The sequence below is a fragment of the Chenopodium quinoa genome, unplaced genomic scaffold (genome assembly GCF_001683475.1).
Source record: "Chenopodium quinoa cultivar QQ74 unplaced genomic scaffold, ASM168347v1, whole genome shotgun sequence".
Lineage (NCBI taxonomy): Eukaryota > Viridiplantae > Streptophyta > Magnoliopsida > Caryophyllales > Amaranthaceae > Chenopodium > Chenopodium quinoa.
The window spans coordinates 3,768,902-3,835,314 of NW_018743199.1; the positions used below are offsets into that span (position 1 = coordinate 3,768,902).

The 66,413-nt window shown below is 32.8% G+C and overlaps 6 protein-coding genes and 1 pseudogene across 8 annotated transcripts in view; 2 read left to right on the plus strand and 5 right to left on the minus strand.

Annotated features, from left to right (window-relative positions):
* LOC110733269 overlaps positions 1-129 on the plus strand; it is a 1,097-nt gene extending 968 nt beyond the window's left edge. The window contains exon 1 of the mRNA XM_021913285.1: positions 1-129. This exon is cut by the window's left edge and continues 968 nt beyond it. The gene's annotated coding sequence lies outside the window, so the exon portion shown is untranslated.
* Positions 130-9,635: 9,506 nt separating this feature from the next.
* LOC110733565 lies at positions 9,636-22,700 on the plus strand. Of its 2 annotated transcripts, none has more exons than XM_021913629.1 (13): positions 9,636-10,106; positions 11,152-11,250; positions 11,421-11,500; positions 11,572-11,635; positions 11,722-11,777; positions 11,878-11,935; positions 12,037-12,117; positions 13,132-13,221; positions 15,185-15,247; positions 20,211-20,294; positions 20,464-20,721; positions 21,325-21,471; positions 22,300-22,700. In XM_021913629.1, exons 1-13 carry the CDS (start codon positions 10,083-10,085, stop codon positions 22,465-22,467), a joined length of 1,272 nt encoding a protein of 423 aa, XP_021769321.1. In that variant the 5' UTR covers positions 9,636-10,082; the 3' UTR covers positions 22,468-22,700. The 2 variants fall into 2 exon arrangements, with proteins under 2 accessions (XP_021769321.1, XP_021769322.1); XM_021913630.1 differs by having other exon boundaries at positions 9,637-10,106; positions 11,577-11,635.
* Positions 22,701-23,483: 783 nt separating this feature from the next.
* On the minus strand, positions 23,484-27,098 carry LOC110733566 (putative methyltransferase NSUN6). 2 transcript variants are annotated; one of them, XM_021913631.1, is made up of 2 exons: positions 26,928-27,098; positions 23,484-25,776 (listed from the first exon to the last, which is right to left on the minus strand). In XM_021913631.1, exons 1-2 carry the CDS (start codon positions 26,981-26,983, stop codon positions 24,087-24,089), a joined length of 1,746 nt encoding a protein of 581 aa, XP_021769323.1. In that variant the 5' UTR covers positions 26,984-27,098; the 3' UTR covers positions 23,484-24,086. The 2 variants fall into 2 exon arrangements, with proteins under 2 accessions (XP_021769323.1, XP_021769324.1); XM_021913632.1 differs by having other exon boundaries at positions 23,484-25,808; positions 26,928-27,015.
* Positions 27,099-27,839: 741 nt separating this feature from the next.
* LOC110733567 (L-type lectin-domain containing receptor kinase IX.1-like) lies at positions 27,840-31,520 on the minus strand. The gene is made up of 3 exons (XM_021913634.1): positions 30,773-31,520; positions 29,441-30,163; positions 27,840-28,855 (listed from the first exon to the last, which is right to left on the minus strand). The coding sequence occupies exons 1-3, from the start codon at positions 31,245-31,247 to the stop codon at positions 28,083-28,085; spliced, it is 1,971 nt and encodes a 656-aa protein (XP_021769326.1). The 5' UTR covers positions 31,248-31,520; the 3' UTR covers positions 27,840-28,082.
* Positions 31,521-33,758: 2,238 nt separating this feature from the next.
* On the minus strand, positions 33,759-37,030 carry LOC110733568 (annotated as a pseudogene).
* Positions 37,031-42,951: 5,921 nt separating this feature from the next.
* LOC110733569 (L-type lectin-domain containing receptor kinase IX.1-like) lies at positions 42,952-47,567 on the minus strand. Its single transcript, XM_021913635.1, has 3 exons — positions 46,947-47,567; positions 44,183-44,896; positions 42,952-43,956 (listed from the first exon to the last, which is right to left on the minus strand). The coding sequence occupies exons 1-3, from the start codon at positions 47,410-47,412 to the stop codon at positions 43,091-43,093; spliced, it is 2,046 nt and encodes a 681-aa protein (XP_021769327.1). The 5' UTR covers positions 47,413-47,567; the 3' UTR covers positions 42,952-43,090.
* A 6,226-nt stretch (positions 47,568-53,793) lies between these two features.
* Positions 53,794-56,379, minus strand: LOC110733714 (probable polygalacturonase At3g15720). The gene is made up of 9 exons (XM_021913800.1): positions 56,275-56,379; positions 56,036-56,173; positions 55,739-55,897; positions 55,610-55,633; positions 55,269-55,476; positions 55,063-55,144; positions 54,639-54,747; positions 54,340-54,456; positions 53,794-54,030 (listed from the first exon to the last, which is right to left on the minus strand). The coding sequence occupies exons 1-9, from the start codon at positions 56,377-56,379 to the stop codon at positions 53,794-53,796; spliced, it is 1,179 nt and encodes a 392-aa protein (XP_021769492.1).
* Positions 56,380-66,413: the final 10,034 nt, after the last annotated feature.

Below are 66,413 nucleotides of genomic sequence, written 5' to 3' on the forward strand. Positions count from 1 at the left end.
ATGGAAGGAGTTGGCGAGATAGATCGAGTTTATTAGCCAAATTAATTAGATTGTAATTACTCTGATCTCATCATCGGATTTGACCATCGATCTACTTGCAAAAATATTTGTGTATTTTTTCCCTAGAAATCATGGAAAGTATAAAATATCTCTTTCTTTTAAGCTTGCCAATTATTTTTTTTTTAATTCATTTATTTTAAGAAATTATTGTAGCAATTGGTGATGATGAGTGGATTTTAATTTATGTAAGCTTAATAAATTAAATTAATGTACAAACAAAAAATGATACCATAATAAATAGTGTACTACGGAATAGTGCACAATGTATAATTTGTAGTGGTGCACGATGTATATATATATTCCGTAGTATAGCACAATTGGCCAATACGGTTGAAATCCAGAAGAATGTACCAAGTATAACTAAATGTATCTAATTGTATAGTTGATCATCTTGTGTTGAATGCTCACTCTTTACTTTGCTTGGAGAAGAAAGGAGGAGTTGAGTTGGAGTAATTCTTTGATTTGGGGTGTTTGTTGCACTTTAAAGTTAAAACATAAAACATGTATAGTTTGTATACCAACTACTTGAAACTGGAGATTTAATATATTTGGATTATTGGATATAGCCTAACTAAGCTGCTTTTTAAAAAAAAAAATAAAAATAAACATATTTGGGCTTGATTGCTACGATTACTTCATAATAACTTTGGGCTTGAAACATTGATACTATGTTTACCATTGTAAAAATCTAATAGTTGCACATCATAATCTTGTCACGTGTCTCTATATTTAATAGTATAGATTCTTTTTTTTTTTTATGGAACAAACAATATAATAGTACTCTACTTTGGTAGTATTTGTATGTACTACCTCCGTTACATATTATTAAGTAAAATGAGACGGACTGAGTATTTATAGGATGGTGTTTGGTATGTTCAAAGAATGTTGCCGGCCAGAAGGTAAAAGCTTACGTGGTAGACAAGTGTTGGCTCGGAAAATCTTGAAAGTAAGCCTCCAAATACCATGACGACGGCCCACACCCAAGCAACGCGTACGTGGGCCGCAAGCCTTATACAGCTGGCTTTATTGTTTATGTCCTACTAAAAAAGTCAAGGCCTTCACTCAACGTGCATGATGTCTCCCTTGACTTCCTCAACATTCCTTTACTACTCGCTCCATCTTTGGCCAGTTCTCCGTGAATCGCACGCGCTATATGACAGAAACAATGCATGAATGTGCAAGTTAATGCAAGAACGCAATCTAATTGGTATATTTTAGCGTTAATGACATAAATATGCATAAAATGGTGTAATGTTATACATAGCCCTTAGAGCTATATATAAGCATTTAAAATACTATTGAAAATTGTATAAAATTAGGAATTTATTGCAAAAACACGCGTAGATCAGTGTAATAAGTGTGTTTTTGTCATGATTTTCTAAATTTAAACAATTTTCAAGAGTGTTTTCAATGCGTATATGTAGCCCTAAGGACTATGTATAACATTTTTCATTTTTTATAAATGCGGCCTGTTGTACCGTGCGACAGGAGATACTTGAGTTTCTCGATTAGGGTTATTTGAGTTTTTGGGGTTTTTTGAATTTCTCGGTCATCAGGGGTTACTTGAGCTTTTCGATCAGGGGTTACTCGAGTTTTTCAATCAGGGCCGGGATTACTAAAGTTGGTCTTGCAAGGGTTACTCGAGTCACAATTTTTTGAATGTGGTCTGACCGAGAAACTGGAGTAACCCCTGACTAGGTAACCCTTAACTGAGTGAATTCTCGAGTAACCCTGACCGAGTAACTCAAGTAACCTTTGACTGAAAAACTCAAGTAATCCCTAACGAGTAATTCAAGTAACCCCTAAGAAGACTTTAAATTAGTATAATAAATTGAAGGGTAATTATATATAGGGTTACAAATAAATTTCATCTTTTAAAATTGATGATACCCGATATTGGTTTAAATTTTAAAAGTGCATCGAAATTGTATGTAGGCTCATAAACTGTCACTAATACATGCGAGGAGATGTGATAATTGTTTGGTGCGACATATATACATCATACATGATGCATCTCATTAGTCCTTAATTAAATACGTAGTAAGCTGCAGTCAAAGATGATATAAGAATGATAATCACCTTTTGATAATTAATTAAAATATAATTGACCTATGTTATAATTCAGTTAGAGGTCCAACCCACCGGCAAAAACAATGCTACTTTCTTATCACACTTAAACAAAAGGATCTAATCTAATCGACTGCTACCCTTTTTCTCATTCTAGTTCAAATCTTCAATCACATACTACTTTCATTAATTATTTTAGGACCCACTCTTTTGTGTTTCCTCTATTTTTTCATAGTTACAACACTTCTTGTCGATGCATATTTCAAATCATTAATATTTTTAATTATCAATATGTAAAAATTACAAACATTTGATTTAAAATTGTATAAATTGAAACGAATCTAATAAGATTCCACATGACTGTATTTTTACTTATATATAGTGTAAAAGTTAAATTATTACAACTATAAAAAAACCGGAGAAAATATATCCGTCATCCTATATCTTCACAGCAGCCATAAGAAACATCTAAGAAATGCATATATTCATAAATAATTGGATGCGATTTTGTGATACCATAACATTGACAGAAAGTTCTAGCAAATATTATGAGAGAAAGGGAGTGTGTTACAACATGTACATCACTTTTTCTCTTTCTACTTTTTTTTAGGGTGACTTGATCCATTGAAAATCTTTATTTGGTGATTGCAAGGCCCATCTAGCTAATAAAGTTTTTTATGCGGCCAATTTTAATTTTAAATATTACACTATTATAATTGTCATATAAAAAGGTGTATGTTCAGCGTCTCAGTTTCTTCTATTTACTAAGATTGTCTCATTTTACTAATTTTTATGAGAGCTTTTTAGATCAAATGGAGTAATTTTAATGGACGAAGTAATACGAAGTATAATTAATGATAATTTTTTTCCTATACTAATAATGAGATAATTGAATATTATTCAACCCAAATTCTGGTTTGCTTAACTTTCTTCATCATTGATCAAATTAAAAAGCTCCTTGAAAAAAATATCCGCTTCTAACATCACTTGTTAAGAAGCACTCCCTCAACTTTAATATACTGCATGTTTTTTTTTTTTGACAGGATATACTTAGCATGTTTAATTAATTAATTAATTTTTTTAAAAAGGTAAGAAGAACTAAACAATAAAAAGGGATATACTTTGTATATGTATATCCCCTTAGTAACAAACTAACAACATGTATGTTTGATATAACAATACTGAAAACACAAATTTTGAGACTGTAAAATAGTCAAAATAAATGCAACAAATATACGGACTAAAGTAACCCAAATTAATTGTTTAGTCAATATATACAAGACAACCGTTTGACTTTGACCCAAATAATATATAACGACACTTCTACAAATACATTAATACTATAGAGTTATATATTTGGTATTGATGAAATAACTAATACGATATCACAACTTGTACTAAAGTAAATAACGATCAATATGCATGAACTGCAAACTCCGCAAGGATTAGCAAGTGTTACTGCAATTCAATTTAATAATGGACTACTTGCATAATAGTTGTGTACATACCAAAAAATAACTCCTTATTCATCAAGATAAAATTGGTAGTATTTATTATCATTATCGTTGAACAAGTAAACAATAGGGTCAAAAGAATATCAAATAGTAGTAATAGATTAGCAGTATATTTAATTACTTGCTAGCTAGTATTATGAAATAAAATTCATTCCCTTAATTTGTAACAATATATAATTAGAGCTGTCAAAAGTTGACGTGACGTGACCCGACTCAAGCATGACCCAACCCAAACTCGACCCGCATAGATTACGGCATTAATTCGAATTCTTCCACTCTTATCCGACCCAAACTCGATCTGTTTACTCAAATTGACAACTCTAAATTATAATAGTGCCCAACAAAGGCCGGTTGTGTCTAGTATGTAAAAGAAATGGGAACACAAAATTATGTGCCTAATTGGAGGAACTTCATCTAACTAAATTCTAGCTACCAAATCCCATATATTTGAACAAACAATAATATCATATATACCCTTGTTGCGCAAGTCACCTTCACTACATACTAGTCAAACTATGGCGCGTGTGAAGCGCGTGACCTCTATTTTTTGCTGTTTTTTTTTTCTAAATTTTCCACCCTTTTAATATATATACATCCTTTTTTTAAGCCTTACTTATGACTTTATCATCTGTTTGACTTTGTCAAATTCATAAACCCCACACCAAACCCATCTCCACCTTCCTTCATATAAAACCACCCTTATACCTCTTATTCATCTCTAAACTTCTTCTCCACACCAAATCTCTCAAGTTCTCTTCTCCATCACCATACTCGAAAACCCGAAAAGGCGGTCTTTCGATCTCGAGGATAACAATATAATGACAAGGTGCAAGATTAATAAGCTTATTGCCAAATGGTTCATAATGGTTGTATTAACTTTCTTGATCGTTTCAAGCACGGCTTCTGCTAGACACTTGCTGAGAAAACACCGTGAAAACCCGAAACAAAATACGTTTCAGTCTACCGGAAGGCAAGCACCAACGACACAAGGACCCGGATCAGTCTTCTTCAATATGCTTCCTAGAGGTCCACCGGTGCCTTCTGCGCCTAGCAAAGGGACGAACCGGCTCAATAACTAGCCAAACGCCGTTGTTTCAAGCTAGGAGACTTTTTTGAGTTATTGACATTATTTTGTTCAAGCTGTCATGTAAATACGCGACGAGATACTGTAAGCAGATTTATTGATTCTTTTTGTTTTCTTTTTTCATTATTGGGTTCAAGATTTTGGTTGGTGAAAATTTTTGTTCACCCTTATATACTAGTCTAGGAATATCAGTACTAGGCAAAAACAAGATATACAAATATAGTAGATTGATCGTTATATTATATTGTAAGAATGTGTGCGTACGCATTATTGGCGTAATTATATACAAGAATTTGTACTTGAATTATTATTGTACTTTTAAGGTTTTAACTTTTAATTTGTTCAAATTTGTTAGCATTCATAGATGTGAAAATGCAATTTACTTATATTCTCGATATAATTTACAAGATCCAAAACTCATGCGGATCACTGTAGCAATTGTAAGCTTTTCAATTTTCGATTGTACGTGGTCTTCAAATTATTCATTCCCTTTTTTTTTTTTTTTTTGAAATTTATTCAAGTTTTATTTCATGTTTCTATTACGCACCAAATTGCATTATTACTACCTCGGTTTGTTTGAATTTCTATCCTTTTACTATATATAGGTATTTTTATGTAATGTACAAAGGGTACCTTTTAAGGTCATTTGCTTTAGAGTAGATGTGAAGAGGTTTTGTTTGTTCTAAGATAGATAAAATATTATAAGAGACATAGATTTTGTGTCAAAGGTTCATAATTAAATTATCATGTAAAGTTGCTATTCAAAATAAATAAATAAATAAATTATCATTTAAAGTTTACTAATAAAGGAAAAATGATAAGCGTATAAAACTTCATAGAATGGACAGAATAAAGAATGGGTAGAATTTCATGATTTAGGGACAATATATTGGATAGCAATTAAGGGCTATGATGGGAATGTAATCCTAATCTCTATATACCACAAAATCATTCATAGTCTAGGGTCTCAAAATAAATTTTATGTAGCTAGATTTGATTTTATAAAAACAAAAAAAAAATACTAGAAATTGCTTGAGTACGTTGTTATTACTCCTCTATTTATCTATACATGTAATATACAAAGTATTTTAATCTATTTACGGTGTTTGATATGTATTACAACATCATTTCCTTTGGTAGAATTTTTACATGTGAGGATAATTCACTTTGTAACTTCGTGTATGCGTTGTACACAATCTCTCGATTATAGGCAATACAATGTTGACACGCTTCAATTAACTAGTTAGTTAGCATGCGATATGAGATGATGAATGCACTGAGAAACATAGATGGTATAAAACTAAGGTAGTTTGTTGAAGGGAAGGGGCTAAAAGACTACTATACACTAGGGGTGAGCAAAAAATTAGGGTACCCTGAATCGGAATCGGAACCTGTTAGGAACCGTAGGTTCCGGAACCAGAACCTGTACAAGAGGTTACGGTTCCGGGTAGCAAACTGGAGAACCTGTTGTAATAGGTTCCGGTTCAGGTTCTCAATTTTTTGGAACCGGAACCTGTAGGGTACCCTGTACCTGATAAAAGTATCACTTAATTTCAAATTATACACTAATTCTTACTCAATTTTTAAATAATAAATATCAAAATTACAATTATAAAAATATATATATTAAATTTGTTAGACAACTACTATTAGTTTGTCTTATTTGCAAGTTGCAAACATTATAAATCAGTGACCAACCAGTTTTTTATTAAAAATTCCGCGAAAAAGTTAGTGAGTATATTATAATACAGGGTACCCTGAATCGGAACCGGAACCTGTAGGTTCCGGTTCCGGGTTCCAATTTCCAGGAACCTGTTCAATAGGTTCTGGTTCTCATTTTGAGGAACCTGTTGCAACAGGTTCCGGTTCCGGTTCCTGGAATTTTTACAGGTTACCCTGTTATGCTCACTATACACTACATCCATACCTTTTCTTTAAGGAACAAAACACTAATTACTTGAAAACTAATGCACCAAAAACAATTGGGTGAAGTGGTTGGTGGTACTAGATGATATGTAATAGATATACGACAAAATTGATTCATCATCAAGAGTAATACTAATTTCCCAAAATTAGATGACTTAAATTGTCTTTTCGAGTTGCATAGTGACTAAAAGTTGATGGAATTATTCAAGTATTATTATTCACTTTCCAATAAAGGCTTTGAATGGAAAAATACAAGTCACAAAAAGGTTGAAACATAACGAATTGAAACCTCTCCTAACTAGTTGAAAATACATTACATGAGGATAATGTTCTTTGAAAATAAAAGTTGTACTATCACACTAGTCTTATCTGTTTTAATGGCCATAAAGATGAGGCGGATCTATGTATGATTGTAAGGGCAATTATATACTCCGTGTGTATTATAATATATCGATCAAGGGGTACGGCCAATAATGAAAGCGATTTTTTATTTAAGATAAAGAAAAATACTTATTATTAATTTAATTACGAATTACTTGTATTTAATAGGTCAACTTTGATCATGATAGTCAATACAAGTTAACTTTGTAAATTATGGAGTACCATATATAAGAAATTGGATTGAAAAAAACAAAAATTGTAAGCCTATTTGTCTAAATAAGAACTAATTAAAAGTAATTAAAAAAGTAAATATATGTCATCATACTAAGTGAAAAAAAAATCGTCACCTCGTTGGCCATGCTTTTACACCAATATATATTCCGTTCTTCATATGCTATTACCTCTTACCAACAAAATATAAATAACAGGCCTTAGCGAAATATGCGAAAAGTCTTACTCTTTTTATTCTTTCATTCCCCTTAATTTTTTTTTCCTATTCTTTTCTTGGCTTAAAGTGGTATTTGGTTGAAAATACCATACTCAATGTTGTTTGACGCACCACATCCATGAGTCATATTCTTTATTTATAAGAGTTCTTTTGAAAGGATAGGAGTCAAGCCATTATTTTCAGAAATAATGTTGATATTTTCAAATATGAGTAAATAGTCAAACTTTATTCACACAAAAAGTGTTGATATATTTGTACATCTTGAATTTTAAACCCCATCTTGAATTTTAAACCTAATCATGCGAGTTAGAAACTCAAGCTTTAATTAATGCGGATTTGCGGACAATTTAGAAAACCTCATTAATGAAACAACATCACAAAACAACTACTCCGTAGTATTAGAAAAACACGAATGTTCATTTTTTGAATCGGTTTGATTCAAATCAACTATCGAGTCCAGTTAGAATCAAGTCAAGTCAATTATTTGCAAACATAAATGTAGAATTCAAGTGTAATGTCAAATAATTCAGATTAAATAATCCGTTTTAACGAATTGGATATCAAAGCTTTTTAATTCCAAAAGGTAAAAGAGTATAATTTGGCTATTATTAAATGAGCCATAAGAAGCTAGTCCATCCCACTAGCAATTATGGTCGGTACCTAACAAATAATAGAACACTTGATAGGTGGGAGATCTAGATTTTATAAGGAGAATTTGATAGTAATTTAGTGTAAATAGGATCAAAATTCAAGAGAGTAGTACAAGGAGTAGATTTCAATTAGTTCAAAGGGGTGTCACCTTTAATTAAGGCATTAGCCTACAATTTGGCCATACTTTTCGCTCAATTTTGCCTTGCTAATCTAAATGCACTCACCTTTAAGATTTTTTATGAAAGCAATGTTAATCTTAGGCATATCTTTCGGTCATTTTTTCACTCGCCAAGGTCTATAAATATTGCTCATAGACTCATAGTAGCACTTCCCTATTTTAACAACTATTTTAGGTACATATTAGTATGGTACTTCTTACGTTATTTTTAAATTGGAATTTTATGATATTCATACATTCAATTATTCTTTTTTTTTTTTTTTTTAAATTATATATATATATATATATATATATATATATATATATATGTATATTTTTTTTTTTGTGACATCAAACATTCAATTATTCATATTGCACTTAAGTTCAATTATTTTCTTAGAAAAGCATGCTGTGCCGGATCATTTACGTCAAAACCAATGCAAGGCCCAATCACTATTTGTATGATTGGGTTGGGCCACAATGGATCTTTGCTGGGTCAAAGTGTCTAACCATTGATTCTTATATATCTACTCTCATACTTTAATCAAATATTCAAATGCTACTCAACTCTCAAGTAGGCATTATTCACTAGAAGATGTCAAAAATAATAAGAATACTTTGACTTTTGCACTATTTATGTGGTTATTTAAATTATACGGAGTATATTTTTTTGACTTATGGTACTTTAGGAGTACTTAAGACCAATTCAATGCATAGAGTATAACTAATATTTGTTGCCATGTAAAATAATTAATTAGTTTTCTTGACTTTTAATTGAAGGAGTCACATTAACATACTAAATATACCATTTATATATTTGACCAAAGTGTATGGCTATATGCCATATGATTTATTATTAGTGATTTTTTGGAAACAAGTGAGAATTATTATTGCAAATTAAAGTCCATCAAAGCAATTACAAAGTACGGAGTACTGATATTAGTGAATTTTTTATCCACTATTCAAAAAACTAAAATAATTTTAGCATCAAGTTTTAATTTATTTATTTATTAATATATATAGAAAAAACAAAATCAATTTTATATATTTATCTAAACAAAAAATTCTGGTTTTACCCTTGCTATATAATCATTTAATATACGGAGTACTTTCTTTTCTAGTATTAAGTTGAGAATTTATCGACAATTTATGAGTAATTTGGTGTAGTAAATGTTTATTTAGAATCAATTTTTAGCTTCTTATGTACAACGGTTACATATTTTTTGTTTAAAAAAAAAGGGTTACATATTTTTTTTTAACTTGAAACTTGGTTGGTCCATGATCATTTCTAAAATTTACCATTTGTGAATTGTGTTTGAAAGAGGCCATTAATCAATCATGAAATGCAGAAAGGATCATATGTCTTAACAAATACAGTAATCTTAAAGACCAAATTGTGTTTATTGACGGGCTCAATTCTCATAATTATTCCACCATGAAAACTGTTAAAAAAATTGTATGAGAAGGTAGAAAAACCATTAATTAGTCATAAAGAAAGCTGCAAAAACCTGCATTGGAGACCATGAAAAAGCACATTGTTACAAATGACAATTGCTTCGGAATTGATGAAGCATTCATTCCCTTAACAAACCCACCATTCCAACTCTCAGATTTTTCTTCGCTTAAATTGTTTCGCTTAAATTGTTACAGCGCACAATTTCAAAACTTGGAAGGGACGAAGTTACCCAAAAAAAAGAAGAAAAAATCAAAACCCTTTCTTGTTTTGCACAATTATACTTTCAAATGTGAAATTAACATCAATTCTTTAATACCCATCTTATATGATCTTATTTGATGCAAGATGCTATGAAAATGAAGGTATGTTTGCTTCTGTTTCTATTTTGGGCAAAAAGATATGAACTTTTATTTTATAATTATTTGCTCCAAGTTTTTAATTTTGACTTACTTGTAGTATTTGTTATCTGGGTTTTATGAATCCTTTATGTTGGAATTACATATTGTATTTTTTTTATTGTAATAATTGTGTAGAATTACTGGGATTTTGTGAATTATAGGGTTTAGTTTCTGCTTTATTGTCATATTGTTTGATTTTTGATGTCATGCAAAGGTTTATTATAGCAGTAATAATGTTTTGAAATACAGCAGAGTTATTTGGTTTAGGATTTATGTTGCTGATTATGGAGTATGTGATATGTGTAAATTCTTATGGAGTTGAGAGTTGTTGTACAGCTTAGGGTTGTGTGCACAAGATTTTTTTTTGACATTATGAGCTTGTGACGATTTTTATATTATTAGAGAAGTATTTGGTGAAGGCTAAGTTTAGGAAGTTTTTTTTAGTGATATTAGAGTGGATTTGTAATGGTTTCTATTAGAAGACAATTAGACTCAAATTGGAAATTGACCTATCTTAAAGAAGAGAAGATGAGAGGACATGTAATTGTTCGGTTTCGGAATTATTCTTACAAGGGAAAGTATAGATTATCAATTGTGCATATCTATGCTGGTATGCTAGCATTAATGCTGCTTGTGTGTAGTTGTAGATTTAGTGGTGGTTTTTGTGTAGTTTGCAATATGATTAATGATCATTTTTCGACACAAGGAAATAATATAACTTTCTTGCTTCTCGAGTATATTGTATGCGCCCATTCAACTCAGACAGGTTCTTTCTACACTGCTAAAGCCCATGGATGCTATCTGAGGGCTGCTATGTTAATTCCCAAATCATTTTTCACCTTTTGTTTTCCATTTTTGCATTGCTATAAAAAAGATGTGTCATCTCTTCTTCTTAAGAAGACCTTGGTTGGATTAACTTTGTTTAGTTTAGAGGCTAAATGAATAATCTTAGCTTTAGTTTTATTTTCAATATTACTTGTTGAGAATTCTTGTTTACATTTCACTGCAGGAGACAGGGACAGAAAGTCGGATTGAGTGCAACAATTCTAAGATTATGTATGACAATATGCTGAAGATTCTGGATAGATATATGCAAAGAAATTTAGAGGTGATGACTTCAATAGAGCCAACATTATATCCTAGTGTCTTGGTGCTTCTGTATTAGCAGTCTTTGCTTCACATGTAGTTGTTTGGTAATTCAGTGTTTAATAACTATGTTTTATATATATTTAGTTTTTTTTGGGTTCCTCCTAAAAGTTATATCTTTTTTTACTACAGGGAAAACCAGCCAAGATTTTCAATACAGAAGTGGAGAAAAGACTTGAGATGATGAGGAAATTATTAGTACAAAATGTGGGGTAAGTACTCAACTAATATATGGGAGACTTAATTGGGTGAAATGCTTTTAAATCTTGTACTTATTTTGCAGAATAGACAACTTAGGATTTCAAGAAATCAACTGCAAGGACTTCAAATTCTGTAATGAGAATGAGGTAAAGCCATTTGGTTCTTTCTATATGTCTTATGATTCAATTGAATACTATATCATCAGAATAAGTGTATGTATTCCTTTAATCAGATGTACTCAAACATCAAGCAGAAAAATGCAAGTGAAGCTATTAATTTCCTGCACTTGTAAGTTCCAGGCTTCAAGCTGACACCTCTGTTCAAGTCCTTTTTTTTTTGTTTGCCTTTTCATCCAATTATTGACAAATTTGTTGGTGTTTCTTCACAGGCCAGTTGAAGGAAAATTTTATAAACAGAGTGATGACAAGAATGATGATTCCACTTCGGTACTAAAATTATTTTGTCTATTTGAAATTTTCATTGAATCACCTATATCTTGCAAAGATTCTAAACAAAGAGAAAAAATTACATTTTCTACATGACACAGGTAACTGATGAGTTTGTCAGCATGTTATCAGAAGCTTACAAGGACAAATCGGATCTTCATTTCATTCCAGCTATGACGTTTGTGGGTTCATTTCTTTGCTTTATTTTATCATGTCCTCTAGTATTAACTTGCAACTTGAATAAAGTAAATGTGAAACTAGCATTTTCATGTGTGTTCTGGAACATGTGATATATTTGCATTCACAGAATCAGACATTCTAGTCATGTGAAAATTTGAACTGCAAGGAAAACTGGGAAGAGAGTGCCCCTGGATGGAAGAAGGTGAATACATGTTTGGAATGTTGACCTCCTTCATTATCAGTTAGCTACGTTTCTAATAATTTAGAGTCCATCATAATGAATAGCTAAGCAATACTTCTCTTGGCACTTATGTTTAGTGTCATGATTTTTTTTGATGGATGCATCGTTCATGTCAAGGAGGAAATTTTATGTTGTGAATTTCTGTAGTGAGTAGTGGTGTGCAGCCATAACAATCAACTAGTGTTATTCTGGTACTCAACTACTTGTAGAGATATTACAGGGATTTATTAGTTTTCTTAAAAATGTTTCAATGTGTGATTGTTCTTCTTGCCTGCTTGATTTCCAGTTGGTTTAGATGACCAGAAATCTGAATTTAAGTTATGACAATTGGACAGTGCATATGCTAAAGATTAGCATGCAATCAAGATTGACATATGTAAAAGTGGAAATAAACATTATTGGCTAATAGGGAGAATAGTACCATATGATGGGTTAATAATCTTTATTTGATCCATCATAATTTTCCTAAAACTCTGACCTTTGTACAAAAAGGTCTGCTTCTTGTATATATATGTTCTACCTTTGCTCAATTGCTCACTCCTTGCACAATTTATTTAATATATATATATTTTAAATTCTTTCATAAGTTGAACTTTGCCTAGATTCATGAAGCTTTTTTGTAAGAAAGCTTTTTTTTTTATCTAACTTTTATTTGCCTGAGAACCTTTTAAAATCTTGAAAAATGAGTTCATTATTTTGAAAGAGGAAGCATCGCAAGCTCTTTTTGTTGTAAATGTTAAAGTGCCACATTTAATTTTTTCTTTTTATTGTGCAGAATAAAATTGTTGCAGCAAGATTAGTTTTACTTGATGAAATCAAAAACAAAATTGCATCTGATGAAGAGACATTGGCAGAAAAAATGAAGGTATATAGTTATATATTCGCACTTCTGTTGTCATTTACTTAAATTTGTGTATTCTTTGAGTTCTGTAAAAGTGAAATGTTATTGAGAGGATGTCCTCTATTGAAGGGCAACATACACAGGATGGGTTCCATCCTAGCAACTTGTTATCATAGATTAATGACAAGAAGTTATTTGACTACAGTCTAGTTTATTGATGTTGATTTAGAACACTTGTAACAAAATCAAATTTTGCTGCAACAATTTTGTGATTGATCTTCCTGTTTCCTGTGATCAACTGAAATTATCACAAGGGTCTTACGTACTACTATATTGTCGGATAAGTAAAATAGCACTACTTGATGCACAAATTAGAGGGAAAAAGATGTAGAGACTTTAATTATAGGATTACCTTCTCCTTTTTTTTTTTTTTTTTTTTTCCCCATCCGTAGGCCACGGATAAAAGAGATATTCCGGTCATCACTGAGTGAATTCATGTGCTGCACTGGGTCATTGAACTGCTTTGGATTTTTTTCCTCGGGATTTATTGATGCCCTTTCTATGTATTATTTAGCTGAATGATGTACATTTACATAGAAGGAAATTCCAATAATTAGGTAGCAGATATAGTATAAAACAATTGAAATTACTTTGCAATTTTTCTAATATCATTAAGTAGGAAGGGATCTTGTAGATTTTTTTAATTAATGAGAAAAGATAGGAATGTAGCATTCCTATTAGAATATAAAACTTTCATTCGTTGTTTTAGTCTGAAAACCTCTCTCCCCCCCCCCCCCCCCCCCCCCTCCAAAACTAGGGTGAAGAAACCTGCATATTCAAAAAAAGGCTCATTAGTATTATTAGCCTAGACATTATTCTGGAAAACAATATAATAATTTTTTACGTGTCATTGCCAACTAAGAGTTATTGCTGTATCTCAGGTAGGTGAATCCAATTCAAGGCAAAGCATGAAGCAACGTTCTGTATAATTTTTCTGCTCAATTTCATTTTATAGGGAATGTGTCTGGTGGAAATTCGGAGGACCAGGAAGTTACAGAATTTGTTTATAAAAGTTATATAATTTCGAAATTAGTGCCATTTCTGAATTTCAGGCACGTAATTATCAAAAGATACAGTATTTTAAAGTTTATTTGGTCTGCAATGTGTATGTATTATATAAAGTGTTAAATTATGCTTGTAGAATCTCATCTGGCAAAATTATACTATTGATTGCTTTCACAAACAGAAGATTTGATACTGTCTTAGGATAGATTGGTGTCATAATTGATTTTAATTTTGACAAACATTTGCCCCATTTCTTGCTTTGAAGTTGCTCAGTTTTTCTCTTGTATTCATTATTGCACATTATATGAAAATTGGTCGACAATTTGGTGTCCTGTTTTTTTTTTTTTTTTTTTTTTTTTTTTTTTTTTTTTTTTTTCCCAAATAGTTGCATAGTCTTTTATAATTTCTGAACTGAAATATTATAGAATCTGTTTATTACATTAATTAAGTTCTTACTTGATAATTCTTTGTGACATAGTACATGCATCATATTGTACTTTCTTTTGAAAAGTTCTCTATTGGCTTGTAAATTTGAAATTATCAATTAATTGGCAGTATGTTAACTGATTTATTGCATTTTTTATGGGGTGGCAGCCAATAGCATTAAATCTGTAATTAATATCATTCTTGTCTTGTGCTGAATGAAAAAGCTTCACTAAAACACCAATAGTGTGTTGCAGTTTAGCAGAATGTCACGTTATTATTTTGCAACGTAAACGTAATTGATGCATCTCATGATATAAAGTGATACACCTTGAATTTATCAAACTATGAAGCATACTCATCTTTCCTCTTTGATTTAGGTCTATTCAATTGGATATCAAGCCATTCAAATTTCAATTTTTCTTCCAAACTTTTGAAATTCTTTAGAGTTTCATATTAATGACATTCATATTTACTCCTTTGTTGTTAATTTTCTCAGGGAAGATCTGATCTTTTTGATGTGAAAATGGAAAGCTCTTTATACTCTAATGTTGCACTTGAGGTATGGGAAATTGAATATGCTGATGATGTTCTAAAAGTTGCTCATGTTTCAATTTCTTGTTGCACTGATTTTATCGTTGATTATTTATTTTCTTAATTGGATTCTTTTTTGTGATAAGTTTATGTCTTATGGTGCTCTTAGGAACTATATATCATCATGCAAATGATTTGAACATTTTAAACATTTGAAGTTGTATGGATAATGGGTTTAACAAATTGAATTTGTAATTAACAAGTCTGACGTTATGATTGGGATTTAGTAGAAGTAATTGGTTTCAAATCTTGATATTTATCTGTGGTAATATATCAAGTGTTGAATGAAAGTCTTCAAATGATTTTCTAGAGTTAAAAGAGCAAATGGACAATAATTGACTAGAACTTTAAAGTTATATATGGGCTTGACAATATGAGTCCTTAATTAACAAGTCTGAAGTTATGATCTGGATTTAATAGAAGTAGTTAATTTCAGATCTAGATTGTTATTTGTGGTAATATATCAAGTGTTGAATGAAGTCTTCAAATGGTTTTCTTGAGTCAAAAGAGCGGATGTACTATAGTTGACTAGACCTTTACCGTTATATAACAATCTATTGGTAAATCTGTTGACTTGGTTATGTCTGTCACTCTGTGCTATACGTATTGTTTGATTTGTGGTAATAAAGAAAGAATTAGAAAATCAATGGAAAAAAACAAAAAGGTTTGATTGCTCTTTGTCCAAAATCAATGGAAAAAAACAAAAAGGTTTGATTGCCTTTTGCAGACAAGCTACCACATATACTTTATGTTTTATGCTGACAGGACACTATGTACACTTCAAAAATTTCTGCCACGATTTAATCGTTGCTATAATATTAAGCCAATTGCTATTCGTTTTTCTTAATCTAGTCATCTTGCCACCATCAAGCTCAATGATACATCCCTGGTTTATTCGATCTTTTAGAAGGCTATGTTTGGTATCCCATTTCATCTACTTTAAATAATACGGAGCTGAAATGCTTAATGCTCTGAAATGTTTGAGGTGCTGAAATAACTCGGCTTTTTGTTGGCATGTGCCTTAAATAAAATTTAAGTTGCTGAAGTAGGACTTTACGTGAGATTCTACTCTTTATAACATCTCATAATAAGGAGCTGAAACTTTAGATTTATCTATCTTTAATCTATAGGTTTTACTCTAAACAACAATCCAAAAAAAATTAGCTACATAAACAACTAGTTCTACCTAAAAACTTGTGCAGTCAACTATCTTATCAGTTACTGCTCCTATTCAGCTAGTGTTGCCGAACATAAACAATCAAAACATGGGTTTTTTTTTTTTTTTTTTTTCCTTTAATAATCGATATTGCCTCTCTTTTACATATAACACCCTAACATGTGATGAAAATAGGATTTTTTTTATATCATCTGGGGCTGTCGCATTCTCTCTAGTCCCAGATCACATATCCAGCAGAAATTTTGTAAGATGAGTTACTTTTGTTTCTTGTATCTCTTGATATAGCTAAGTAAGCTAACTAGTATAGACACTAAAGGATATTTTTGTGAAAAGAGCGCCCTGTCTCTTTTGTTTACTGATGTGAAGATACCTAACTACAGTGAAATTACTTTATATCTAAAGTCCCCTATCTCTGTATATGTACCTGACCGTCTCATTTTCTGGGCTCATCCTACGTTCTAGCAATTGCTGAACCCCTGTTTTTCATAATAAGCCCTATATGATAAGTGAAATTCTTGTAGCAAGGTCCTGACTTCACAATTCACATAGCAAATGTAGCTTGAAGCCAAACTAGCGACTTAAACCTGTGATCCCTCTTCTCATCAAGTTAATGTCTTTGAAAGATTATCAGCTAGTCTATCTCACCCAAGTTTTGTTTTTTTTTTTTTTGTTTTGTTTTGTTTTTTTTTTTTTTTTTTTTTTTTTTTTTTTTTTTTTTGTTTACTTTTCTTATTCCCATTAATCCAAAGGAAGATTTTTTTTGTTAATCATAATTTGGTAGCGTAAAATACATTTCCCTATAAGTTCTGTATTGTAATCAATACTGTGGGGGATAAACAATTAAACATCACCTTTGTACAGTTTGCAGCGGTTTTTCATTTGCCATTTATGTCAAGTGATGCTAAATTCTTTCTGCCCACCTCTATAGTTGTAGTCAATATACTTTCACGCTTGTTACCATTTATGACAATCAATAAAAGTTTTTCTTTTCATTTTTCCCTTGTTTTTTTTTCTCCCGATTAAGTTGATGATTTGCCTTAGAATTAAGCTCAGATTGGTTCTCTTCTCAGACCAGGTAGTTACTGGGTGAGGAATTACACTCATGTGTTTAAATTGGTTTGCAGATTAAACCCCCCCCCCCTTCTCTTTTAATCAGCTGTTCACCTCTTTTTCTCCTTCATTCCCCATCTTGCTTCATCCCACCTCCCTTTAACTTCATTTCTTTATTCCTCTTCCCATCCTTTCCCTCTTCTTTCATCCTCCCTTTCTCATTCTTGTACATCCTTTGTCACCACTATTTCTCTTGCTGTGAGAGTGAGGAATAGCTCAAGTGGTTAGAGCAAAGCCTCCCGGTTCCAGGACATCCTGGGATCGATTCTCACCCTCGCCCTTGTGGCTCTCAAAACACCAAAAAAAAAAAAAAAACAAAAACTATTTCACTTGTCCTCCCACCCTTTGTTTTTCTTTCTTATCCTCCGTTGAGTTTAAAATATACCTTGTGTTTTCGAGTTAGCACACCAAAGTTCCATAACTAGAAGCGTGGTGGGCCAAAAATCCACAAACTATCTACATTAAGAGAAGAAGATTAAAGGTTTAACATTATTTTTTTTTTGTTTAATTAATTTTTGTTGTGTGTTGTCAAAGTGGTGATGACTTGGAGGACAGGGAAACTTTTTTTTTTTTTTTTTTTTTTTTTTTGGGGGGGGGGTGGAGGGGTGTTGAGGCGTGTTGAGTGGTGATAGGCTTTGGGAGAGAGTTGATCTTGTTTGTCTTGTCTTTTCATTTTTCCCTTGTTAGGTATAGCTTCGAATGAGACTGAACCCATACCAACGTGATATTTAAGGTCCAACGTGATGGAGCCCTACATATATCATGGATTTGAGGTTGAGAATTAAGATTAGGTACACAGTTGTGTAGCTACGATACTTGGACAGTGGAAGTGGCTTGATTGTGCATTAGGACATTTAGTACCCTTAAGCTCCTACTCCTCTTGCTCAAATTATTTTTTCTCCATAGACATACATATGATTTCTTAATTACTTGAATATAAAATATAGGGTGTATGGTTCGTTAAATTGGAATGGATTGGTATGGAATCTCATACTAGGATGGTATGCATTCGAAATCCTATACTATAATACTAGTCTAAGGCTGCTTGGTTTATTGTCGGAATGGTTTCCATTGTGAATGTTAGGGGGTGAGGTGGTATGGAACTATGGAATCATAGGGTATGGGGTAAAATTAGAACTCTTTTGGTATAAGATATCACACTAAAAGACTCTATTCAAACAATAAAGTGGATGGAGACTTACTTTATTCCATCTTATTCTAAAAGGTCCAACCAAACAATTGCTAGATTGTTAGGTGTTTTTTTGTATGTAATATATGATCCATACATTTTTTATGAGCCTATCAAACAGTGTGAACGAAAACCAAGTCCTAAATACTCCCTTCGTTGATGCGTGGAGGATTAGGAGAGTAATATAATATTGTGAGTGGGTGAATAATTTATTATAGTAAAAGTAAGATGGGGATCATAAAAGAGAAAGTATGTGAGAGAGAGTGGGGACCATGGGAGAGAGAGAAATGATAAAATAGTTTAAGTGGGGTTTAAATTAAGAGAGAGAAATGATAAAATATGGTATGAAGTTACCAAATATAGAAGTGATGCATTAAAAAAAAACACCCATAAAAGGAAGTGATGCATTTAAAAAAAAATACACGGAGGGAGTACCTTTATTGTAGCTCAATAGTAAGTGTTTCCCACAGCTAGCTCAGCTAATTGGCTGGAGGAAAATAAGTGACATGTAGAATTACGAAATCTTTGCAGAACCTTGACCATGCTTTTTATTAACAGCAGTAACAGATCTTATCTAGTCACTGGAACAAAATTGTTGCCAGATTTTATTTTATTTTATTTATTTTTTATATCCCAAAAATTAGAGAATGTGCTTTTCATCAGGTCAACTGTCAATGCATGAGCTTTAAGTCTTTAATAGGGTTCCGCTTATCTTGGAAACTACGGCTTACCAAAATCTTCTAACGTGTAGTTACTAAACGTTGTATTACACATGTCATTAATGCAAGCTCTGTATATATTTTGTTGAGAAGATTTAATTAGCAACAATGTGCTTATATTTTGTTGAGCCTGGAGGTATTTGTGCGTGTTTTAGTATTGGTGATGACAAAGAAGTGAGTTTGGCGAGCCAGCTGGGGATTAATGTAGGTATGTATATGAGAGTGCCGTTGTAAAAGAAATCGAGGCCAGATAAGGAGTTTATTTTTAACATTGGTATATAATCTTTAAGGTTATAAGCTGATAGATTTGGTAGTAGTGCACTAGTGCTAATTATGGAAAAAAGTATGACTGTATAACGCAATCATAAGGGACAGTTAAAGAATGGAAATTATTATTAGGGATTTTACATACATAAGAACTATGTAGTCTTAAGGGTCGACCTTGCTCACTTTGAGGGACTACTTTTGCTATACTACATTCACTATATCTGGCTGTTATTGTCTTGGTTGTACCTAGTAGTTTTCCAGAGCATTGTTAGTATGATTGACCAACAATAGCAGCAAACTAATCTGTTTTTTTATTTATATATTTATTTTTAATTTTAAAATTATATACAGTGTATATATATATATATATATATATTCTCTATCTGGCACTTAGTAGGTAAAAAACCACGGAATTAAAATCCTTATCTTTCGCCCATAATGGTCAATTCTTTTCGTTTTTTGTTTCCAGGGTAATAGTGAGGTTGTTTTGAAACTGAACCAAGCTTTAGAACCTCAGAAAGAAAATGATGAAGTGTCAAGTCAAGGCACTCAGGTAATGCATCTTGTCTTATACTTCTTCAATTAGCCTCGTTTATGATATACTTATCTGACGTGTTGAGTGGCCTTCTATTGTATATTTATATATTTATTTTATTAACTTTTGAATAGCTGCTCTAATTATTTTAATCTAGTACATGATGTTCCATGCCTCAAATTTTTAGGTTGATTCAAGAAAGTTAAAACCAGGGTGGCTTGAAAAGTTTATCAAGAAGACCTTCTTTGAGCCTTGCTCTGAACATCCTATTCGCCGGAATGAGTTAAACAAGTATTGTATAGACTGTGATACATCTCTCTGCCAATATTGTGTGTCACTAGCTTCCCATTCAGGCCATAGAATTTTGAAGATCTATCGCCATGTTTACAAGGATGTGGTTCCTCTTGATGAGATAGAGAGGCGTATTGATTGTTCAAAAATCCAGGTGATTACTACCTATAAAATTAACTGGGGACTTCTTTTATTTGGTTACCAATTAAATGATACTTGCCCCTGCAGTAGCTACTAGACGATCCAGAAACAACATTTTCTTATTCTCCCTAGCATTACATAAGTACACATTGGAATACATCAGTGTTATCTCATGAGGATGCAGTGAAAATGTTGCGTTTTTGACCATTGGCTCTAACCTTTTCAACGATGTTTCATCAAAGGGAAATTGTAGGAAAAGTCTCTAAATTTGGGGGGTAAATACAAGTTAATCTCTGAGATTCACAAAATTTGGGAGGTTGGTGGAGGGATTAAGGACTTATGTATTTCATGGGAACTTGGGTAGCTAATATATATCTGCGTCTGTGTTTTTTATTTCCTTTAGTCTTCCAGGACAGTTTCTTTGTTCTGTATGTTTGCCAAATGAGAATTGATATGGGTTACAAGGCTAGTAGATTACGAGAAAAATCAAATATTTGCTTTTGATGCTTAATTACCCTCTATATGGTAAGGCCATAAATATGAGGGCTAATTAAATAATTTTTCTTCTAAAATTTACTGTTTCTTAGACCTAATCTTTCTTTGAATGTGTGTTTAGCCATACAGATGCAACCGGCAGTTGGTCGTAGCTTTGACTCCATTGCCACACTCAGGGGCGAAAACAAATGAAGAGGCGGCATGCCAGACATGCAGAAGAAGGTTGATTGAGTATGAATTGTATGATTACTGCTCCATTTCCTGTAAGGTATCATGATTTTTAATTTTTGTAGCCTCATTTTACTAGTGTTTTTGAAAGCAATTGCAAATTTAAATTCAAATGGGTTAAATTCAAGATCCTATATACTTTGTAGTATGGTGTCTAAAAGTTTGCATAATATAGTGTAGGTTGTGTTTGTTTGGTAGGAAGACCTTTTTTTAGGCAATTTAATTTTTTGTGATGGTGGAAAATAGTTTTTGAAAATTTGGAAAAGTTTTTCTTTATTTATTAAAGGATTCAACATCTTCCTTACCATCTCCCATTACTCTTTTGTCCCTTCTCATTTCTACTTATTCTTGCAAGCTATCAAATAAAGGAATATAAAATTTTGAGAACTGAGTTCTTTTGAAAATAAGGTTCAGTTTGAATTGTTTTTTTCTATACCAAATACAACCGCAATGATGGTATGAGGTTTTACTAAAAACATTGTTCAATTTGTTCTTTAATGGTACAAAAAATAATAGCATAACCGATTTAAACAACATCGTTCAATTTATTAGATAATGGTACTTAAAATAATAGCATGACCTTATTGTGCTTGCACACTGCCAATATAGATCATACAGACTGTAACATGCAGCTTGTTATTTGGTTTTCACTCAAAATCAGTGACTATATATAGGACAGTTTTGCAATGGCTACAATAAAATTGTAAAGTGAGTATCAATGGTAATTCTGCCACCCCTTTATTTCCTTCTCTTGTTTTGAAGTTTAGATTATTACAACTGTTATTACTTTGTAGTTTTTTGTTGTTAACCATTTGCATATTATGTCTCCTTAATTTTTTGTTATTTAAAACATATATATGCATCTTAGGTTGGCGCTTTCTTGAAGAAGCAAAATGATCATGATCCTCCATTCCTGTTGCGTGATCAAGTGGAAGAAAAACCGATATCATCAGAACCAGCACCGTCAGTACCAACAGAAAAACTGACCAGGACTCGCAAGAGAAAGGGTACACCTTATCGTGCTCCTCTTTTTTGAGGAATTTCGAGATTGAAAAAGTCTCTACTCCAGTTTAGCTTGTGACCCTGTTTTCAATTAGCAATGCCAGAACATTGTCAAACCAAACCATTATTTTTAAAAAATATTATTTAGGGATGTGGCATCATCCTTTTTTATCTTGCATTTGGTTACGAATGTTGCTGTCTTTAATCCTATGTTTTCCTTTGGAACATGCTTAAAAGGAATATTAGAAGGAAATGATGTTTAAACAATTCTAAATAGTTATCGTCGTTTTGTGTATTCATTTAATGAGAGTCGAGCTCACTGATTCAAGATTACTAGTCATTCGGAGTCTCTCTAAACACATGTATTAAAAATTTGAAATCAAGTAACATAACTCGAAATACAAATTAAAACTAATAATTCGCATACACATGTTCATTTGACAAAAAAATTACAATTTTAGTAACAATTGAGCTCATTGAGTTTTTATAGTTTAATGTTTGAAGGATGAAAATTATTTTGGATATTGGAGTTAGCATCTCATCAAGGACATCAACCATTTAGTAAAAGCAAATAACCCATTACTGTGTTACAGAAGCTAAAACAAAATAAAGCTGTATAGCGGGAAGTGAAACATCATGGGCAACCTTTGGCCACGATTATGCCTTGATGCCTAGTGACCCAATTGACATAACAAAAATAAAGCTCTATAGGAAGAAGTGTGCTTCCACGCACCATGGGCAACCTGATTATGCCTTGGTGTCTAATGACCCATTACCCATTCGACGCCCATATTTGATGAGGGAGACGACCCGTGACATCACGCCTTTTTCTTACCTTCTTTTTCCTCCACATATGCGGATATGCCAATCAAACATACTGTTAAAGAGTTCTCAACAGTTTAAGGTTTTGCCATTATAATGGTACATAACACTATCAGTCTTGCATTGCAATTGATCAAAATTTACATCGGTTTGTTGGGCATGTGTTTGCGGTGAAGTGCTATACTGCCATCATAACTGACGAGTATAGATAAAAAGAAAAGATTAGGATTTCTGTACAAGAATAAACAACAGTGTTCTTGAGTTCAACCGTACATTAACAAGATCATGTAATGCGGAGTTCAGTTCCTCCCTATTTTCTTATGTTACTGAACAGATAATTTGGTGTTTACTATAGAGGTTTCTACTCATCAAAACAAACCCCAAACATTCATTACACCTAAACTTATCCAGTATACAACACTCGTTTGCGAAATTTGAACCCAGTACAAGCTGCAGGTGCCTCACCAGAACTTCATCACTTCACACTTTGGCTGATACGCCATGATATATTTTTTCATATGAATCTTTCTCAAGGAGATACAAAACGATCTTTGAAAAAGCTATCACAAGAAGAATATTTAGTATAAAAATACGCTATATCAAAGAATGAAAAATGATCCCTAAATCCCTAATATGAATGGTGTATAAATACTTCTAATCATAAGCATCATGATAGTCGCCACAAGAAAATTGGCTCAAACTTCAAACAGTATCGTGGATGAACTGGTATCTTCAAACTTCAAAGAGATCTGGTTAAAGGCAGTGACAAAAAAAAGTCCAAAAATCTACCTGTATGCTAGTTAGATTTTCTCTGGCGCATAGCTACCGGACTCATGCTTCTTTGCAACCAACTTTAAATTTGGCTATAAAAAACCCAATTGTGTCAGATGTAGAAGGATCAAACCTCTGCACAAGTTCCTCTTCCCCAGGCTTTAGCCATTCCTCAACATATCCATCAGACAACTCACAGTGACCAAGCAGGCCCGGCCCACCAACTCTTGGATGCTGGGGTGCTAATGACAGAAACGAATATTTATCAAGAGCATAACGCACCAGAGCTTCATTTTCACCAGGGTTTATTGTACAAGTTGAATATACAAGAACTCCTCCAGGTCGAACTAGTTGCACAGCTTGATCAAGCATCTTCCTCTGGTATTTCTTATGACTCTTCAAAGATTCTAAGGTTTCCTCACCAGCAAACAACCGAGGTCTCAATCCAAGAGCAGAGCAAGGAGCATCAAGCAGAACTCTATCAAAACTGTTAGGAGCAAATCCTTTTGATTTTTCAACTCTACCACCATTGACGTGATTCTTTCCAATCCCATTTTTGGTTCTTTGTTTATCCTTCCCGCATACAGACATGATATTGGGTACTTGTCCATTTCCATCTCCATTGACTCTGTTTTCCCTGTGAAACAAATTACCATTCATCTTTTCCTTAGCAATGCAACAAGACTTCGAATTTGTATCTTCAGTCTTGCCAGAAACTTTTTCTGTAGCAAGAGCATCTGTAGCAACAGACTTCAGAGCATCAAGCTTGTACGTTACTATAGACTTCAAGCCCATTTCATCAGCCAGATTTTGAACATCCATTACCTTATTGTGTGATCGATCTGCAGCAACGACCTCTCCTTCATCTCTCATAAGCATAGCTATAGCAGTTGTTTTACCCCCTGGAGCTGCGCACATGTCCAATATCCTTTCACCCTTTTGAGGATCTAAGGCATGAGCAGCAATAATGCTAGGAAGGTTCTGGAGAAAGATCTCACCCTCAAGCACATTGTTAAAAGAAGGAAGATCAAAAATCCTATTACTCATAGAAATAGCAATACCTTGCAACACTCGGAAAATTCCGGCCCTAGACATCATTGCAGTTCCTCTTCCAATATACAGGCCTTTCCGCTGACAATATTGGGGATCTGTCTCAGAGCCCTGAAGTACAATCCCACGTGTTATTCCAGTACCTCCCCATTTACCATCAGGTTCAGGTTGTTCGATAGCAACAGAAACAGCAACAGAATCTCCCTTTTCAACATGAGCACTACACGCCAAAACACCAGGGACATAAACCTGAGCACCCCGAAGAACAGCCTCAGCACATTTGCGGCTTACAATAACCTCCTTTACAGGCTGTTCAATTACATCAGCATATTCAATTTTATGAGGTCCCGTGCCTTGAACAAAGACAACATAGTCTAGCCCAGGTATAGGGCACTTGTGTATGAGATCATTGTCTATGTCTCTGCCATCTGTTCCATGTTGCATACTCAACAGCTTTTCGATGACAGCATCACTAGTTGTCTTCATTACATTAACACGTAGGCAAGAGTAGCAAGAAGGACGCGTGAGAGCTTTAGAGATACGATCAAAATGGTCAGCACCATATGCCTTAATGAAGTATTCTTCAACCTGAGGATTCCAATTAAGAGTTGGGTTATAGCAATAACGCTCTGAGGAATCCATCTGAGGAAAGGATTTTGTCTTTAGTGTGGAGCAGCCTTTCTGAAGCTGTTGTAGGTGCCTGACAAGTGAATCAAGCTTAATTTAGTTTTCCTGTACAGAGATACTTTAGCTAATTAGAATAAAATAGTACATGACAACGAGAAATAACAAATGCCTGTACACTCAAGCATTCATTCAACAGAACACTCTTAAAAATGAATTACACTAATACAAAAGACAGAAGTAACAAAAATTTAGAAATCCAGAATTACTCACTACCTTTTTCTGGAAAAAGGTAAATGTGATGGGATCAAAATAGATTTAAGTTCTTTTTTATACTTGGCCTCCAAATAAGCACATAGAAGATTTGAAGTTATGCAATGTTAAAAAAATTACTGAGATTCATGATTCTCATACCAAGTATTTCCAACAAATCTAAACCCACATCAATAGTGTGATTCGTGCATTGTACACGCCTCAATCATAAGGAAGCTTCGTTTTTTTATTTCTCTCTTCCGACCAGAACCACAATGTCAGGTAAAACTTTAACCTAGCAACAGGCCTAAAAGCTTGAAATTGCCTCTGAAATTTCCTTAAAACCTCAGAAGTTAGCAGTCTCTCGAATCAAGTACTATGTGAAATCAATTTTCAAATTTAGTAATTCTTTGACAGTGAAAATCGAATGCATCCTCTCATTTCTTAACAAGAACATATCAAACCAAGCAGTCCAGCGTCCAAAATCACATCAATATCAACCAAATCATTATCCAATCATATAGTCAGAACTGCAAGTACAAGTTGTGATTTTGACAGCATTTTTTGTTCCAAGTTGCAAAATTACCCATCAAACTATACATGCTTCAAAACATTTGAGCACTAGGAAATACAAAGAACCACCTAATCAAAATTGGGGTTTTCCAAATCACTTCCAAAATGCAAAAATGAACAACTACCCACAAAATAATTTACCATTATGTCAACATCTTCATCCAATTCTAGTAATTTTTCCAGAAAAATCAGAAGCTAATTAACCAAACCCAGAAAGACTAACACACCAAATTAACCACTCATCAAAAGAAGCCTCCAAAAACAAATTACAGCATACATTTGAACAAAACTCAAAATACCCAGAAGATCAAACAACATAATTAAAGAATCAACCAAAATATAAATGTAATGCTAGAACAGAAGAAGAAAACAGAGAGTATTTATTTAAAAATGGTGTATAACCTGGAAAATGAAGCTAGGGTTCTTCGCAAATGAGCTGCAATAGTACGTATCCGCATACCATAGATATTGATTTTGATTTTCTGTTGGGAGTCACACTTCTGTTGTAGAAGCGGCGGAACTTCAACCTTTAACGAACGAGGTTTTTTTTTTTTTTTTTTTTTTTTTTTCTTTTTTTTTCCACTGAGTTTTTAAGGTTTATATTCCCTTGTCCCTAATTTTCACTTCAGCTTAATTTCAGTTTAGTTCATTTCAGTTCTAATCAGTTCAGTTTAGCTTTAATCAGTTCAATTTAGTTCAGCTCTAATCAACTCCTAATTTCCTTCTCTCATAAAATATTTATTTCAGCTCCAATCAGTTCAGTTCGGTTTAGCTCAGTTCAGTAAATGTGAACTGACCCTTAATTAGTACGGAGCGATTTTATTTTCATTTTTGTGTAAGTATTAATAAAACTTACAATGAATGCAATAAGATCTCATATAATTATACTATATCTTACTCTGTATAGATTAAGATTATTATTTTACCGTTAAATATTTTAAAGTTTGATCCAAATTATTACAATAGAGTTAACGATGTTAGTGATGATTAAGGGTATTTGGTGACATTTTCATGAAAGTTACTGGTATATGGTGGATTCAAAAATTCTGATGAGTATTTGGTGAAGTAAGTGATAACTTAGGGATTTTTCGTGAACAAACCGTTAATTTAATCATCGAAATTAAATAAGCAAAAATACCTTGAGTACACCTCAGTGTATATAATAACCCTTAGATATAATAGCAAAGTTTTGCCCTTTTTATGGTTTATTATACCTAAGTTTTGACTTGAGGACAAGTTCAACTAAACTTTTTTAATGTAGCTTGACTTACAGAGTAATATATATAAATTGCGTACCAAAAAATAGTTCGTTCTAAGAATAACACCATTGTATTATTAGTTTTGAAGCTCATGTTGGCTGCACAAAAGATATAAAACAACCACGCATGCTTTAATAGAAGTTTGTTTGGTTTAACATCATCTATACAATTTATATCAGTGTATGAATTATGAAGTACACTAATTGGAACAAACTTCATTAAGCCAAAGATTAATCTAGGCGATTTGAATACCAAGATTAATTAGAAGATCATCCGAATGCTGTACAAAAACATTTACCTAGATAAAAGGATTTGAAATTCCTTGGAGTGACACATACACTCCTTTAGGACGAGTACTAGGGAGTTCTATTAGAGGTTCATCTGAATTTAGCAAAATCATTACCACTTTTCGCATTTTCGGTCTCAAGTTCGATTCCAAATGCAAGCACGCAAGTGCCACACTTAAAATCTTGACAACTTCATCCTTGTTAAACTCCCCATTTAGCTTAGGGTCTACACACTCTACCAACTTACCCTTTGTATGCATATCCCATGCAAAGTCTACTAAGCAATTTTCCCCTATGAGGTTGTTAAATCGCTTTCCAGACACAACCTCTAACGCCACCACTCCAAAGCTATACACATCCGACTCAGTTGTTGCCTTGCCAGTGTAGATCAACTCCGGGGCCATGTACCCCAGGGTTCCAGCAAGTATTGTAGTGACTCCCGCGGTGTTCTTAAGCAGTCTAGCTAGCCCAAAATCACCAAGATGGGGGTTGAAGTCGGAATCTAACATGACATTGCTAGGCTTCACGTCTCTATGCACTACCGGATCACCACATTCTTCATGTAGGTACAACAATGCTGAGGCCAACCCGGTAAGTATTTTACACCGCGTTTTCCAATCAAGGAAACTTTGCCCTGTAAGTAACTCATTGAGGCTCTTATTCGCCATGAAGTCGTATACAAGAAGAAGGTGGTTGTTCTCATGACTCCAACCTTGGAGTTGCAATATATTTCTGTGTCTTAAACGTCCAATGGTACATATTTCAGCCAAATACTCCCTCTCACCTGTTAAATTAAAGTATTCCATCACTAAATAGTTGTTACATTTGACTTTTAAAAGCCAAATTTATAAACTTTTGATCATAATAGTATATTAAATATTTAAAATTCATATCAATATATAAATACCCTATGTTTAAAGATAGTGATATGGTTAAAGGTGTATTTTGAGGACCATGCAATAAAGTCAAATAATAATTAAAAACTAATTTTAGGCAAAAGGAAAAGCATATATTCATTGGCAATATCAATACTAAATTTCAACTAAGAATAGATTACTAGAATTTCAACTAGCGTTAAATTAGATTAAATTGTGTACTATTGGACCAAACATTATAGCTCAATAGGTTGGTGCTAAATTTTATTCTATATGTTCTATTTATATTTTTAAGTGTAAAATTGGTGATGTGGTGCTACTTGATGGAGTATCTCAATAAAAAATTCCTCGGATTGCATTACTAACAAGGAATAACGTGCTATGTGGTGTTAGTGAATTATTATGGATGCAAGACAAATTTTGAAATTTATAGTAGTAATAAAAAAATAAAAAAATAAAAAAATAAAAAATTGAGGTTAAAAAGAGTTAATTACCTTGCTCAGAGGTGGCTGAAATCTTCTTAACAGCAATAGTATGAGGAGGATCAACAAAATGTCCTTCATAAACACTTCCAAAACCACCACTTCCTAACAAGTTATCCTGGCTGAAATTCTTAGTAGCTTTAGCAAGCTGCTTGTAAGTAAACATCCTAGGAGCCGAGCCGGTGGCAGCGTACTGCCTCTCAAGCTCGTCCATTCTCCTAATCATCTCCCTCTTGTCAATAATTCGACGTCGAATCACAGGAATTGCAAGCACTGACATGAGGACTAACCCGACTAAAACCGGTAAAACACTTGCCAAAGTAATGATGCATAACTTCTTGTTATCTCTCAAAGTGTTGCTTGGCAATTTTGTGGAAGTGAACACCCAATCATGTAATTGGTGAGTCTCACTAAGAAGCCCAGTTGATGCTGTAAAACCTATGTATACATTTTTTGAGACATATTTTGAGACTTTTATTGAGTGGTTTAGGACACTTTCTAATGGGTTACCTTGATAACCTACATAAATTTGAAACTCTTTTTTGTGTCCATTGTATTCTATCTTGACATTGATTTGTTTTCCGCTCTTAAGATAAATGTTGGATGAATTTAGGGTCTGTGCTGTTAGAGATTTCATTGCACTTAATGAATCGATCCCAATGTGATTGTCGTCTGGATCCCATTCGTTCTTGAATGTGTCAAACTCGATTGCTAGCTGTTTGAAATCGGTGTTGCCTGAATAAATCGTTAGAAATATACATTAAAACGAATCTAATAAAATCTCGCTGTATTACTTGTTTTCATTAATTAATATACATGGACTTACAAAATGTGACTAATATAACAAACCCCCCCCCCCCCCCCCCCCCAAACTCCAAAAAAAACAGAGTACTAAGGTGACCTTGATTGAAGGTTGTAATAAGCATGTTTTTCTTTATACACCAATAAGCCTTTTTTTTATTTTTATTTTTTAAATATATATAATTATATATATATTTTTTAAATGCACTAATTATTGAGTCACTGTCCACTGATGTTCTATAATTGTAATTGAATGGTTTTAAACCATGGAAAATATACTTTACTGAAATGATTAAAAGGACAGCCTATCAAATAAGAATTGAAGTTGAAAACCACATACTCCGTACATCTCTTTTTGTTCTTCGCACAGTCTCTTAAGAGAATTAAAAAAAAGTCATTTTATATTATGATGAACAACAAATAGAGACGGAGGAAGTACATACTAATTAACATTGACGAAGTCAAATCTAGGATTAATTAAAGTGGGAAACTCAATAATATGTTAAACAAAAATAATTAAATTGAGGGGGGGGGGGGATTTACCTTGTTGTAATGGATCCTGAAGACCAAGATAAGAGCCAGCGCTAATATTTGAAGGAGATTTATCATGTTGAGCCAAAATAAAAGTCATACCATCACCAGAATAATTCAAGGGATTAAAACGAGGGAAAATTATAAAGGAGAAACTTGTACAAAATGAAGCTGGCCATATTTGTACAGGTTTATGGTACAATACTCTAGCAAATGACATGTAACCCGATGCGGACAAGTTATTCGACGACGCGGCCGTGGTTAAATTCACGAACCCTCCTCCTGGGGTGGCTGCTCCCATGCACAATAGGCCACCCCCTGGTTTGCAGCTTGAAGTGTTGAAGGATGGAAAGGAGAATGTTACATGATTACTTTTATCAATATCACATGAAGATGAAGTGACTAATAATGAATGTTGTTGTTGTAAGAGGAATAATATTATTGTTGAAATTTGAAGAATGTGTTGAATTTTTGTAGATTTTTGCATTTTTGTTTAGATGTTTGATTGTTTTGGGAGATAGATGAGAATTGTTGAAATTGAGATGGTTGTACTATTAGATCATGAACCTTTGTCTTAAGGGTATGATGTGTTGGTAATAATAATGCAAAAAGGGTATGTAGTGCGACAAAAAATACAAGTGTTTTTCATTTCTTAAACATCTAATATATAAAGACAATAACTATACCATGTGAAATAAAGGAGAATGATGAAACTATTATTCGTGAATAATTTAAAGTGATCCCGCTAGAGTATTAAAAAACTGACTATTGACCACTAATGATCAAATTTCAAGTGCACTAGTCCAATAAATAAGAAAGTCCCTATAAAGTTAGTTAGTTTGTTTGGGTTTGGACTACACGCGTCCCTAAGAGATTAAGTCCGCATGCTTCATTAAGAGAGAAAATTCACTTCACCAGCTCACTCATATAACAAATTGGTGAAAGGAGATTAGGAGAAGTAGCTCATTGGTAGCCTTATATGCATTTTTAGGAAGATTAGAACAAAATTATATTACTCCGTATTATCTATGGTATAGCTCAATTGTTTTTGGCTCAGTGCTTATTACTAAATTCGATAGTATACTTAATTAAGGGCCTCCTATGATCTTATGTTGTTTCGTTTAATAAGATATGGTTTTCTGGTGTTGACTAGATCATTTTATTTGGACTCAAAATCAGTTCTGATCCTAGGCTTTGATGCTTCAATTTATATACTCATATTACAACCATACAATTATATAGTTTGATTTATATGATCGGTCAAGTTCAATGAAGTCCATACATTGAGGTATTTCATGTATGAACTAAACTAATAATCAACTATTGTTATGACTTGATTTTTAATTGTCTTGATTTATATAACAATTTTTTTTTTGTTTTTTTTTTTGACGGGATATAACAGGTTAAGTTTAATATTGTCCATCATGATATTTAATACGGACTATATTAAAAAAATCAAATATCGTTATGACTTGATTTTATGTCGTAACAAAATTAATCAACCTAGTTTACAGTTATTTTAATTTTTCACAAATAAGAATCTACTGTATTTTATATATTATTCGATCCTATAAAAAGACAGGTGTTTTAATTAAGTACAAAATTTGATCATTGTTATATATTTTATAAAAATTACTATTTGAAAACATTCTAGAAATATGCTTATTTGCTTAAGAATTAAAAGGTAATGTCTATGAGGTCCATATTAACTTAACCAGAGGATTAAAGTCGTAATATTTCTTTATTAATCGTGTAAAAGACGCTAGGGACGACACAAGTTGACTATAAATTCACTAATAATAAGAATCAATATCTTTGTTCGACCTCCAATATAAAAAATGTAGACATTTTTTATGATGTTAGTTGGAGAATATGTTATAGTATTTGTTTAAGTAAATGGATTGGATCCATTATGATGTCGCACACTTACTTTTTGAATATAAGATGACAGAGAATCTCTAGTAAGTTATGAATGACAGAGTGATATTATACCTTATGTTTATTTAATAAGTGATACAGAATATGTGTTAAAAAATTTGGACATATATTGTGACAAAGTTGAGACATACAATGTAAAGGCATTATTTAATGTACACATTGAAGAAGACATAAAATTAAGTTCAAATATATATGGATCATATACCATATATTGAGTTTTTACATATCCTACAATTTGTAATAAGTCATGTATTTCATGTGTTACTTTTTTCAGTTGGTTGATCTAAAGTTATACCGTGATTTTATCATGCATTCATAACTTAATACTATTATAAGTAATAAATTACAAAGTAATTAGTTTCAATATTTCATATATAATATCATTTTCTACAAAAAAAAAAAAAAAATCAGCTCAGATGGGAGGTATAATAATGTGTGTTGGGATGAGGGGCGGCTAGAGAAAAGTTTATTTATTAATACGTTCTACGTAGTTACATGATGATGCATTGATTTTGGACATAACTTTAAGAGAGTAGTGATCACTGACCATGACAAAATTTCTCCAAGGCCGCCATGGGAACAGGGAGGTTACAATACATGGTGAAATGGAAAATCAAGAAAACTTTAGTCGTAGTAATTTGATATTGCATTAAAAATATGGTATAATTGCGGATAAGAATTTAAGCATATGTGATATGTCCCCATTAGGGCCATATATATTATCATTAACATCATCCGTTTTCTTGTTTGTTGTAATGTAAGTTTTGATTTTTGAAGTACTTAATTACTTCATAGAACTATCCATTATTCATTGAATTCAACACTCAGATTTTCTTTTAATTAAATTTAATTTTTTTGATATTTTGTTTTCAAAATTAAAGAGAATAATATAAAATCTTAAGTATCTTTAAAGTAAGGTAGTTCAGACATAGGCCCGCTGTAGGAATAGGGAAGGTTTACTAGCTATGCATAAGGTGAAAAAGAAAACAAGGAAGAAAATTTTGAGTGCCTCAATATTAAATAAGCATATTGCATTAAAAAAATGGTAGAATTGCATATGTTTTTTTTTTTTTTTGGTGTTTAGAGAGCCACAGGGGCAAGGGTGAGAATCGATCTCTTGGAATCGGGAAGGATCCTCTAACCATTTGAGCTACCTTTCACTCTCATAAGAATTGCATATGTGCCTCCATTAAGTCATTATGGTGCTTGAAATCAAGGGGGGGGGGGATTATAAAACATCATCTATTTACCAATAATGAGACTATACATGTGATCTAAGCGTATAGTGGCGAGACTGATGAGGTCATGCCTAGAACAAAAACATCATCTAGTAATTATTTTTTCCATTTTTACACTTGTTGTTTGAATATGTATGAATATCTACAATATTACTAGGAAAAATTCAAACTTTGTTGTACACCAATATAGCTTCTTTAGCTATAAAACTACATAGATACATAGATCAACAATAACACTTTCTACCGTGCCAAAGATTCATGTTGCAAGCTTGTATTGGTGCTAGATGAAGGGTAATCAGGCCATGAGAATAAAGGTGTACTAGGCTTAGAATTACTCGTACTAGGTGGATTTGAAAATCCTGACAATGAGAGATATACGCCCTTAGGACGAGTGGAAGGGAGTTTCATAAGAGGTTCATTTGAATTTAACAAAACCATTACCACTTCTCTCATTTTAGGTCTCAAGTTCGACTCCAATTGCAAACACGCAAGTGCCAAACATAAAATCCTTTCGGCTTTATCCTTGAAAAAATCTTCACCAAGTTTAGGATCCACACACTCTACCAATGTACCCTTGCATACATATCCCACGCATAGTCCACCAAGCAACTTTCCCCTAGAAAGTTACTAAACCTCTTTCCACACACCACCTCCAACACCACCACCCCAAAGCTATACACATCCGACTCAGTTGTTGCCTTCCCGGTGTAGCTCACCTCAGGAGCCATGTACCCTAGGGTGCCCGCCACCATTGTGGTGACCCCCGTTGTGTTCTTTAGCAATCTAGCAAGCCCAAAATCACCAAGACGCGGGTTGAACTCTGCATCTAGCATGACATTACTAGGCTTCACATCTCTATGCACCACTGGATCACCACATTCTTCATGAAGGTACAACAATGCTGATGCTAAGCCGGTTATTACCTTTTCCCTCGTCTTCCAATCTAAGAATTTTTGGCCTGAAAGGAATTCATTTAGGCTCTTATTAGCCATGAATTCATATACAAGAAGAAGACTGTCTTTTTCATGACTCCACCCCTGAAGCTGCAATATGTTCCTATGCCTTAACCGCCCAATTGTACATATTTCTGCTATATATTCGCGCTCACCTAGCAAAACAACCAAACAAAAAAAATAAAGGTCTTAGTCTAAATGTATGATGTGCTATTAAAACATGATGAAATACAAGATAGTTTGACATTAATTTACCCTGCTGAGAGGTAGATGAGATCTTCTTGACAGCAATAGTCTGAACAGGATTCGCGATAACCCCTTTATAAACACTCCCAAAACCACCAGTCCCTAACAAATTATCCTTGTTAAAATTCTTAGTAGCCTTAGCAAGTTGCCTGTAAGTAAACATCCTAGGAGCCGCGGCAGCAGCAGCAGCATACTGCCTCTCAAGCTCTTCCATCCTCTTAATCCTCTGCATCTTCCTAACCATTCTACGTCGAATGACAGGTACTGCAATCACTGCTGAGAGGACTAAAATTGGTATAACAGTTGACAAAATAATGATGCATAATTTCTTGTTATCTTTCAAAGTGTTGTCTGATAATATTGTGGAAGTGAACACCCAATCATGAAGTTGGTGAGTCTCAGTGAGAAGTCCAGTTGATGCTGTAAAACCGATGTAAACATTTCTTGGGATTATTTCTGATACTTTTATTGGAAATTTTAGGACACTTGTTAATGGTTTTCCTTGATAACCCATATAGATTTGAAGCTGTTTTTTGTGTCCATTATACTCTATCTTGACTTTGATTTTGTTACCACTCTTTAGGTCAACGGAAGATGACTTTGCAATCAAAGAATGCACGCTTAACGTATCAATCGCTATGTGATTACCATCAGGATCCCACTCGTTCTTGAATGTGTCAAACTCGACAGCTAGTTGTTTGAAGTCTGAGTTTCCTAAAGCAATCGTTGAAAAATACACATTAATACGAATCTGCTGACTATTACCAAGAAAACATAATGTACAAAAAAAAGAAAAAAACAGAGATGAAATAAATTGACAAGTTATTTTCAATCAAAGTAATTTAACTTATTTTATAGGAAAAAACATTCATAACCCGTATAATATATTGTTTGCAACTTTTAGTTATTTTTTGTGAGATATAAAAAATTCAAAAGTTACCCATAATATGTAACGGAGGTAATATTAAAACAGTTCAAATAAAACAAATTTATTGTACAAAAAAAGTATGTAGGAATTTAATTATAACCTTGTGATGAATCCTGAAGACCAAGATAAGAGCCAACGCTAATATTTGGGGGAGACTTATTATCTTGGGCCATAACAAATGTCATACCATCACCAGAATAATTCAATTGGTTAAGTTTAGAATAAATTCTAAAAGAGAAGCTTGTACAAAATGAAGCTGGCCATACTTGTACAGGCTTATGGTACAATACTCTAGCGACTCTCATATAATCCAAGGCCGACGAGGTATTCGACGCGGCCTTGGTTAAGTTCAAGAACCCCTCGCCGGGGTAGACGGCTCCCATGCACAAAATGTCACCCCCTAGTTTACAACTTGATGCATTGAAGGTTGGAAAGGATAATATAACGTTGCCATCACAATTTGAAGAAGGTGAAGATGTTGTGTATGCTTTTTGGAAGAGTATATTAGTAATAATAATAGAAAATACTATGATATTTAGTAGGTGTTTTTTTGGAAATGTTTGCATGATTGAAGAGGTAGAGAAGAGATGGAAAATAAGGAAATTAATTACATGGTTTTTCTTTATAATGAGGAAGAATGGAAGACTTGTAGTCTAATTTGAAAGTCGTTGATTTTTTTTTTATATTATTGATTGAACTGTTTGTGGTCTATAATAGTTTATAGTTTATTTTATCTATCTCCTAGGAATTCATATGTAATTTTCATTTGCATTGTTTGTGCCTAGGCCCTAGGGTCATATTCTACAAATTTGATTAATTTTCAATATATAGATATTACACAAGAGAATAATTTGTATTCCATGTGTACAACTATTATATTACGTATAAGATCACACCCACTAAATGCTTGAAATGTTTAAACTAAACGATCCTTAGTTAAACTCTAACTCGACTCATTCCCCACCACTTTATCTGATCCTCCCACCCTCTCACCACCACCAGTGATGACAACTCCGAAACCTCCAAAATTTATCAAAAAACGTGGATATTAGTCTTTAATTTAGGAATTTTTAGACTTTTTTTAACCCGGAAAGAAAAATTGCCGAAATTTTTACCATGGTCCCTTATATCTTTCGGGACGGAGTCCAATTAGCTGGGTGGAACCATCCAATTTGCCTTTAAACGGTCAATTTACCGTTTTACAACTTGCACCGATTTCATTAACTCAAGCATACCACGAACATTAATGACAACATATAATGATCATAAATGCTTCAAAATGGCATTATATGACCCTCAAATGTATCCCCTAAAATCTCAATGCTTTTCGACACCGGGCTCCGAAACATTCGAAATTTCTCAAAAAAGTGTGGATATTAGCCTTCAATTTTAGATTTTTTTGACTTTTTTTGGCCCTGATATAAAAATTGCCGAAATGTTTACCATGGTCCCTAATACCCTCCAAGAGTCCAATTGGGTGGTTGGAATCAACCAATTTGCCTTTAAATGACCAATTTATCGGTTTACAACTTGCACCAATTTCATTAATTCAAGCCTACCACAAACATTTATGACAACAAATAACAATCATATGTGGTTCCAAACAACATTATATGACCCCGAGATGTATTCCCTAGAATTTCAAGACTATTAGAAATCGGGCCGCGAAGACTCAAAAATTTCTCAAAAAGCATGAATATTAGCCTTCAATTTTTTAATTTTTTTACTTTTTTCGTCCAGAAATAAAAATTGCCGAAATGTTTACCATGGTCCTTAATACCCTTCGGAAGTCCAATTGGGTAGGTGAAACCTTACTTCCAATTTGCCTTTAAACGGCCAATTTACCAATTTAAAACTTGCACCGATTTCATTAATTCAAGCCTACCGCGAATATTTATGACAACATATAATGATCATATATGATTCCAAACGGCATTATATGGACCCGAGATGTATCCCCTAAAATCTCAAGACTTTTCGACGACGGGCCCCGAAACCTCCAAAATTTCTCACAAAGTATACGTCGATATTAGCCTTCAATTTTGAAATATTTTTTACTTATTTTCGCTCGGAAATAAAAATTGCTGAAATGTTTACCATAGTCCCTAATACCCTCCGGGATTCCTATTAGGTGGGTGGAACAATCCAGTTTGCCTTTAAACGGCAAATTTACCGATTTACAACTTGCACCGATTTCATTAACACAATCCTACCACGAACATTTATGACAATATATAATGATCATATATGGTTCCAAACGACATTATATGACCCCGAGATGTATTCCCTAGAATTTCAAAACTTTTCGACACCGAGCTCTGAAACCTTCAAAATTTCGCAAAATACGTGGATATTGTCTTTAATTTCGAAATTTTTTGACTTTTTTCGCTCGGATATAAAAATTACCAAAAATTTTACCATGGTCCCTAATATCCTCCGGTAGTCTAATAGGGTGGGTGAAACCATCCAATTTGCCTTTAAACGGCCAATTTATTGGTTTACAACTTCATCGATTTCATTAACTCAAGCATACCATGAACATTTATGACAACATATAATGATCATATATGGTTCCAAACGACATTATATGACCTCGAGATGTATACCCTAAAATCTCAATGCATTTCGATACCTGTGACATTCGAAAATTCTCAAAAATGGTGGATATTAGCCTTCAATTTTGGAATTTTTTGACAATTTTTCGCCCGGATATAAAAATTTTCGAAATATTTACCATGGTCCCTAATACCCTCCGGGAGTCCCATTGGATGGGTGGAACCATCCAATTTTCCTTTAAACGAAAAATTTACCGATTTAAAACTTGCACCGATTTCATTAACTCAAGCCTACCACAAACATTTATGACAACATATAATGATCATGCATAATGGTTCCAAACGACATTATATGACCCCGAGATGTATTCCCTAGAATTTCAGGACTTTTGACAACGAGCTTCGAAAACTTCAAAATTTCGCAAAATGCGTGGATATTAGTCTTCAATTTTGGAATTTTTTGACTTAATTTCGCTCGGAAATAAAAATTACCAAAATATTTACCATGTTCCCTAATACCCTCCGGGAATCTGATTGGGTGGGTGGCCATCCAATTTGCCTTTAAACGGGTTTACCGGTTTACAACTTCATTGATTTAATTAATTTAAGCCTACCACGAACATTTATGACAACATATAATGATCATATATGGTTCCAAACGACATTATATGACCCCAAGATGTATCTCCTAAAATCTCAAGACTTTTTGTCACCGGGCCCTTAAAGCTACAATTTTTTTTTAAAAAGCGTGGATATTAGCTTTCAATTTTGGAATTTTCAGAATTTTTTTCGTCCGGAAATAAAAATTGCCAAAATGTTTATCATGATCCCTAATATCCTCTGGGAGTCCAATTGGCTGGGTGAAGCCATCTAATTTGCCATGAAACGGCCAATTTACCAGTTTAATAATTTCATTAAGTCAAGCCTACCGCGAATATTTATGACAATATATAATGATCATTTATGGTTCCAAACGACATTATATGATCCCAAAATGTATCCCCTAAAATCTTATTTTTTTCGACTTTGGACCCTGAAATTTTCGAAATTTCTCAAAGGGCGTGGATATTAACCTTCAATTTTGGAATTTTTTGACTTTTTTTCGCCCAGAAATTTCAAAAAAGTTTACCATAGTCTCTAATACCCTCCGAGAGTCCAATTAGTTGGGTGGAACCATCCAATTTTCCTTTAAACGGCCAATTTACCGGTTTACAACTTGCACCGATTTCATTAACTCAAGCCTACCACAAATATTTATGGCAATATATAATGATCATACATGGTTCCAAACGGAATTATATGACTCCGAAATGCATCCCTAAAAATCTTAAGACTTTTCGACATCGGGTCCCAAAACCTCCAAAATTACTCAAAAAGCGTGGATATTAGCCTTTAATTTTGGAATTTTTTGATTTTTTTTTTCGCTTGGAAATAAAAGTTTCCAAAATGTTTACCATGATCCTTAATACCATTCGGGAGTCCAATTGGGTGGGTGGAACCATCCAATTTGCCTTTAAACAACCTATTTACTGCTTTACAACTTGCACCAATTTCATCAACTCAAGCTTAACACGAACATTTATGAGAACATATAATGATCATACATGGTTCCAAACGACATTATATGACCCCGAGATGTATGTCCTAGAATTTCAAACTTTCCGACATCGGGTCCTGAAACTTTCGAAATTTCTCAAAAGGCATGGATATTAGCCTTCAATAGTCCTTAATATCCTCCGGGAGTCCAATTAGGTGGGTGGAACCATCTAATTTGCCTTTAAACGACCAATTTACGAGTTTACAACTTTGCACCGATTTCATTAACTCAAGCCTGTCACGAACAATTTATGACAATAAATAATGATTGTATATGGTTCCAAACGACATTATATGAGCTCGAGATGTATTTCCTAAAATATCAAGACTTTTAGACACAGGGCCCCGAAGACTTCAAAATTTCTCAAAAAGTGTGGATATTAGCCTTCAATTTTTGAATTTTTTGACTTCTTTATGTTCGAAAATAAAATTTGTCAAAATGTTTACTATGGTCCCTAATACCCTCCGGAAGTCCAATTGGGTGGGTGGAACCATCCAATTTGCCTTTAAACGACCAATTTATCGGTTTACAACTTGCACCGATTTCATTAACTCAAGCCTATCACGAATATTTATGACAATAGATAATGATCATATATGCTTCCAAATGACATTATATGACCTCGAGATGCATCTTCTAAAATATCAAACCTTTTCTACAACGGGCCCCGAAACCTCCAAAATTTCTCAAAAAACGTGGATATTAAGCCTTCAATTTTTGGAATTTTTTTTTTGCCTGGAAATAAAAATTCCCGAAATTTTTACTATGGTCCCTAATACCTTCCGGGAGTCCAATTGGGTGGGTGGAACCATCCAATTTTCCTTTAAACGACCAATTTACCAGTTTACAACTTGCATTGATTTCATTAATTCAAGCCTACCACGAACTTTTATCACAACAAATAATGATCATATATGGTTCCAAATGACATTATATGATCCCTAGATGTATCCCATAGAATTACAAGAATTTTCGACACCGGGCCAAGTAACCTCCAAAATTTCTCAAAAAGCGTGGAAATTAGCCTTTAATTTTGAATTTTTTTGACTTTTTTTCGTCCGAAAATAAAAATTGCCCAAATGTTTACCATTGTACCTTTTGACAAGACAATACTGCCACCATCATTAATCACTAAACAATACATTAAGTAACCCAATTCATATTTTAGGTCAATGATATAGACATTATAATTTAACATCATTCAAATTTCAAATAAATCCAACCCCATGCATCACAAAGTCAGTCAAAAAGTGAATCATAACCGATGTATTACAAAGTTGGTCAAAAAAGTGAATCATAGGCTCATCTCATACTATTCATGGTGAAAAAAATAGTGGAAAGTTGGAATAAAGACCCCTTTTTTTTGGAGGGGGGGGGGGTGGGTGAGGTGGGAGGCTATATATATATCCATATAAGTCACTCATTCTATTCAATGATTTTTTTGGGCTTGGACCAGGGACCGGGCTCTAATGCCCCCTCCCGATGGTCCATCCCACCGTCACCACACTATTAATGCAGGACATATCATCTCTGCAATGTCAAAGTCAATCCAACATAGTTGTTGTAGCCCAAGTTTTGTAAAGGAAAAAAACCATCGTCTACATATTGGTGTTCTTAGTTATGGTAAATTGGTAATTGTGGTGGCATTGGTAGTGTAAAAGGTAAAGGCAAAGTGTAAAAGTAAAAGCGAAGGGTAAGGATAGTTCGGTCTTTTCATCATGAACGTTTGGGTAATTTCAAGTAAAAATCAATATGAGATTAGCTAATATTGATGTCATTTTAATCCAAAGCCCTAAATTTAGTTAATATAAAATGTGTTTTTTGAATTTTAAACCTATTAGAAAACTTTTTTTTAGTGTGTCTAGATGAGATACTATAAGGCATTACAAATTACAATAAAAGAATAGGGGATTCGAACTTGTGATTATAATACACATGCTAAGAATGCCTTTATTCGTCACTACATCAAAACTATGGATCATGGGCTATTAAAAATATAATTAGGAAATAAAATTCGTATAGGTGATATGCATTAGGTCCATATCAACTTAATTAAGCGCATGGATTACAGTCTTGGTCTTACATTAATATTTGACTAATGCTAGGACCCATATTGACTCTAATCCCACTAACACAATTCCTTAGCTTGTTCCAATAAGGTGTACGTGGTCAAGGGAAAAATAGACTTGTGAAAATTTAGTTCCATTCATGGGGTGGCACACTCATCATTATACTTTTTTGTGAATTGAATGAAGATGACGTAGAATATATTGTGGGTTATGAACTTATGATCAATTAAGGATGACGTCTATTAAGTAGATTATGCATTCGGATGTATTTATATACCATTTGTTCATATGGTAAATTACACTTAAAAACGATTCCTTTAGCTTTACTATGCATCCATATGTTGTACAATGATCAAAATTCTATCGTTAACTCGTTTTTTTTTTTTCTGTGTTATTTAGTACTAATAAAGAAACACTAACGACAACATACAAACTAGCTAAACAAAGGTCAATAATAAGTTCAATATATCTTTTACTTACAAAGTTTTGTATGAATATAATGTAGCAACCTAACACCTTTAAGTAAGGTGAAAAGTTTCATTGATGCATTGTTTTAGGATATCAACCTTGTGTACATGTGTAGTGACCACAAATTTCTTCACACCAGTCTTCAAGGTTAGATTAATGAGAAAAACGAAGCAATAGTTTTTAGCATTGGAAAACCATATCAAAGACTTTAAAATATATACAATATCAGGAACAAATAAATTACAAGTACATTATGTGTAACTGTAACAATAACTTTTTAAAGATTAAACTACTTTTATATATATAGTATTAATAACCTAGCTTAGTTATAATATTTATTAACGTGCCAAAGATTCATCAGGCAAGTTATTGGCACTAGAAGAAGGGTAATCAGGCCATGTGAACAAAGGTGTACTAGGACTAGAACTAGTCATTGTTGGTGGATTTGAAAATCCGTAAAGAGACACATACACTCCTTTAGGACGAGTACTTGGGAGTTCTATTAGAGGTTCATCTGAATTTAACAAAACCATAACAACTTTTCGCATCTTCGGTCTCAAGTTCGATTCCAAATGCAAGCATGCTAGTGCTACACTTAGAACCCTAACAGCCTCATCCTTGTTAAACTCCTTATTTAGCTTTGGATCCACACACTCTACCAATTCACCCTTTGCGTGCATATCCCATGCTTGATCCACTAAGCAACTTTCGCCTAGGAGGTTACTAAACCTCTTCCCACACACCATCTCCAATGCAACTACACCAAAGCTATACACATCCGACTCTGTTGTTGCCTTCCCGGTGTAGCTTACCTCAGGAGCCATGTACCCTAGGGTTCCCGCCACCATTGTGGTGACCCCGGCTGTGTTCTTTAGCAACCTAGCTAGCCCAAAATCACCAAGACGCGGGTTGAACTCTGCATCTAGCATGACATTGCTAGGCTTCACATCTCTATGCACCACTGGATCACCACATTCTTCATGTAGGTACAACAATGCTGATGCTAACCCGGTTATTACTTTGTGCCTCGTCTTCCAGTCTAGGAACTTTCGCCCTGAGAGGTACTCGTTGAGGCTCTTATTTGCCATGTAGTCATACACTAGAAGAAGACTGTCGTTTTCATGACTCCACCCTTGAAGTTGCAATATGTTCCTATGCCTTAAGCGTCCAATTGTACATATTTCAGCTATATATTCGCGCTCACCTGGTCAAAAAAGAAAATAAAACAGCCTTAGTCGCTCAACTTTACAAGACGAACTAGCCTCAGAGAGGCAGGGGACGTAGCCTAAATTTGAACTCGTGACCTTTCTGTCAAAAAGAAAACACATATCCTACTACCATAGCACCAACATTTACACCAATGTAATGATTTCATCTAGGAAAAGAGTAAACAAATATACTATAAGTAAAAAAAAACGTGTAACACAAACCTTGTTGAGAAGTAGATGAAATCTTCTTAACAGCAATAGTTTGAGGAGGATCCAAAATCTGGCCTTTATAAACACTTCCAAAACCACCAGTCCCTAACAAATTATCCTTACTAAAATTCTTAGTAGCCTTAGCAAGTTGTTTGTACGTAAACTTCCTAGGAGCCGCGGCAGCTGACTGCCTCTCAAGCTCTTCCATTCTCCGAAGCCTCTCCCTCTTCTTGATCATTCTACGTCGAAACACAGGGATCGCAATCAATGCAAAGATGAACAACGCCCCTACAACCGGTATCACACTCGCCAACACGATGGCCTTCTTCTTGTTATCCTTGACAGTGTAGTAAGGCAACTTTGTAGAAGTGAAAATCCAATCATGTATTTGATGAGTCTCAGTGAGTGTACCAGTTGAAGCTGTAAAACCTAAGTATACTTGACTTGGGATTTTCTTTGAGACTTTTATTTTGTAATTTATGAAACTTTTTAATGGACTTCCTTCATAACCCACAAATATTTGTAACATTTTTTTCCAACCATCATATTCAATCTTCACTCTAATTTGTTTGCCACTTTTGAGGTAAATTTTGGATGAATTTAAGGATTTTGCAACCAAAGAATCCATTACACTTATTGTGTTAATTCCAATATGATTACCATCTGGATCCCACTCGTTCTTGAATGTGTCAAATTCAATTGCTAGTTGTTGGAATTTTGAATGACCTGATAAATCAATCAATATAATCAATTTAGGAGAATTAATCAATCAACATAATCTTACAAAAACATATGCATACAAGAAAATTGAGTTTACTCCGAGGTCAACTTTATGACTAGCTAGTTAGGGCTTGTTCTCATATGTTTATTTTCAGTTCAGTTCAGCTCCTAATTTTCTTCTCTTATAAAATATTTATTTCAGTTCAGTTTAATTCAGCTCAACTCAGCTCAGTTCAGTTTTGTTCAGTTCAACTGAGTTCAGTCTATGAGAACAGGCCCTTCGTAGTATCTTTAATCAAGTTTAGATTTGAGTCGAGCTCACTCAGATAATTTTTTAGCCGAGGTAACCTTAAATATCTCACGAGTTGTCTCGTTATTTTCGTTAGCTAACACACTTATTAATTATTTATACAGTAGAAAGAAGACACCTAGCTACCAAACAACTGGAACAGTTAATCAACCCATTAAACTAAACTTAAGATTGGACTAACGTACAATTTCTGCAGCTTGTATTTGAATATGAAGCATTAGGTAAAAGATAATTAAACAATGACCTACCATGTTAATTTTCTGCAACTTGTATTTTAACATGGACCTACACCATAAATTATGCCACTTTTTATCTTTTCTAAAAACTAAGTTAGGGCTTTTGCTTTTTTTTTTATTTTATTATCTTTTTCTTTTTATAAAGGAACCTTTTTATCTTAGTAGTATTTCGTGAAGAAACTTAATCTAGACCTTGTTTATCTTCATTACTATACAACTTAATAAGGTGGTATTTCTTTTTTTTCATGGACATTTTTTCACATATGGACAATAATAAAGTAATTTTATCATCCTCTTACTCATTTTTCCCCCTAAAACTATCTCTTATTTCTCGGGATGAACGAATTTATTTATATGTTTTCTATGGAATAGATATATTATCACTAAAAATCTCTCCGTCTATCAATTTCAAGTTGTTACGAAAAAAAAAAAAAAAACTTTGAGTGCACAAAATATTAACTCACACCCATATGTTATACGAGTACTTCATATCTTGTCCACATAGTTGTCTTGTGAGTCTCTGTATTAGTCGTTATCTTAATAATAGTGCCAAAATCAAAGAGATAAAACAATTTTGGAATTGATTCCACCATTCCATGATGAGTAAATTGAAATTCTCCATATCTAAAAATCTGAATCTAATTTAAAAGTGCTCTTTGTATTTTTGTTAACCAACTAATTCTACAACTATACTATTTCCTGAAAATGAATTTTTTTTTTCTCAAAACACAAAATTCCAACTTTCAAGTACACACATGCTTCACACTAATATCTTTTGAAAAGTCAACAAGTACACAAATCATTGTCAAGTTCCTGTTAATAATAATACTACCTATAATGAAGAAGCTCTTTTATTTTGTCTCAACTTTAACATGTAACCACCTTTGAAAAGTAATTTAGTACTCCGTAAATAATTTATGTTACCATATGTTACATGATAATGTTATTATACTCGTATCATATTACAAGTTGCTAAACTAAAATAATTAGTCGAATGAAATTTAAGGTTATAGTCTTTTAATTGCCAACTAAAACATACATCATACTCTAAACTTTTAATTGAGTATAAGAATACAACCAAAATGAACTGCTCAGAAAATTGATAAATCAAGATCCAAAGAATTGAATAAAACTTCATTCTAATCAAAATTTAACTTAAAAACAATAAAAATTCCACATAATATTCTAATTGAAACATAACAAGGAAAAAAAATTCACTCAAGTTTATTTTCGGCATGAGAATTATTAATTTAACTCTATTAAATCTTTAGAAACCTCCACAAACAGATACATTATACATATGTTTTCGTACCCCTTTATTATTACTTGAAAAATAAAAAAGATTAAATTGTGAGAGGAGATATGTTTGCAGGTTTATCTCATATACTTCGTACCATTTTGTTTTATCAAATGATTTTGTAGAATTTTTTTCTTAAGAAATATAAATATGCCCAACAAAAACACAAAATTACAAAAAGAAAAGAGATGGGAAAATTTAAGAATTACTAACCAGAAAGTAATGAATCTTGGAGACCAAGATAAGAGCCAAAGCTTTGTATAGGAGAAGGTTGATTATCTTGAGCCATAACAAAAGTCATACCATCACCAGAAAACAACTGATCAAATCGAGAGAATATTTTGAAAGAGAAGCTTGTACAAAACGAAGCTGGCCATACTAGTACAGGAGCTTTGTACAATACTCTACCAATTGAGTTAAAATCCGATGTCGACGAGCTATTCGTCGACACCGTGGTTAGATTCAAGTACCCTTCACCAAGGTTGACGGCTCCCATGCACTTGAGGTTACCCCCGGTTTTACAATTTGATGTGTTAAAGGTAGGAAACGAAAATATAACGTTATCTTGATGATCACAAGTTAGAGTTGATGGTGTGACTAAATGTTGTAAGAGAAATATTGTGGTAGAAAATAGTAGGAAATAATAAGAATATTGGAGTGTTTTTGTAGAAGTTGGCATGGTTGGTTATTTTTTTGAGGAAGGAATGAAAGTTTTAGGAGAATTGATGAGATGAGTGTTTATTAATTAGAAGAACATGAGTCTCAAAGTCCTAGATTTTTGGTCATTTCTAGAAATATATATGCTTATGAATATGCATAAATTACATATGAGGTCCATGTTAACTTAACCATGGTCATCTATATAAGGTGATGGTCATTTGGGTGGAATTGTCTTATTCATTGTTTCTTCAAAATTAGGTCCCACAAACATATTTTACATTTCTTGTGCCCTCTAAAACAGGTTAGACTATGTATATAATTGGACAAATTATTAGATACCTAATAGTATATAGTGTGAAATTGAATGAACAGTTTTTTACATATTTATACGGAAAATAATAAAGACATGAAATCAAATCTCGTCTAATATATAGGAGTAAAGTAGATGAGACTCATGAGAGTACCACAGAAAGTTATTAAGTCTTGGGTCATGTTATTAATTATCTTGTAAGAGACACTAGGGACCAGATTGACAGTGTCCATTAAATAATTGGAAGTTGGAATCAAATTTCCTAATTCCAAATGTTCAGATTGGGGGGTTGTTTGCATAGTTGTGGAAGAATATGATACTCGAATATGTTATGACTAAATATAGTTTGGATTCATTATTTTGTCGCACACTTATTATCTACTTTTTTTTAAGTGATAATTAGTTGTAATGGATAGTATTATAGGGTGTATGCAACCAGGTAACCATTCGCATACTAGATCTTGGCACTATGATATATAATATGGAGTACTACACCTTTCTATAACTATTACTACGTATTATATTAGCATAATCGTAATGGTTTATGAATAGTTTACATATGCAACGCTATTATTATATGAATCATGATGTGTACAACATTTTTGGACGCCTAATATAAATCGTGGATATTACTCTGTATATTATGAAACGAGTGGAGTAAGATAAATTAGTGTAGAAGACTAGCCGTATAAATTGAAATTAAAGTAGTCCGTACTAGATGGAAATATCAAATATTGTGAGGTAGTGGTTTAGACAAATAAGCTAGTGATTGTATATTTGTATGGAAGAATGGAAAATAAGTCAAAGTAGAAAAAAGCTCTAATTCAATGATATTTTTTATTCCCACAAAAAACTAGATAAATTGTTGACTTCTTGTTCTGCCACTAATTAACAGCACAGCAATAACCTATTGGAGAATTAGGGGGTCCTGCTCTAATACATTCCACTAATATTCTTTGATTTCTTGCCTTGGTAAAGTAATGTTGAATTGAACTTCTTTAATTTGTTTCATTTATTGGTGGTCCTTTTGGTATTTATCAATTTAAGAGACTTTTCTTAAAGAATAAGTTTATGTACACACACCCAAAAAAGAAAAAAAACAAAAAATATCCATTAATGGAATTATGTTAAACTATAAGTTCGTATACTAGTGTGAAAATTTGTATAAATAATGAGAAAATATTTGTGTAAGATCGATTTATTATTTTTAGACATCTTTAGTAAACACTGTAATTCTATAAATATGTGATTAAGTACGGCCTCCTTTTTCATATTATTTGTGAAATATAAATTTTATTTTTTTATTGTAAACAATATGGAACATAAGTAATATAAAATGAATGATAAAAATACAATTATACGAAGTAGGAGTATATTAAAAAGGCAAAAGCTAACAAGGGCGTTAGATAAGCTAGTTTTTTTTTTTGACCCGTAGATAAGCTAGTTAAAAGCAGAAAGATTAAATTAAAAATTAACATTAATTACACCGATCGATGCGTGATTTTATCATATTTTTCTAAATTAATACCACTTTAGGTGATATTTTAAATATTTATCCAATATCGGGAGTGTTCGTTAGCAAGATCCTATACAAAAATTAAAAAAATAAAAATAATAAAATTGATGGATGCCATTTTGGAAGTAGAGAAGATCGCAAAAACATAATTTTGCCATGAGTGTGGGCCACAAAAGGCGCGACCGCCAATGGGAGACTTGGGAGAAAGGAATAGTAGCCCAATTAAATGCATTTCAGCTGAAGTTTAGGAAATGTAACTCGTCATACAATGTTGCAATTGCAATACTACGTTCAGGTAAAGGATACACACGCCTACACATCCAATTGTTGTATGTGATTTTTACATTCAACTTTAAATTGTTATGTTTTTATTGGCTAGAATTATGGGCCCAAGTTCCATTTGATTTCAATTTATATTTGAATCCTAGTTTTCTCCCCTCTTTTGATGATGAGTCAAATTTCTAATGGTATTATATGTAAGGACATCATACAATTAACATTTTACGCAATACACACACCTCTTTTGAAAAATTGACTACAACAATTCTTGCATAAAGTATAAGGGTTAAGTTTTAGATTATGATTAGAAGATGTGAATGTTACGGAGTAACTAGTTTGGCCTAATCTTTCAAAAAAAAAAAAAAGTACTCGTATGACTAAAGGCTAATTATAACTTTGGGGAATTGGACAAGTTACAAGCTCTTGTGAAATTCTATATCAAAACCAATTAGGTATTCAAGCTTGTAGAGCTTTTTTCTCCAATTCTAATATAGTGAGATAACTCACATAGTCACATGTGTACAACATATATTCTAGTGTACAAGTATTAACATAACAAAATACGCTTTGAAATTAGTGAGGATTTGCGATCAAAATTTTCAAATAAATAATGAATTTGATACAACGGAGCCATAAAACATAGAAACAGATGGAGTAAGAATCAAGAAATTAGTGCAAAAGCTTAGGTATAAGTTATAAGTTTATTTTATATATGTTGTAGAAAAAATCCTTTGGAATCAGGATTAACTTGAGAAATGAATATGACAGTATAACAAATATGGGTTTTACACGAATCTTAAGTAACATTTTTTTTCCCGCACTTGTAGCTATAGTGGAAGGTATAATTAAAGTCTTGTAATCACGTTTTAAACTCTTTTTTTTTTTTTTTTTTTTTGACAAAAGTAATTTCTAAATTTTGAATGCAAAAGTACCTTTTTAATTAGTGATTAGCATTGCACAATCACCATTAACAGTGCTTTCAAATTCCAATAATTACATTATTATTATTTTTTTAATCCTATGCTTATCTTCAATTCTCTAGCGAAAATTAGCTCTTGGTAACATCATACAACAGTTCTAAGACAATATCTAAGTCTCTAAGGGCTATTTAATTTAATTTCCTGCACATGAAACTTAATTTTGATAATTTTAGGCCCTAATATAATGCTTTGGGGCCAGCAAGTAATTAAGGTTACACTGGCCTTAGGAGAATTATCTAACAGACGAGGAAAACTAATTTGCTTAGTCTTAACACACATCTTTAGTCAAGGTTTTCATCGTACATTTTAGTTTAAAGTGTAAACCATACTATATTTATAGGTTACGAAGTATTATATGTGTTCTACAATATATATACTCTTAGGGTGAACATTGTGCAGATTTCTAGTAGTGTTAGGGCCTGTTCTCATAGATTGAACTTAGCTGAACTGAGCTTAGTTCAACTGAACTGAGCTTAGTTCAACTGAACTGAGCTGAGCTGAACTGAACTGAATTGAATATTTTATAAGAGAAGAAAATTAGGAGCTAAACTGAATTGAACTGAACTGAAAATAAACGTATGAGAACAAGCCCTTACTAGTGTAGGATATTAAGTACATATTGTGTCCTAATCAACTTAACCTACTCATTCCTCTTTACTTTGGTTCTGCTAATTAATCTATGCATCTTTCCCTCAACCTCCACCCCCCCCCCCAAAAAAAAAAAAATTAAAAAAAAAAAAAAAAAAGCAGCTATTTCAGAGCAAAAATCCCTTAATTTAAGAATATTCTTATTGTTTGTCCTGTCTTATGAAATTGTCTTTGATCATCCTTAATGGTGTTTGACATACATGAATACTTCCTACTTCCTAAGCATGCAGTAAAATATTCTTAAACAAAGTGGTCCACATTTTGCTGTTTTTCCAACATTGTTTCAGCCTAACAATGATTATAAATTTATAATTAATCGAAATCTTCAACAGTTTATATGTTACAGTAACAAGTATTAGGTAATGCATGTCTTATATAGTTCGTACAAGATTTGCTGTATTATTCCTTACTCTACTCGAAATATAATTGTCTTATTATCGTGCATGATAAAGTACGTTTTAAGGTGGTATTCCTGAAATTAAATCTCTTCTACAGTTCTATGTCATTGTTCCTAGTGATTCTTTGAAATCTTATATCATTTGTTTTTAATTCATATGCTATAGCATATAAGCATATACAAGCCGGATTAACGATTATTATATTTGTGTTTATGCTCAAAGTAGACTTATTAATCACATTTGAACTTTTCCCTACCTAATTTCTAAACCTCCCTCCTTTTCTTTTCTTTTTGATAGGAACTTCGCCGGCAACTTAATGTACAAAAGGTTATAAGAAACTTTACATAATCTCATCTCTAATCTACTTATTAATTATTCAATCAACATCTATTGATTATTTTTTAATATATGTTTGACTTACAGTTGATTTGATGTCAAGGTCATCAAATACATAGATATCATATACTTGTACTTGTATAGTTGTATATAGTCAAAAGTTCCGTTATTCGTCTCACCCTTTAGATATAATATCAATTTTATTAGTCTCACCCTTAAGTTAAATATCAATTTTAATTATAAAGAGTACTACTTCTTCCATTTCTTTTAGTCGTCAACATTTAACAAAAAATTAACATAATATGATGTGTGATCTTATTTAATTTATCTCGATATTTAAATATATATATCATGTTATACTTGTATAATTGTACTTATCGATAATTAATAATGGTAGAATCAGTGTATTGACGAATGTGATTAGAGAAATGTGACAGCCTGATAAAAACGAAGGAAATACTAGAAGAGAATAATTTTTTGCCTAATTGATGATCAAAAGGGTGTGGTATGTTTTTGGATGTCATCACTTGATTATTCTGTAATAACTTTCTTAGAGATTAGGTTATGCTTTATCTTAAAGAAGTCATATATATGGAGCCCTTGTCAGAGATTAGGTTATTATGATGCTTAAGAAAGTCATTAAAGAACTTTTGGAGACTATGAAGTTTCAACTCTAAATATTATTTTAATAGCCATGAGGCTAGAAATAATTTTTTTTTTCTTGACAAACAGATAATGTAGAAATTTTGGTCACACCAAATTAAACTCAACATCTATCTAAAAATAAAAACTTCTCAAAACATGTGTTTACTTTATCAGGAATAAATAATGAATATCGGATTCATACATATATATTGGTTATTGAATACCCAAAACTATAGTAAAATTTATTATATACACCCGGGTGTGCCGTACACCCGGGTTATTTACTCATTAAAATTTGCATTATCTTAGTGTACGGTACACCCGGATGTACAGTATAAGTTCTCAACCTTTAGAATAATGTATCATAATGGCACCCTACAACTAATTTTTGGACCAGTTAATCAATGCAAAACTCATATCATATCAGTTCGAATTGGTATCCTAATTTTCGGATCAGATTTTCGAATGGCTTTGCACAACTAACCCTAATTAGAACACTAGACTGCTATTCAAAAAAAAAAAAAAAAAAAAAAATTAGAACACTAGACAAATCTCCTAGCAAAAGGGTAGAAATACTCGAAGTGGAAGCTTTATCTTTTGGGCTGAAAGTCTGTAATATAGCATGTCACGTACTGTTCAGTTTAATTTCTTATAAATTTCTTAAAATTACTCCCTTTTTTTTAGTGTAACAAGCTAACTTCATGATTTTGTATTTAATTTCTTATAAATTTCTTAAAAGTTAAAACAATATATACTCTCTCCGTTACTTATTACTCGTAACAAAGGGGTATTATTTGTGAGATATAAAATATTCCTTTGTTGCGAGTAATACGTAACGGAGGGAGTAAGTGAGATTTGTTTGGGGGATTAAATATTATAGAAAAGAGAAAGTTAATGATTCACTTAAAATAAAAGTAAGTGATGCAAAAATGAAATAAAACTAACTTACTAAAAAATTTTAAGAACTTTAAACGAAATTCTAAAAAATTAACTTAAGAAATATGAGTAAATTAAAAAAAAAATAATAAAAAAAAAAAAAAAAAAAAAAAAAACTAATTGTGAACAAGTAGGAAGTAGCTTAATTTTTTTTTGTTATTGTCATACACTTATACGGTATATACCTCCTTTGTTATTTTCAAATCACATATATAAATGATCTCACAATAATCATAACAAAAATGTATGTGAACCGTACAAAATGGTGAAAATAATATGAGGAAATATTTTATTAAAAACAATAAAAATTGATGAGAAACGTAAATATATACGAGTACAACAATCTAGTGGATCATTTGGAAAGACAAGTACTAAGATCTGGTGTTACAGGAGGCAAAATTGTTCCACGAACATTTTCACAATTTGTAGTTAGGTTTAGTCCATCTTTAAAGGGTGTTATTTTGATATTTTCAAGTTCTATGTTTGTGCATGCCACACTTGCGCTACAACGTAGTGATATTGCTTCTGAGTTTGCTGATGTACCTTGGAACCCACGAAACGTCACATCGCTTACTTGCACGGCACGTTTCTTCAAAAAATAAAAAAAGACATAAATTATTATTGTGATTATATTTGTCAAAATTTCTAATCCGGCCACATTATTGAAACTTTAGACCTTAGGATAACATAAGTAATACGTGTGTTTATGGACAACAACGAACAACATTTATACGAAGTACTACGTATTACTTATGACTTATCATATGAAAATAATTGTGATTTATGGTGCACAATATTAAGCTAACAATGTGAAATTGTTTTTGATGAGCTTATATTAAAAACAATTGTGAAATTTAAACAAATAAAAAACAACAATTATATATATGCAAATATTTACCGTGATTGGGCATGAATCCCGGTTAACACAATAGAATTGATCGATATTTATGGGGTTTGTAGTGTTAATGAGTTTTATTCCTTGAAAAGTGACGCCACTTACATGTCCTAATCCACCCTGCAAATTAAGAATATGCCATTACAGTACATAATCTAATAAAAGGATTCGCTATGTATTTGTAATGTCCTTGTGAATCATTTAAACCAAAAAATAATAAGGATATCTATCGATAATCTGATGTGATCAATAATAACTTGTACATATTATAGTAAAATTGAGATGTTATTTAAATTAATCACCTGGTACGTCTTAATCCTGGCTCCATTTGTTGATCCATTGAATGTACAATCCTTCACAAGTACCTGCTCTACTACATCATTGTCTCCATCGTTTCCTAAGCTTCCAATACTATATGAAATTTTATAAGAATTAACACGCGATTTTGAAGATTTTTAAAAAAAATTAAGAAAATCAAGCTATAATATAAGTATACCTTAGTGCATGGATAAGGTATTGATAAATTGGAATAAATTTTTCTTAGACACGTTAATTTTTTATTTTTTTTTTCTTCTGAATTGGCATTAATTAGTTATGTTCATAACAATTGAAGAATTTGTTATGAATTAAAGATGAAATTCCAAAACGTAAAAATAAATATCCTGAAATTAATTAAATTAAATCCTCATAAATTCTGGATTATAACCTGTGAATTGATTACAATACCTTATGCCATGACCTGGCCCACATGTAACCCTTGTAATATTGACCAAAAATGATTCACCCTTTATTGCAATGCAATCGTCACCTACATAATTTCATTTGAATTAAAAAAAATCAACATAAATTTTCAAAATCAATTTTAAAATCACCTTACATAATTCGGAAAAATAAAATAAAATTAAAAAAATAATAAAAAAAAAATTTATTACCTGTGCCAATGATGGTGTCATGAATAAAAACATTAGTAACATTAGCAATGTTAATTCCGTCTGTGTTAGGACTATCCCTCGGAGCTATTATATTTAAGTGTGATAATTCCACAAATTTGGCATTAGCTATACTTATATGTTGTTTGCCACTATTCAAATGTGTTAAGCCTCTAAGTTGGAGCCCATTACAACTATGAAATCTTAATGCCTGTAAATAAATTAATTAATTAAAAAAAAAGTAACATTTTGTTACAACTAAATTAAATTGTTTTTATCATTAAAAAAAAAAATCTAATTCTATGTACTCGTCAAAAGAATAAAAATAAAGCTAAAAATCGTACCATAGGCTGAGTGCAACCATTAGTCTGAAACACGAAATAAAATAATAGAAATCATGTTAATTGATATGATCAAATTTAATTTGTAGTTTTGTAAAAATAAAAAAATATAATTAAGTAGTTAAAGTGTACAACAATTAGTGGTTTATTCCACCAGAGTGATCCTTGGCCGTCGATTTTGCCCGATCCAATGATTCCGAGACCTTGTACATTTTTAAACAGAATCCACGAATTTTCTTCGCATTTAGTCCATAAATCACTAGTATTGGGAGCTACCAGATTTCCTTGTACCTTAATTTTTAACGAAATTAAGAGAAATTAGTATTTTTAAGCATGCATTTAACCGTCAAATTATTCATATATAGAAAATATATCACAAATTAAAATTATTAAATTTAAATTAGGTAAGAAATAAGAATATAAACGTACCGAAATCTGAATATGTGACGATTTACATGGACCAGAAAATGTTAACGGGCTTAATAGAAATTCTTTTCCTTGTGGCACTACCAAAACTTGGTTTTCTCCGTTGCTTCCACATACATCTGTCCATGCTTTAAGAAAAGCCTTCAAAACACCAAAATAATTGATAAATTAATTTGGTATAATATTAATAAAATTATAATTATAATCTATTTGTTCATGGAAATTTCGAAAAATAATTATACTTTAGAATCATCAATTTTGCCATCACCAACCGCGCCATAATCCATCACATTAAAATCATTTTTCTCTTGTGGTGTTTTTGGTGCAACAACAATTGATTGTGCCATTGTAGTGTGGCTTAAACAACTGAGAAATGCTAGGCAAGAAACCGCGAAAATGATTTTACTACCCTGCAATCAAAGAATATTAATTATATGAAATGAAATTGTTTATTATAATCCAAAACACACAATCATCGATCAATACGAGTCACAAATTACACAATTAACACAATAATCATATAAATTACACAATTAACTAGTTAAGCATGATTTATCAAAAAAAAAAAAAAAAAAAAACTAGTTAAGCATGACCTATAAAGAACAAAGAAACACACAAAACAAGCACATACATAATAATTCATTAATAAGGAACATCAATAAAGAAAAATAAAATTTAGCTAATTTGTGAGGTAAATAGAAAATATATGCAAGAATTAACTCACCATACTTGTCAAAAACAAGTAGAAACGAAGAATTGTATAGACAATGTATTAAGGTTTTCCCTTATGATTATTATTTCACTTAGCTTATTACTAGCTAGTTGTTTTCATCTATATATACTCCAATTACAAGAATTATATATATATATATATATATATATATATATATATATATATATATATATATATATATATATATATCAGTATTGATATAATTTTAATTGTATAATCTGAACGGATTATTAATTTCATTTTATACTGATTATGGCAGATTATAGATTAATTATATTAGTAGTCTAAATACAACTTATACAACTACTTTTGGTTACTAAATCAAATACAAATCATATAGTAAAAGTTAAGTTTTGATTTTTGCCCTTTTAATTCATTTGAGGTTGATACTTCATGCATGAACCAAGATTTGTTTTTTTTTCCAAGAGGAATGCATGAACCAAGATTAAATACTGCAATCTCATCATGTTGCCACTTTTGTATAATTGTATTATTAGCTGCATTTATTTTAAATTCAAACAGAAGAATTGAAGACATATATACAATTGGAAAGAACACAAAGAGCAGGGTAAGCAATAATTTACTTTCTATTTTCTTTCCAAATCTATATTTATTACTCTGTATGAAGTACTCCGTATCAATTATACATTATACTCAAGGCGAATCTAGTATGACATTTGTCAGGTTTTGATTAAAAAAATTCCCGCCACTTTTACTTTCCTTTTTTTAACAAATATTTATGAACATTATTTTATAATATCCTATAATAATATTTAACTTTCAATTTGACAACTATATATAAAGTATATTCTACATGCATTCAATGAAAATATTTTGACATAAAATATTTTATAATAGGTATTTTATGGAAAAGAAAATCAAGTATTTGTTTCAATTAAAAATATTGATTTTTATTTTTAATTAAGTATTGTTAAATTAACATTATAATTTATAAATATGCTAAGTAAAAACTGTACATTGCACGGGACTTAAACTAGTTATATTAAAAAGCGTTCCTAAAAAACTGCATGTGATTTGCGTTAACCCTCCAATTCTAAAAATAAACATTGTTGTCGTAAGAAAAAGAATTAGCACATGCAACAATTTAAATGAAATGTGAGAATTAAACAAGCATTTTAGTATGACATTAATAACTATTGCTTCAAAATAAAATATGCTTGTAATAGTACAGTCTTATACTACTAATTTTGATAGGCATAACTACAGCTGTCAAAAGTTGACCCAATCCGAAATACCGACTTAAACCCGATTATTAACCGACCCATCTGAACCCAAAAAAATGATGATCCAAACCCAACCTTAAACCAACCCTGGACCCGAGTTGACCCGAGTATGTAAGACCCGAACATGAATTGACCCGGAGATGACCCGACCCGAATGTAACCCGAGAATTACCCTAACTCGTTTGAACCAGTAAAAACCTGAATTAAACCCGACCTATTATCACCCGACCCGAATGTAACCCGACCTGTTATTAACCCGACCTAAACCCAACCCAAACCCGATAAGAAGTATGACCCGACTCAAGCATGACCCAACCCAAACCCTGCCTGCATAGGTTATGGAATTAATCCGAATTGACCAGACCCGAGTTGACCCGTCCACTCTTAACGACCCAAACCCGACCTGTTTACCCGAATTGACAGCTCTACCCGAAACCTCCAAATTTTCTAAAAAAGTGTGGATATTAGCCTTTAATTTTGGCATTTTTTTGACTTTTTTTCACTCGGAGATAAAAATTGCCGAAATGTTAACCATGGTCCCTAATACCCTCCGGGAGTCCTATTGGTTGGGTAGAACCATCCAATTTGCCTTTAAACAACCAATTTACCGGTTTACAACCTGCACCAATTTCATTAAGTCCAAGTGGATGGATAGAACCATCCAAATTCCCTCGAATTTCATAACTTTTCGACACTGAACCCCGACATCACAGAAATTTCTCAAAAAACGTAGATATTAGTTTTCATTTTTGGAATTTTTTTTTCTCCATTAATTAAAAATTGCCCAAATGTTTACAATGGTCCCTAATATCCTTTGGGAGTCCAATTGGGTTGGTGGAACCATCCAATTTGCTTTTAAACGGCCAATTTATCGGTTTACAACTTGCACGGATTTCAATAACTCAAGCCTACTACGAACATTTATGACAACAAATAATGATCATATATGGTTCGAAACGGCATTATATGACCCAAGATATATCCCCTAAAATAACAAGACTTTTCTACACCAGGCCCCGACACTTTCAAAATTTTCACTGTGGTCCCTAATATCCTCTGGTAATAAAAATTGCCGAAATATTTACTGTGGTCCCTAATATCCTCTGGAAGTCCAAATGTGTGTGTGGAACCATACAATTTTCCTTTTAACGACCAATTTACCGGTTTACAACTTGCACCGATTTCATTATCTCAAGCCTCCACGAACATTTATGACACCAAAAAATGATCATATATGGTTCCAAACGACATTATATGACCAAGAGATGCATTCCCTAGAATTTCAGGACTGTTCGAATTTCGACACCGGACCCTGAAATCTCAAAAATTTCTCAAAAACCGTGGATATTAGTCTTCGTTTTTGGAATTTTTTGACTTTTTTTCTCCCGGAAATAAAAATTGCCGAAATGTTTACCATGGTCCCTAATACCTATTGGGAGTCCAATTGGGTTGGTGGAACCATCCAATTTGTCTTTAAACGACCAATTTACCGGTTTACAACTTGCACCGATTTCATTAACTCAAGCCTACCACGAACATTTATGACAACAAAAAATGTTCATATATGGTTCCAAACGACATTATATGACCCAGATATGTATTCCCTAGAATTTCAGGACTTTTCGAACCGAACCCCCAAATCACCAAAATTTCTCAAAAACGTGGATATTACTCTTTAGTTTTGGAATTTTTTGACTTTTTTTTCTCTTGGAATTAAAAATAGCCGAAATGTTTGCCTTGGTCCCTAATACCCTTTCAGAGTCCAATTGGGTTGGTGGAACCATCCAATTTGCTTTTAAACGACCAATTTATCGGTTTACAACTTGCAAGGATTTCAATAACTCAAGCCTACTACGAACATTTATGACAATAAATAATGATCATATATGGTTTGAAACGGCATTATATGACCCCGAGATATATCCCCTAAAATATCAAGACTTTTTTACACCGGGCCTCGGCATATCCAAAATTTCTCAAAAAGCGTGGATATTAGCTTTCAGTTTTGGAATTTTTTGACTTTTTTTTGCCCAAAAAAATAATTTCCGAAATGTTTAATGTGGTCCCTAATACCCTCTAGAAGTTCAATTGTGTGGGTGGAACCATCCAATTTGCCTTTAAACGACCAATTTACAGGATAACAACTTGCACCGATTTCATTGACTCAAGCCTACCACGAACATTTATGACAACAAACAATGATCATATATGGTTTCAAACGACATTATATGACCGAGAGATGAATTCCCTCGAATTTCAGGACTTTTCGACACCGAACCCCAAAAACCCCAAAATTTCTCAAAAAGCGTGGATATTAGTCTTCATTTATGGAACTTTTTGACTTTTTTTCTCCCGGAATTAAAAATAGCCTAAATGTTTACTATGGTCCCTAATACCCTCTGGAAGTCCAAATTTGTGTGTGGAACCATCCAATTTTCATTTTAACGACCAATTTACCGGTTTACAACTTGCACCGATTTCATTATCTCAAGCCTCAACGAACATTTATGACACCAAAAAATGATCATATATGGTTCTAAACGACATTATATGACTCAGAGATGTATTCCTTAGAATTTCAGGACTTTTCAACAACGGACCCTGAAATCTCAAAAATTTCTCAAAAAGCGTGGATAGTCTTCATTTTTTGAATTTTTTTACTTTTATTCGTCTTGAATTAAAAATTGCCAAAATGTTTACCATGGTACCTAATACCCATTGGGATTCCAATTGGGTTGGTGGAACCATCCAATTTGCCTTTAAATGACCAATTTATCGGTTTACAACTTGCACGGATTTCAATAACTCAACAATACTACGAACATTTATGACAACAAATAATGATCATATACGGTTCTAAACGGCATTATCTGACCAAGAGATGTGTCCCCTAAAATATCAAGACATTTCTACACCAGGCCCCAACACCTCCAAAATTTCTCAAAAATCGTGGATATTAGACTTCAATTTTGGAATTTTTTGACTTTTTTTGCCCGAAATAAAAATTGCCGAAATGTTTACTGTGGTCGCTAATACCCTCTGGACGTCTAGTTGTGTGGGTGGAACCATCCAATTTTCCTTTAAATGACCAATTTACCGGTTACAACTTGCACCGATTTTATTAACTCAAGCTTACAAAGAACATTTATGACAACAAAAAATGATCATATATGGTTACAAACTACATTATATGACCCAGATATGTATTCCCTAGAATTTCAAGACTTTTCGAACCGAACCCCAAAATTTCTCAAAAAGCGTGGATATTAGTCTTCAGTTTCGGAATTTTTTGACTTTTTTCCTCCCGGAATTAAAAATAGCCGAAATTTTTACCATGATCCCTAATACCCTTTCGGAGTCCAATTGGGTTGGTGGAACCATCCAATTTGCCTTTAAACAGCCAATTTATCGGTTTACAACTTGCACGGATTTCAATAACTCAAGCCTACTACGAACATTTATGACAACAAATAATGATCATATACGATTCTAAATGGCATTATCTGACCCCGAGACGTGTCCTCTAAAATAATAAGACTTTTCTACACCGGGACTCGACTCCTCCAAAATTTCTCAAAAATCATGGATATTAGCCTTCAATTTTGGAATTTTTAGACTTTTTTTGCCCGGAATAAAAATTGCTGAAATGTTTACTGTGGTCCCTAATACCCTCTGGAAGTCCAATTGTGTGGGTGGAACCATCCAATTTGCCTTTAAATGATCAATTTACCGGTTTACAACTTGCAACGATTTTATTAACTCAAGCCTACCACGAACATTTCTGACAACAAAAAATGATCTTATATGGTTCCAAAAAACATAATATGACCCAGAGATGTATTCCCTACAATTTCAGGACTTTTCGACACCGGATCCCGAAATCTCCAAAATTTCTCAAAAAATGTAGATATTAGTCTTCATTTTTGGAATTTTTTGACTTTTTTTCTCCCGTAATTAAAAATTGCCGAAATATTTTCCATGATCCCTAATATCCTTTGGGAGTCTAATTGGGTTGGTAGAACCATCCAATTTTCCTTTAAACGGCCAATTTATCGGTTTACATCTTGCATTAACTTCAATAACTTAACCCTATTACGAACATTTATGACATCAAATAATGATCTTATTGGGTTTGAAACGGCATTATATTACCCCCGAGATATATCCCCTAAAATATCAAGACTATTTTACACTAGGCCCCGACACCTCCAAAATTTCTCAAAAAGCGTGGATATTAGCTTTGGGTTTTGGAATTTTTTGAGTTTTTTTTTGCCCGGAATAATAATTGCCGAAATGCTTACTGTAGTCCCTAATACCCTGTGGAAGTCCAATTGTGTGGGTGGAACCATCCAATTTGCCTTTAAACGACCAATTTACAGGTTTACAACTTGCACCGATTTCATTAACTCAAGCCTACCACGAACATTTATGACTACAACAAACGATCATCTATGGTTCCAAATGACATTATATAGCCCAGGGATGTATTCCTTCGAATTTCAAGACTTTTCGACACCGGACCCTGAAATCTCAAAAATTTCTCAAAAAGCGTGGATATTAGTCTTCATTTTTGGAATTTTTTGACTTTTTTTTTCCCGAAATTAAAAATTGCCGAAATGTTTACCATGGTAACTAATACCCTTTGGGAGTCAAATTGGGTTGGTAGAACCATCCAATTTTCCTTTAAACGACCAATTTATCGATTTATAACTTGCACGGATTTCAATAACTCAACTCTACTACGAACATTTATGACAACAAATTAAATAATGATCTTATATGGTTCAAAACGGTATTATATGACCCGAGATATATCCCCTAAAATATCAAGACTTTTTTACACCTGGCCCCGGCACCTCCAAAATTTCTTAAAAAGCGTGGATATTAGCTTTCAGTTTTGGAATTTTTTGACTTTTTTTTGCCCGGAATAATAATTGCCGAAATGTTTACTGTAGTCCTTAATACCCTCTGGAAGTCCAATTGTGTGGGTGGAACATTCTAATTTGCCTTTAAATGACCAATTTACAGTTTTACAACTTCACCGATTTCATTAACTCTAGCCTATCACGAACATTTATTACAACTAAAAATGATCATATATGGTTCCAAACGACATTATATGACCCAGAGATATATTCCCTCGAATTTTAGGACTTTTCGACACCGAACCCCAAAATCCCCAAAATTTCTCAAAAAACGTGGATATTAGTCTTCATTTTTGGAATTTTTTACCTTTTTTTCTTCCGAAATTAAAAATAGTCGAAATGTTTACTATGATCCCTAATACCCTTTCTTAGTCCAATTGGTTTGGTGGAACCATCCAATTTTCCTTTAAACGACTAATTTTTCGGTTTACAACTTGCTCGGATTTAAATAACTCAAGCCTACTACGGACATTTATGACAACAAATAATGATCATATACGGTTCTAAACGGCATTATCTGACCAAGAGATGTGTCCCCTAAAATATCAAGACATTTCTACACCAGGCCCCGACACCTCCAAAATTTCTCAAAAATCGTGGATATTAGCCTTCAATTTTGGAATTTTTTGACTTTTTATTGCCCGTAATAAAAATTACCGAAATGTTTACAGTGGTCCCTAATACTTTCTAGAAGTCCAATGGTGTGGGTTTAACCATCCAATTTGCCTTTAAACGACCAATTTACCGGTTTACAACTTGCATCGATTTCATTAACTCAATCCTACCACGAACATTTATGATACCAAAAAATGATCATAAATGGTTCCAAACAACATTATATGACCCAGAGATGTATTCCCCAGAATTTCAAGACTTTCCGACACTAGACCCTAAAATCCCCAAAATTTCTCAAAAAGCGTGGATATTAGTCTTCATTTTTGGAATTTTTCTTTTTTTCTCCCGGAATTAAAAATAGCTGAAATGTTAACTATGGTCCCTAATACCCTTTCGGAGTCCAATTTGGTTGGTGGAACCATCCAATTTGCCTTTAAACAACCAATTTATCGGTTTACAACTTGCTCGAATTACAATAAATCAAGCCTACTACGAACATTTATGACAACAAAAAAAGATCATATGTGGCTCTAAACGGCATTATATGACCCCGAGATGTATCCCCTAAAATATCAAGACTTTTCTACACCGGGCCCCGACACATTCAAAATTTCGCAAAAATCGTGGATATTAGCTTTCAATTTTGGAATTTTTTGACTTTTTTTCCCGAAAAGAAAAATTTCTGAAATGTTTAATGTGGTCCCTAATAGCCTCTGGAAGTCTTATTGTGTGTGTGGAACCATCCAATTTGCCTTTAAACGACCAATTTACCGATTTACAACTTGCACCGATTTTATTTATTCAAGCCTCCACGAACATTTATGACACCAAATAATGATTATATATGGTTCCAAACGACATTATATGACTCAGAGATGTATTCACTAGAATTTCAGGACTTTTCGACACCGGACCCCGAAATCTCCAAAATTTCTCAAAAAGCGTGAATATTAGTCTTCATTTTTGGAATTTTTTGACTTTTTTTCTCCCGGAATTAAAAATTGCCGAAATGTTTACCGTGGTCCCTAATACCTATTGGGAGTCCAATTGGGTTGGTGGAACCATCCAATTTGTCTTTAAACTACCAATTTACCGGTTTACAACTTTCACCGATTTCATTAACTCAAGCCTACCTCGAACATTTATGACAACAAAAAAAGATCATATATGGTTCCAAACGACATTATATGACCCAGATATGTATTCCCTAGAATTTCAGAACTTTTCGAACTGATCCCCCAAATCACCAAAATTTCTTAAAAAGCGTGAATATTAGTCTTCAGTTTTAGAATTTTTTGTCTTTTTTACTCCCGGAATTAAAAATAGACGAAATGTTTACCATGGTCTCTAATACCCTTTCGGAGTCCAATTGGGTTGGGGGAACCATCCAATTTGCCTTTAAACGGCCAATTTATCGGTTTACAACTTGCACGGATTTCAATAACTCAAGTCTACTACGAACAGTTATTACAACAAATAATGATCATATACGATTCTAAACGGCATTATCTGACCCCCGAGATGTGTCCCCTAAAATATTAAGACTTTTCTACACCGGGACTCGACACCTCCAAAATTTCTCAAAAATCATGGATATTAGCCTTCAATTTTGGAATTTTTCGACTTTTTTTGCCCGGAATAAAAATTGCTGAAATGTTTACTGTGGTCCCTAATACCCTCTGGAAGTCCAATTGTGTGGGTGGAACCATCCAATTAGCCTTTAAACGACCAATTTACCGGTTTACAACTTGCAACGATTTTATTAACTCAAGCCTACCACGAACATTTCTGACAACAACAAATGATCTTATATGGTTCCAAACGACATAATATGACCCAAATATGTATTCCCAACAATTTCAGGACTTTTCAACACCGGATCCCGAAATCTCCAAAATTTCTCAAAAAACGTAGATATTAGTCTTCATTTTTGGAATTTTTTGACTTTTTTTCTCCCGTAATTAAAAATTGCCGAAATATTTACCATGATCCCTAATATCATTTGGGAGTCTAATTGGGTTGGTAGAACCATCCAATTTTCCTTTAAACGGCCAATTTATCGGATTACAACTTGCACTGATTTCAATAACTCAACCCTACTATACGAACATTTATGACATCAAATAATGATCATATATAGTTCGAAACGACATTATATGACCCCGAGATATATCCGCTAAAATAACAAGACTTTTTTACACCGGGCCCCGGCACCTCCAAAATTTCTCAAAAAGCGTGGATAGTAGGGTTCGTTTGGCATCGCTGTGGTTTTCTGATTTTTGGTTTTTTGTTATTAAAAAGTATATTATATATGTCACATAATGAATCATAAAATATTTACTTATTAAAATCATGATAATTTTGAAAACTGACAACTGAAAAGTGGAAACACCTTTTTCTTGTTTCCTGTTTTTGGTTTTTAGTTTTCTAAAAAACAGGAAATTAAACTGAAAACCAAAAATGATGCCAAACAAGCCCTTAGCTTTCGGTTTTGGAATTTTTTGACTTTTTTTAGCCCGGAATAATAATTGCCGAAATGCTTACTGTGGTCCCTAATACCCTCTGGAAGTCCAATTGTGTGGGTGGAATGAACCATCCAATTTGCCTTTAAACGACCAATCTACAGGTTTACAACTTGCACCGATTTCATTAATTCAAGCCTACCACGAACATTTATAACAACAAAAAATGATCATATATGGTTCCAAACAACATTATATGACCCATGGATGTATTCCTCGAATTTAAGGACTTTTCGACACCGAACCCCAAAATCCCCAAAATTTCTCAAAAAGCGTGGATATTAGTCTTTAGTTTTGGAATTTTTTGACTTTTTTTCTCCCGGAATTAAAAATAGCTGAAAT

Excerpts from the sequence above, each read along its gene's own strand:
- LOC110733565 (XM_021913629.1), top strand. The coding sequence starts at position 10,083 with ATGCAAGATGCTATGAAAATGAAG. Across the intron at positions 11,936-12,036 it reads AGAATGATGATTCCACTTCG|GTAACTGATGAGTTTGTCAG; the intron begins GTACTAAAATTA and ends TACATGACACAG. Across the intron at positions 15,248-20,210 it reads ACTCTAATGTTGCACTTGAG|GGTAATAGTGAGGTTGTTTT; the intron begins GTATGGGAAATT and ends TTTTGTTTCCAG.
- LOC110733566 (XM_021913631.1), bottom strand. The coding sequence starts at position 26,983 with ATGCGGATACGTACTATTGCAGCTCATTTGCGAAGAACCCTAGCTTCA. Across the intron at positions 25,777-26,927 it reads ACCCTAGCTTCATTTTCCAG|GCACCTACAACAGCTTCAGA; the intron begins GTTATACACCAT and ends TTCACTTGTCAG.
- LOC110733567 (XM_021913634.1), bottom strand. The coding sequence starts at position 31,247 with ATGCAAAAATCTACAAAAATTCAACACATTCTTCAAATTTCAACAATA. Across the intron at positions 30,164-30,772 it reads TCAGGATCCATTACAACAAG|GCAACACCGATTTCAAACAG; the intron begins GTAAATCCCCCC and ends CGATTTATTCAG. Across the intron at positions 28,856-29,440 it reads TTCAGCCACCTCTGAGCAAG|GTGAGAGGGAGTATTTGGCT; the intron begins GTAATTAACTCT and ends TTAATTTAACAG.
- LOC110733569 (XM_021913635.1), bottom strand. The coding sequence starts at position 47,412 with ATGCCAACTTCTACAAAAACACTCCAATATTCTTATTATTTCCTACTA. Across the intron at positions 44,897-46,946 it reads CCAAGATTCATTACTTTCTG|GTCATTCAAAATTCCAACAA; the intron begins GTTAGTAATTCT and ends TTGATTTATCAG. Across the intron at positions 43,957-44,182 it reads TTCATCTACTTCTCAACAAG|GTGAGCGCGAATATATAGCT; the intron begins GTTTGTGTTACA and ends TTTTTTGACCAG.
- LOC110733714 (XM_021913800.1), bottom strand. The coding sequence starts at position 56,379 with ATGGCACAATCAATTGTTGTTGCACCAAAAACACCACAAGAGAAAAAT. Across the intron at positions 55,898-56,035 it reads CGTCACATATTCAGATTTCG|GTACAAGGAAATCTGGTAGC; the intron begins GTACGTTTATAT and ends TTAAAAATTAAG. Across the intron at positions 55,634-55,738 it reads GGAATAAACCACTAATTGTT|ACTAATGGTTGCACTCAGCC; the intron begins GTACACTTTAAC and ends TTCGTGTTTCAG.